We start from the raw sequence: 72,089 nt of genomic DNA, 5'->3' as shown, positions 1-72,089 counted from the left end.
AATAAACACTGAAGTTTATAATTACTTCCCTATTCGCACGGGATTAGTATATGTGGGGAGCTCAGGTGATTTGTAATAATCGCAGAGAATGTCTGTGATCTTAATCCCGTGCAAATCGGCCATGTCTGTAATATGTAAAGTAAAAATTCCCCCGCAAATGACCTACCATATTTCGCCAAACACGAGGTCCTGCGATAATATTAGTCCCTGGCGAATCGGCATCTATTTGGCCGGGATTAGGCGGATTGTATATAATTTTTGCAAGGTTTTTGTGTCCTGTGCGCATTTCTATCTTTATCTTTGACGAAGAATGGAGCTAGGCTGCATATAATGCACACCGTTATGGCTTCCCGTGCGGCCGCGCGGATTATAGGCTACTAGGCCTACTTTCACTTTAGAATGAGCACAATTTGGGAGTAAATTGCTTGAATGGTGTGTTTAATATTATTCTTAATGAAAAACACAAAAACAGAACAGTACAATGACAACTCACTTAAATGGGCACTTTTACATTAGCTTTGAAACTGAATCTTCCGTCGTATATTGTTATTATATTGCTCAGTTACGTTTTTAATTGCGTCTGTTCTCTAACTGAACGAAAGTATTTGTATTACTATAAAACAATCAAAATGATATCGATACGACTATTTATAATTTCATACAGCTATATAACGAAAAACATTTTCAAGTAACATCATATCCGGGAGATAAGTCAGTAAATTCGAGTAAAATCACAGCTTATCCCGTGCGAATGCGCCACACAAAATTCAGATGTGGGGGAGTAATTTCTAAATCACACGAGGTCCCCAGATAATACTTATCCCGTGCGAATAGGGCTTTATTTGTTGTTGTTTTTTTACAGTGGGTCATAATATAGCATATCTTTGTCAGTGCGTTTTGTGGTGTTAGGAATTGTTTTTCTGCGCATTTTCGCACTAAACTCAAAACGTGCGTACACCACCTCCTGAGCTGGTGTAGGATTTGAGCGTGCCGTACGCCAACGTCCATATTGATAAATCTCAAAGTCACCGTGGTTTTGGGTGTACGCCAGGTGTACGCTGGAAAATTGGTGTACGCACTTTTGATAAATGAGGGCCAATATGTCTATGGTTTTGGCAAGCACGTAAATACTGTCTCTCTTCTCCTTCTGTGTGACAAGCGAGTGTCAGAGGCTTAAAGTGCCGCAGCACCATCTTGTGTACCGGGAGCGCATCGACTGAATGTGCACGTTCACTCGGCGCAGCGCCAGTGAAAATCGCTTGGGTGTGAACACTCAAGACGTGCTGAAAAACGGCACGAAAAACGCTGGCGATAAGCGCGCGCGATATTCGTCCCGGTGTGTACAGGCCTTTAAGTTAAAAAAAAAAAAAAAAACTTTAGAGAAAGTTGATTATTCTGAGTGAAACTGATGAAAAGATGATCAGAACATTGGACGAGCTTTAAGTGGATTGGACATCCAGCTCTGTCTGTCACTAGTAATTATGACCAAATTTGTCATGGATGAAGACTATTTGAATTAATCTCTGGATTAATTAAGAGACAAAGTGACAATTTAACTGAAGTCACTATCCAAATGATCTAGAGACTCACTCATATTTACGAAAGGCCGGAGGGCGAACCAAAAAGATAACTTCTAAAAGAATATCTAGATAACTTCTAGACATATTTTGATTCATACAGGAAACAAAAAATAAATAAAAATAAAAATAAAAATTAGGATTTCTGACAGGGATTATGAACAACCAAAGTCAAATTAGGCTAAAATGGATATTGAAATATGAATGCTTTTTAAAATACAGATTGGTTTTAACCAGCGTTAAAGAAATTGATGTGGCAAGTTTGATGATAAGAATCACTGCCAAATGACATGATATAAGAGGAGTTTTAATGGACAGGGCATGGAGAAAAGGGTACTTTAAAAGAAATCCTAATTGATCAATTAATTAATTTTGTTTACTGATAACAGGAGCTGAAAAGATTTTGATAAAGAATTGGGTATTGAGTATGATTAAGTAGGATGTCACGAGATAAAGATGAGTGAACGAGCTGATTGAACGTAATACGAATTGATAATTTTGTCATTTTGATGAAGTATATTTAACATTAACAAATTTAGATTTATATTTGTTAATGGTTAAATATGATGTGGGTTATGATGAGTGAAAATGGGTCTGTTGGAAATAGTAAGTAGGGTAGTTTGTGAAGAATTGTGTTGAAATGACTAACTGAAGGAAGGTTGATAAGAATGTGATGCACAGTGAGAAACTGTGGGCAAAGCACAAAATGTAAACTGAAGGATGTTTTATGTAGAGATTTAAAGCGCTAAGATGGATTATTATATATCTTACTTATTTGTATTGTTTAGTATTGATATATTGTATTGTATTTGTATTGTATTGTTTATGAGTTTGTTTATGAGTTTGAGTGAATGCCAAAAAGGTCTGTTATGATTTTGATTAATCAAGAGAGCCACTGATTGTTTGTTTTTTTCATTTATGTTTTCTAAAGCGTTTAGTCTCTGAGGAGTGACTGTGGGTCTGGCCTAGGGATGTGTGTAGTCAAATGGTTAATAGCAGAAAGTTGGCATGTTTGGATTTTGGAGGTATCACACATAATGGGAGAGCAGTGACAGTGACTACTGACTTAGCCGGGCTTACAGAGATGAAATACGGATTTGTCTTTCATTTTATTGGATATTTTCAGTATGTTTATGGGAAACTTTCAAGTTAAGACTTAAATGCGCAGCGTAACTAACAACAAAGAGTTTATTTCAACAGGAAACCGTGAGAGCAGATGCGGCTGCGAAGGCCACGGCAGCACAGCAGTCAAAGGAACCAGAATGTATTTTATTATCTGAAACTAACACAAATGCTTTGATTTCCTTACAGAGTATGCAAGCATTTGCCACAGCAGCGGAGAAGCACCTGTGGAGACGTGGCTGGAAACTTATGAATGATGTGTGAATGTGCAAAATGGCGTCTAGACAAGAAGTGATGGCAAGCCTTGTTTACTGTTGTACTGCAGAGTCAGAATTGACATCAAGAATTCGACCACAGGGAACTGCACAGCGGTGATAGGCGGTATCACAACAGGTTTTACCTGTACGTTTAGCAAACCAAGTGACACTTCGCATGCGGTAGTTTGGGTTTGTGGTGACAGAAACCATTTCATGCCACAGAAAGACTGGACAGGTTGCTGTTACCCAGCTTTAATGAATGTGAATCTGTGTATTTTCCAGACCGTTACAGTGGTTATGTCTTGTCAGATCCATGGACAACACCTGGGGCAAATGCGGGCTGCTCTATTTTTCTGGGGGTGGGAACAGCGGTAACGATAAACAAATGTAATGGGTTGGCATTGAGTGTGTTAACTTTAGCCAATAGCACTGAATATGATATGACAATGGTGAATGAGGGAATGAGACAAATCAGAGATGCAGTTATTCAGAACAGACTGATTTTAGACATGTTAACAGCAGAAAAAAAGGGGGAGTTTGCTTATGTTTATGATAACTACAATGCGTGGATAAATGAATTTGATGAGATGACTAGCGAGGAGACGCCTAAAACAAATTAGGGGATTTTTATTTTCTTCATTTACAAATTTAAGAGCGTGATCATTTATACAAAAATCAAAGATGAAGAGTGTGTGATGAGCGACTTAAATGTGCCTGTTTTATTATTACTTTATTATCATTATTGTTTTATTACTACTTTTTATTATAATTTGTTCTTATTGTTTTATTATTACTACTTCTATTTTTTTTATATTCATATATACACATTTTAAATTTTTCTTTCTTGCAAGTTATCAAAGAATGATAAAAGGGGGAATTGTTGGGGAAAAATTTAATCACAAAAAATTTATGTTTGAGTTTGAGTCCCACTGAGACCCAGGGGGGAAAACAGTGGGATATCTAAAGGTGTCAGATAATTTAATTAGTTCCAAGACAGAAAGGGGACCATTTGTGTATTGTGTCTCACCTCTTGATCAAGGCGAAACCTTCAATGGGTTTCCACAGATGTATGGAAAACTACTGAGAAGGGGTTGTTTCGACATTGCGGGTATAAGAAGCTTGTGGTTTTATTGTGTCTCCAGTTCCCACTCAAGGCAGCCTCGAATGGCTGCACTGACCGTGGCTCTTTCTTGCAAGAAAAATAAATCTTTATAAAGACAATTGGATTATGGTTTGTCTCTTATTAGTGATGTCAATGAATACATTTTTGCCATAACATTAATCTTGACAAACTATATATCATTATAAAGGTCTAAACCCCAAGCATCGAGGACAGACCACTGTTTTTCAATGAAAAGCTTATAACGGCTGTATTTTTGCATTAATGTAAGCAATACACATCAAAACAAGCATAAAGAAAAACAGAGCACATACCAGTAGTGTCCTAATTACCAGCCACACACGCATCCACTGCTAAAAATTCCAGAATTTAATGGAAAGGTGAGGGTCCACTGAATAACATCCCATAGAGCATTTTTAATCCAACGAAACAATAACGGTGTAATATGGATGGTTAATCCTTTGTTTACATCGCATTTCTGCAGAGCGAAGTATCATACTAGACTGTTATGCAATAAAATAATGCACCAAAAACAGTCTCCCGGTAGCATAAAGTGACATGGGTTTATAGCTTAGAATGTTACGAACATAATAAAACCACTCGAACTCAAAAACATGCAAAGATAGCCGGGATCTAGTCCAAAATGTCCAACCATAGCACTCGGTTTAGCTGATGTCATGATGTGCTCATCCAATGATATTGTCTATTTATCTGGAGCCAATAAAAACATTGAATCGTCATGACTGACAGAAAATGTAGCCAATGAACACACGATTCCAACGAGACCTGGCATGTTTATATTCGTCACATGGTCGTGATTATTTATTCATTTGAATCTGGCGCTCTCTCTCTCTCCACGAGTAGCTGCGACGTAGTCTGTGACACACCCCCTGCCATCTGACAGCTAACAGCTAACAGGCTAGTAAACAGACGGTCTCTTTGTAGTAACTGTTTGCTAGTCTTACTAACTGGACGGAATTTATTATCCAATGGATCGTCAAAAGAAGTTTTTTTTCTGCTGAAGATGTTTATTTGAGCTCACTCAAAGCAGCGATGTGGAAAACATTGAGGAGAGTGAAGACAGCGATGACGGTGATATGCTTGTTGACAGAGAAGTTGATCCAATTTTATACCGGTGAGTTGCTATGTGTAGTTGTTTATGTATATTGAGAATGTGTGTGAGAATGTATTTTCTTTTTTCTGTGTGCTAGAAAAAAATGCAATATACCAGTATAGATTATACATATGGTGATATTTTGCATTTTTCCTAGCACACATGGGGAAAAATTATATATATATATATATTGAGACTGTATTTATTTTATGTTTTTCTGTGTGCTAGAAAAAATGCAATATACCTGTATAGATTATACATTTTTTCTAGCACACACAGGAAAAAATTATATATATATATATATATATATATATATATATATATATATATATATATATATATATATATATATATATATATATATATATATATATATATATATATAAAATGCATTTTTCCCCCTGTGCTACAAAAAACAAATTGACGAAAAAAGAAAAAAAAAGTTCTGGACGGCCGACCATGTGTGTGATTGTTGATTTTATGTCTGGCCATCAATATGAATGCTCACTGTATCACCGGCCATTAGATTGATTGTAGGACTGTGTGAGAATATATGGGCCGCCGTCAATATGAATGCTCACTGTATAGCCGGCCGTTAGATTGATGCTTGGGCTGTGTGAGAATGTATAGGTGGCCGTCAATATGAATGCTGTCTAACCGACTGCCCATCAGTTTCATTGTTCATGGGATGGCCTGTAATTAGAGTGAATGATGACAGTGTGATTGTTGATTGAATGGGCAAACTATACAGAAGCATTACATGCAGTGCTAATTCTCTTTCCTTTTCTTGCCATTCTACAGGCGTCAGGTTGAGTCTTCAGATGAGCTATGGCATCCAAGCACCAGCCAACCAGCAGAAAAGAGAAGAACGCTTTCAGATTCTTCAAGATCTGCACTTGCTGTTGTAGACCTGAATCAGCCAGTAAAAGGCCAGTAAATGTTTTTTTTTACATTTGCAAATTGTGTGTGTTTTTATAGCTATATATTTATATTATATTGTTATTCATATTTATATTACTAGTTATATTTATAGTTATTATACTTATATCACTTGTTGTAATGTCTTTTCAGTTGCAAAGAAGTTTAGCACTTTTTATTAATATTTCATTTTTTTAATTATATTTTTATAAGTTCTGTTGTACAAATAAATCACTTATACAAAGTCTTATGGTTCTGCCTATTATTTTATAGTTAAAAAAGCATTCAAGCATCATATATGATGGCTAAAACAGCTTGCAGTACACTTCATAACATTAGGTTATCAAGTCTCCTGTAGGTTTCTTGGCACCTGGACATATTCTTAGAAAAAAGCATGCAGGAACCCCATTTTTCATGATATCTTCGTCAAATTTTAAATATAAACTGATGAGACTTGTGCCTTTCAATTCATTAACTAACTGGATTCCTCCAGGTTTATTTTCATATATTTTAACATCAAATAATAAAGTGTTCATTGTAGCACAAATCATCTTCAAGACACTTCAACTTCTATAACTGTTTGTCTTTCTAAGTTTTTTCTACTTTAATGTTTGGGTAATAAACTCTAAAGTGTCTTCTTTTTAAAGATGTCTAAATTGTGCATGTAGTGCAAATTGTTCAGCAACTGCAATTGTTTTAGTTGGGAGATGTCATTTCTGGGGATGTGCCTCAAGCAGGAGGAGGGAGAAATGGAACAGACATAGTCTTGGAAAAAAGCTTGCAGGAACCACATTTTTCATTATATCTTCCTCAAACTTGAACTATAAACTGATAAGTCGTGTGGCTTTCAATCCATAACTGAACTGGATTCCTCCAGGTCTATTTTCATATATTTTTACATGAAATAATAAAACATTCTATGTAGTGCAAATAATTTTTGAGACATTTCAACTATTATAATTTTGTATCTGTTTGAGAATTATCAACTCTGATTGCTTTTTAGTAGAGTCCCAAGTGTCTTCTTTCCAAAGATACCAAAGATACCTTAATTGTGCCTGTAGCACACTGTTCTCATGAGCTATAATTGTTTTAATTCAGGTAGGTCGTTTTCAGCTGTGAGCCCCCAAGTGGGGGTGCAGCTTAACAGGTTAAAAAGGTCCTTGAGAGCAGCGTCATTGAACCCCAGACCCTCAGCAGCACTGCTGAATTCCAGGGCAAACCTTCTTGGATGAGCCCCCTCTTAACGGAGGGAGCTCAAGGCCCTGAACTGGAGCATGCACAGGTAGAGAGGGCTGGAGACAGTGGAGGCTGGTGGATGGGGTGAGCCCTATTGTTTGTAGCCTGCTGTTGTGTTTGTAAAGCTTGAAACCTACGTTCTTTGGCTTCTTGGTTTGCTTTCATGCATTTCTCAAAAGCTTCCATTTCGAGTTGCTGCAGAGTATGTCCAGAGTCTTGAAACTCCTTCAGCAGCTCACTCTAATGGTGTAAGAAGGTCTGGAGGTCAAGACGGTCACTCTTTGCTTTCCTCTTACGTCCATGAATCATTGCATCCCTGTTCTTGCTTGCTTTCTCCACTGTCCTCAGTAGATCCTGCTCCCCCTAACAAGAAAAAGTCATACTGTTTTATGCAAAGACAAGTGTATCCAAATCTTTTGATCATATTCACTCTAATATTTCCCATTTCCAGATAACCAACCAACCCTCACTCACAATTTCAAACAAATTAAATAAATAAAAAACTGTGTTGACCTGAGGAAATTTTGTCTTGCATGGGAAAAAGACACTTTTGAACACGGGCAAGAAATCAATAACACATGATTTTTGTTCTGGTAAAGTGTGTACTCAAAGTCTGTTCACCTCAATTAATCTTGTTTTATTGTTAAGTTTTGTATTACTAATTTCTTGTTCTTCTGTTAATACTGATTGCGAAGCCTAAGTTCTAAATAAAATAATTTTGTTTGTTATCTTAAACAGCAACTGGTTTAAATGCTCTCCTGATTCTTCATTGTGTGCAGTTGAGGATTTTTCAGTGTCGTTCAGTTCCGAGGATTCGTCTGTAGTGGTCTCTGTGGACTCTTCAAATGACTCAATTATATTTACTGGGCTGGAAGTCGGAGGTCCCACATAAGACTCTAATCTAGATAACAAGATGGAGTTTTCGACAATGTCAAAGGCTGCTGATAGATCTAAAAGCACAAGAACCACAGAGTCACCAGTGTCTGTAGATATATAAATGTCATTTAACACTCTCAGAATGACAGATTCAGTACTGGGGGCAGACTTAAAACCCGATTTAAATTTTTTAGAGATACCATTGCAATTAAGAAAAAACTGAAGTTGATCAAACACAATTTTTTCCAAAACTTTTGAGATGAAAGGTAATGCAGAAATAGGGCGGAAGTTGTTTAAAACAGACGGATCACATTTACATTTACATTTAGTCATTTAGCAGACGCTTTTATCCAAAGCGACTTACAAATGAGAGCAAAAGAAGCAACTAGAACAGTCAAGGGCAACAGTATGCAAGTGCTGTAGCAAGTCTCAGTTAATCTAGCTCAGAACACACAGGACAGTTTTTTTTATTTTTTTTTTTATAAATTAGACAGAAAATGAATAGAATGATAAGTGCTATTCTTGATTGGTCAGGTGCTGCTGGAAGAGATGTGTCTTTAGGTGTTTTTTGAAAATGGCTACAGACTCGGCCGCACGAATTGAGATAGGCAGGACATTCCCCAGGAAAAGGTCAGTGAGAGCGATTTCATGCCTCTCTGGTATGGCACCACAAGGCGTCGTTCACTAGCAGAACGTAAGTTCCTGGAGGGTGTGTAAGTCTGAACGAGCGAGTTTAGGTATATTGGTGCAGAGCCAGTGGTTGCTTTGAAGGCGAGCACCAGTGCCTTGAATTTGATGCGAGCAGCTATTGGCAGCCAGTGCAGACTGATGAAGAGAGGCGTGACGTGCGCTCTCTTCGGCTCATTAAAGACCACCCTCGCCGCTGCATTCTGGATCAGTTGCAAGGGTTTGATAGTGCATGCCGGAAGGCCCGCTAGAAGAGCATTACAGTAGTCCAGTCTGGAGAGAACAAGAGCTTGGACCAGTAGTTGTGTGGCATGCACTGATAGGAAGGGTCTAATCTTCCTAATGTTGTATAATGCAAATCTACAGGATCGGGTTGTTGCAGTGATGTGGTCAGTGAATTTTAGCTGATCATCAATCACAACTCCAAGGTTCCTGGCTGTCCTGGATGGAGTTATGGTTGATGAACCAAGCTGAATGGAGAGATTGTGGTGAAGTGCTGGGTTGGCAGAGACAACAAGAAGTTCTGTCTTTGCAAGGTTAAGTTGAAGGTGATGTTCCTTCATCCAGGCAGAAATGTCTGTTAGGCAGGCAGCGATACGAACACCAACCGATGGATCATCTGGTTGAAATGAGAAGTAGAGTTGAGTGTCATCGGCATAGCAGTGATAGGAAAAGCCATGTTTCTGAATGACCGATCCCAGTGATGACATGTAGATGGAGAAGAGAAGTGGTCCAAGCACTGAGCCCTGGGGAACTCCAGTAGCTAGATGATGTGACTTAGACACTTCACCTCTCCATGACACCCTGAAGGACCTACCTGAGAGGTAAGACTTGAACCACTGGAGAGCAGTTCCTGAGATGCCCATCTTCATGAGAGTTGACAGGAGGATTTGGTGGTTAGCTGTGTCAAAAGCAGCAGACAAATCCAGTAAGATAAGTACTGTGGATTTGGAAGCCGCTCTTGTCTGTCTGAGTGCCTCCGTAACCGAGAGCAGGGCAGTCTCAGTTGAGTGGCCGCTTTTGACGCCGAATTGGTTGATGTCCAGGAGGTTGTTTTGTTCAAGAAACGTAGACAGCTGGTTAAACACCACTCGCTCAAGTGTCTTTGCAATGAAAGGAAGAAGGGATACCGGTCTGTAGTTTTCTAAAAGTGCTGGGTTTAGAGAGGGTTTCTTAAGCAGTGGGGTTACCCGAGCCTGCTTAAATGCTGCGGGGAAGGTCCCGGTGTGAAGAGAGGTGTTGACAATGTGAGTGAGTGCAGGAGTAACAGAAGAAGAAATGAAGGAGGTGGGTGGGGATAGGATCAAGCGGACAGGTAGTGGGCTGATTGGAAAGGATGAGTTTGGAGACATCTGCTTCAGAGAGCAGAGAGAAGGAGGGGAGCGTGTGTGTGATGGTTGTTGAGATGTGCGTGTCAGTTTGTGGTGTGGAGAATTGACTGCTGATGGAGGAGGTTTTGTTTGTGAAAAATGATGCAAAGTCATCAGCATTAAGAGTTGATGAAGGAGGGGGGAGGGGGGGGGGTTGAAGGAGCGAAGAGAATGTTTTGAAAAGTGCACGAGAGTCAGAGCAGTTGTGTATTTTGTTGTGGTAGTATGTAGTTTTAGCAGTGGAGACATTAGTAGAGAAAGAAGCAAGAAGAGACTGATACAGGGTTAGGTCAGTAGCGTTTTTAGTTTTGCGCCACTTCCTCTCTGCCGCCCGGAGTCCAGAGGGATGTTCGCGGAGAACATCAGACAGCCAGGGGGCAGAGGGGGTGATGCGGGCTGGCCTGGATGTAAGGGGACAGAGGTTGTCTAAGCAAGATGTTAGAGTGGAGCAAAGAGTATCAGTAGCACTGTTAGTGTCTAGTGCTGAGAACTCAGCAGGTGGAGGGAGTGAGGATGAAACCATAGTGGATAGACAAGAGGGAGAGAGTGAGCGTAGATTACCCCGAAAGGTGATCTGCGGAGGAGTGCGTGTTGTGTCCGGAGTCAGTATGAGGTTAAGAGTGATGAGAAAGTGATCTGAGGTGTGCAATGGAGTAACTAAAGTGTTGTCTGTGGAGCAGTAGCATGTGTAAATAAGGTCCAGATGGTTACCTGATTTGTGAGTAGCTGTAGTAGATACTCGCTTAAGGTCAAATGAGGTCAGAAGAGTGGTGAAGTCTGCAGCCTGGGGTTTATCAAGGTGGATGTTGAAGTCACCAAGCAGTACCAGAGGAGTGCCATCCTCAGGGAAGTGAGAGAGGAAAATATCCAATTCCTCTAAGAAGTTACCCAGTTGACCTGGAGGGCGATAAATAGTGAAACGCGTTGGGCTCGTGCAAGGTCACGTGACTAACAAACAACACTTCCAACAAACAGACAGCCAACTACACCACACAGACAACGTTCTGACTAACAGCTGAACTACAGATCAATTGAGAAAATGGAAACAGTACTCACAGACTAGTTGTTCTCCCTGAAGTTCGATTGCTTCTCTCTAACTCAAATGTAAACAACAAAGCTTTTAAACCACGCTGGCTAGCGGCCACGCCCAGTGAAACGCGTTGGGCTCGCGCGAGGTCACATGAGTAACAAACAAACAACACTTCCAACAAACAGACAGCCAACTACACCACACAGGATCAAATGAAGGCTTCTTGAGTAACAGAGAAACAGTGGCCATCTTAAAAGCAGCAGGGACAGAACCAGTAGAGAGACACTTATTGACAAGAGACACCAATCCTGGCCCAACAGAGTCAACAATTAACTTTAAAAACTTGGGGGGAATGATGTCAAGAGAGCAGAACGATGGTTTAATATTGACTATAATTTCTAAGAAATGGGTTCGAAAGCATCCCAGGAAGCAGAATGCAACAACGGAATAGAGGGTTCAGTATGAAGAGGCTATGCGTTAGGTCTCAACGTAGAGATTTTGTTAATAAAAAATCTCAGGAAGCTTTCACATAAGGCGTCAGATGCAGCAGACAAAGTATTTACTGAGGGATTTACAACGGAATTTATAACTGAAAATAAAACCTTAGGTCTAGAATGATTTGCCAGAATCAAATGAGAAAAATGTGTGGCTTTAGCAGACTTAACAGCATTTTGATAGGTCAATAAGCTGTCTTTAAACAACTGAAATTAAATATGTAATTTGTCCTTTTTCCATTTGCGCTCCGCCTTTCTACAAGCTTGTCTTAGGAGATGGATATCCGAATTAAGCCATGGTTCAGATTTAGGTTTGGGATCATAAGGCTTAAACGGAGCAATGAAATTTAAAGCATCCAGCAAAGCAGAGTTCAATAAACAAAGGTGTTGGTCGGCATCCAAGTCAATAGCGGTGAATCCAAGTGCAGATGAGAGCAGGATTCCATAAAGTGCTGATTAAAGTTTGAGCCAAACTGAGGAGAATAGGGCCGCGACAGTGTTATGGTTTCAGTAGCAGAAAGAGAAAGGCTAGGAAGGGACATAGAAAACCTTATAGGCTTATGTTCCAAAAGCATAAAATCAGATATGACAAAATCAGTAATTCCAAACCCATAAGAGAGTACAAGGTCCAAAGTCAGTGTTTCCCCTACCATTGTTCAGGGGGGGCGCCCCGCCCTCCCAAAACGACCCCCCGCCCCCCCTGAATGAGTGACAAAAAATATTTGTCATTACGGTCGACAATAAGAATTGCCCGATGGTTCAGTGCCAGCGTGAAAGACACTCCCAGAGCTGCATCTTCACGGAAACTGGTCATTTGCGCATTTTTAACCCTTGCCAATTTAAATATTCAAGTCAAGCACTCATAGACGAGAAAGTGTCTCTCAGTTTGATACTCGCGAAGGGCAGCAACACAACACACACACACACACGCACGGCCACGCGTCTCACAGCGTGCGAATATTCACACAAAATTATATCAAAATGCCTGTCTTGTTGAGTATCATCGTAAACATAGTCGGTTAGGTCTTTTAAATCAACGTAAACATGAAATTTGCCAGTCACCGCCAGCATTTATGGTTAAGTTTGTAAGTTTTAATGGTCCACAGAATATCTAAACATGCAATATATCAAAAGAAAGAACAGACCCACTGTTTTATTCCAGCTTCATATATTATTTTTTTAATCAACACTTGAATGTTGCAAGTTTCATGAAAAAGCAACATTTTGAGCATAAAGCTGAAAAAATCACGTTTTTGTAAAAGACTAACGTTACGTCTGAACGATGAACAAAACACAGATGTTGTAGATCGAGTCCATCAACACCCCAAAGCTTCACAGTCCTAGAACTCGTCCTGGGTTGACAGTTCATTCAAAAACATTAGGCAGTTGTGATGTATATGCTGTTTAATGGTGATGATCGCGTTATTTTACATATGCATCTGCTTATGATATCGCACGTTGCTTCTTCGGCAGTGTTTTGATCAGGAGATTCTGTTCTCGTGCAGGAAATCCGCTACAGCGCCCCCTACCGTATAACAGTGAACACACGGAAAGCCGGAAAATATCGTCATTGGCTATATAAATATTGAGATAACAAAAGACAAAAAAAAAATCTCTCACTGCTCTTGACTGAATAACTTTTAATAAGGATTAATCTGTATTTTTATGCAGTGACATATCATTTTATGCAGACTATGCAGTGATATTTTACATTTGATTACTATTTTTGTACCTGACAATCTAGTTTAGACCTACATGAAAATAACTGTTTATTTCATTTGTATATGTTTGTTCTGCTGTATTTATTTGTGCTTTTGCTCATAATTTGATTATTTGTTCTTATTTTATTACTGACGGTCTTTAACAATATAAAAACAATATATGAGTTAGTTTTTAGAGTCATAATCTTATTTATTACGCTTACATGGCTCAAAAACAATACTAGGCCTATTTTATTTTATTTGTCGTTTTTTTTTTGTGGTGGGGTCAGTGAAAATTCTGACAGGGTAAGTAAAAATTTGAAGCCCTGAAAAAAATCCTTAGCATTGAGCCCTTAAAAATACCCCCCCCCCCCCCCCCCCAAAAAAAAAAAAACACGGATTTGCGTGTAGTAACTTTAATGGTAAAAATGTAAAAATGCAATGGAGGTGACGAACCTAAACAGGCAAAAATTAGTTTTTTTTTTCTTAAAAGCATCAAAATCCAGAGCAAAAACTCAAGCTAAGCCAACCTCTGTTGTGTTGTAAATAGTTGTGTGATGTATAAAAAAATGTTGTTTATATTTATTTACCAAATTAATTAATTTATTGTCTATGGCAACACCGAGTATCCGTAACACTCCCGCTCCGCGACACTAGTAGTTTACACCCCCCCACCCCCCAAAGCTGTAAACCTAGGGGAAACACTGAAAGTGGTCCAATTGTTAAGATTTTTTTTTTTTAAATATGATACGTTTGATATGTTAGTGTTGTGAACTTCTGTTGTTTCTTGAAGTATAGAGACCAGGGGCCTATACCATGAAGGTAGTTGAACAAACTCAGGGTTACAGGATTGGTTTTGAGTTGACAAAACCAAACCGATGCAATCAGGCTTTATTGGTACCATGACGCAGCTCATCAACTTTCTCTGTCAACTCAGGCTTTGATCCTTAAGCTATGATTACTTCACGCGCGCGTGCACATAAAAGAGTGACGTCGGCACTAAACAACCAATCGCGTTCGATATAGATACAGCGAGAGCCATGTATTTTTCCGCGGAGGAGCAAGAGCTTCTTCTTCAGAAATATGAAGAATATAAAAGTGTATTTCAAGCACGCAGTAACACTGTCTCGGCTGCCAAAGCAAGAGAAGAATGTTGGAGGAAAATTGCTGATTGCATTAATGCGCAAGTTAAAAAAAAATTATGAAAAAAAAAACCACCAATCGTTTGCGATATACCGCTAAACATTCTCCCCACGATAAGAATTTGTCTTCCCACGATAATAACGATAAAGCCTAGTTGATGGCGCGACCCATCCGCAGTGCCGCCGCTGGCTGTGTTGATGCCCTAAGCGTTATTACTTTATGATGGCCGTGGTGGCTGCGTTCGTCACTTTATATAGCTGAACTTTTTTTGTGGTGCCCTACGCGCAGCGCGTGATGGGAGCGGCCGGCGGCACTGAATCCGCATCTCACGTGCAGAGCTGCGGAAGAGTTCATTGCTAAACGATGGGCTACCTGAGGGCAATCTGAACCTGTACATACAGATGTATTTGCACTCGCTGAGCACTTGGACTGAGCGCTTAAGAGATTTGCTCTGTCTCAATCGATCGGTAAAGCATAGTATTTCAGTTAATCTCAATGAATGCGCAGTGTATTTGACGCACATTAAACACTAGTGTGAGGCGCGACTAAGAGCGCTCAGTGTTTCACACACACTCAAAGAGAGAGCGAGAGAGTCTTACACAACACAGAATTGACGTGCTACACGTAAACAATATCCTTTGTTGTATTTTCCTGTAAAATAATGGTGTTTATTTGGAATTATTCAGCCTTTCGTGAACAGGAAGAAACGAATGCACAAACGGGAATCTCATTGGCTGGCGTGCACCTATTACTGTGTTATGATTTCAGCAAATCAGTTCGAAAGAGCGCTGACAACGTGATTAATATTCATGAACCCAGAAGCTCATTAATCCTTAGTGCAGTTTATTTTTATTAGTTGAAGAATTCGTGGTATTATTTTATCAACTCAAATACTGCGGCAGTGGCTCAGTGGTTCATGTAGGTTGTCTACAAACTGGAAGGTTGGTGGTTCGATCCCCGGTTCCACCTGACCAAGTGCCGAGGTGTCCATGAGCAAGACACCTAACCCCAGCTGCTCCCGACGAGCTGGATGGCGCCTTGCATGGCTGACACCGCCGTCGGTGTGTGAATGAGTGTATGAATGGGTGTATGAATGGGTGAATGTAAGGCAAATGTAAAGCGCTTTGGATGGCCGTAGGTCTGTTAAAAGCGCTATATAAATGCAGTCCATTTACCATTTTACTGAAGTTCTATCATTAAATCCGTATTTGTAACTTTTTTGTAATCTGAAGACATGGTTGGGATAATTACTTTTGCTGTTTCTGCTATTGAGAATGAGGAGATGTCGTCACGACACAGCGCCCCGCCCCCCTTCCGCCATTTTGGGGGTCTGCCCGCCAGGTAATGGATTCGGACAGAGACTGGAGAAGAGATATTCTGATGATTACTATGTACATAGTTTTCCAAACTCAACTGAACATGAAGTTTTAATCCACCCAAGCCAATCCGAGAAAGCAGCGGCTGGTAAACGTACGCCATTATTTCACCACAGGGTGTCAGACATGGTCTTAACTAGTGAGCGCGATGCTGAAGTGTGAGACACTTGATCAGTACGAACCTTTATTTATTTGTATTAAACATGTTGATCACTATTCTGTCATTTTTCATTGTCAGTCATTTTACTGTATGTTATAAACATGTTTATGCCCAAAACGCTTAATTAATATTTAGTCATTTTCCTCTACTGTGTGCACTGTTTAAGAATAATTCAATATTTAACATTGTTAACGTTACATCCATTTAAGGCATGTACCGAGCATTCATTCTACTTAAGGCTTGAATAAAAGCACCAGTGCACACAAACGATCATTTAAATTTTTTGTCAAATTAATTTAAAAATATAAACTCAACAGGAATAAAATATGACCAGTAATAGAAAAACACTGCTAATGATGACGAGCACTCGACTGCTGCAGGATAGTGGGGAGATATATTTATTATTCAGAATGCACAGGAAATATATTTATAGAAAAATTTCAGTGCAAGGTGGTAAAGAGTTCGGAGTTCTGCCGTGGCAGCTCGTAGGTCAACGATTTTGATATCAGCTTCTCTAAATACCTCAGCTTGGCGCTTGTAGTAAGTTTCTCCCTGTAAGAGACCTCTTCTTCTCCATTTCTTCGAAGTTTTCTCATAATTTCTCAGCTTAAACGCCGCGATGATAATTCCTAGAGCCGTCTTTCCTGCTCTGATCTCTGTATCGCTCTTACAATGTTACCCCTGGCAACCGATAGTGTGGGATCCCAGAATGGTGTACGGGCTCAGACTCGCCCACGACCATGACGTATCTCCTCATTCTCAATTTTTAACACTGTTTGAACCATGAGTCTATGAATAAATACAGAATCGGTTTACATGTAAAACTTGTCATTGATTTGAATTATTATTGTTTGTATTGTGTGATGTTTTTCAGCACAGTTGCACTATTTAAACATTACCTGCACTTTTATAGAAGACAATTATATCTGCAACTTTTCCATTTCTGAAAAGGCTGGTGTGGAATTTTACATTTAAAAAAATAAATGTGTATATATATATATATTATGTATTATAGGAGCCTATTTGATGACAGGTACGTTTTCCTTAAGATCATTGTTTGTTTTTCTGCTCTAACTGGTATCCAAAAACATGGAGAATGATACTACATTTATCGTCATAGATACCGTTATCGCAATAAATACTAGAAAATATCGGGATAAATTTTTAAGTCCATATCGCCCATCCCTAATTCACTGGTTAAATGTCGGCTTTCGGTGCATTGACGTTTGTAATGCTGAGGTGAAATGCTACAACTCTGCAGAACCATTTGATGATGAGACATCACCCAGACATTGCAACACCCCCACAGCCGAGCACACAACCGCTAAAAATAGATCACACACATGCGAATGCTTGCCTTGCATTATGATCATTAAACTTGAGCGGTCACGTACATTAGCCATTATAGACATATTCAAATCAAGTGAGTCAATAGACAGCGCAGGACCATTTATTCAAACCTAATAGCTTATATTCTAAACAGATTTCCTCAAATAAAAGTTAGTCCACATAAGTCAGCACGTTAAGGTATTGTTGTTCATTACCATGGCAACTAACTTGTGTCCAGGTATGAACGCGCTTCTCGTGTATGAAAAGTAACGACCGGTGATGGCGCTATGGGGGAATGGGTGCTTTCTTTGCGGGAAATAACCCATTCCTGGTTACGGCCTCAATCCTCGAAAGGCCTCGTCAGGCACTACGATCGACCCAAATTACGTTTCCGAGATATAGCCGGTTAAAGTTTCTACTGGGCTCGTTCGATTCGTCCCCCTGAGCACTATGCCAGCGTGTCACGGTTCTCCGTCCAGGGGGTTTCCAGTCGATCCTGCCCGGTATCGCATATGCTTGTCGCAAAGATAAAATCGAATGGCAATCGCATCTAAGGAAGGCACACAAATAACAGAGATAGTGACGAAATATAATGCACCATCCGGGGCACGAATCAAAGCTCAGACACCCCTGGAGGAAAAAGCCTCCATAAAAACAGAATGACGGTCTGCAAATTGCAAGAAAAGCCTTGTCCTTTACTGAAAATCATCCAATATCCTTTTTATGTTTTAGAAGTAATATATCAAAATATCCATAAAAATCGAAATTGTGTAAAACACTTCTCAGATAATTTTTTTTTAGAATAAATTGCATCAAAATTGTATTGTATTTAACATAATTGTATGCATTTGAATTTAGAGATGGGTTCTGTTTTACAGTTTTTCTCCATTGGTTTGGCTCATTTCTTGAAACAGAAATTACATTCTCAAAACAACATGGACAAATCTCCAAACCACTTGGCAATTGTTCACAACAGAATAGCATTTCTCATTCATTTCATCAAATTGCAAATGTCTAAGTACCAGTGATGCGCGGGTCAATGTATAAACAACCCGCACCCGACCGACGTTTTCAACTAACCAGCCCGCAACTCGGACCGCAAAAAAAAAAGAAGAAAATATTGTACCCGACCCGCTTCCTGACCCGCATTTTTTAAAAGTAGTAAATGCTCATCGTAGCGTCATTGGGCCATTGAGAAAATGTTTCAGGCCCTGACGTGGAGCTCAGAGGTGCAGCGGCGAGAGCAGGCAGTTCTTGAGGCGGCCCATCATTTTCCATTCCAGCTGTCTAGATGCATATTATTGATGAATGCGATGTTTATGTTTCGACCCGGCTTGAAGAATTCATCAGCCCACATTTGGAAAACATTTGGAAAAGTGTGAAAGCCCTTAGGAGCGCAAACTGTTATTTTTCTGAAAGCTGTAAGATATAGCCTAGTGTTATGTAATACAGGCTTGATTTATTCATTTATTTCGTTTAATTTTCTTAACAATTAAGATGCTGCATGTGTTTATCCAGTCTAATCGAAGTGTGCGTCTCTCCCCCGACTTTCCTAACAAAAATCCCGCCCCCTCTCAGAAAATACATAAAACTGACTTTAAATGCGTTTAAAAGTAGCCTATTAAAATGGTACAATGGCATTGCTCAGTTCAACGTTTTGGGAAATCGGGCATTTTGTCCCGCGTCAGCATTTATTCAAAAGTTAATAACGCTCAACATTCAAACGGTAAATAAGGATTTATTGACGATCCGACCGACCGTGACCCGAATATCATTAAAAATATTTTTGGATGACTCGTAACCGCGGGTAACCGCGGGTGGCCGCGGGCACCCGCTCATTTTGGATCAACCCGCGCATCACTGCTAAGTACATGTCTCAATGCCTCAGTACATCTTTGCAAATGATTAAGTACAGGTAGCCTACATTTAGCACAGTTTGCAAGTGAATAGATCTTGTTGATATAAACTGATTGTTTGATTCTCAGTCTAATGGTCGTTCGTTCCAAAACGTATCAGCGTAATTTCATTGTATAAGTCATCACATGCACAATAGTCTATTCAATTGTCAAAATTAGTCAAGAACATAATACCATAAATACCATATATAAATCCAATGGAACATTTCATAAATTTATTACAGCAATTGACAGTCAGGTGAAACTAGAACTTGACTAACGAAGGAGGAGTTTCACACATCTCAAACAGTATGTTGACCAATCAAACAGTATGTTTAGTTACCTGACAGGTGCTGTCCATGACTGTGAATGCTACCAAACATATATGTAAAGAGCTTGACCATGCAGGACCAGTACAATTTCTGAACATGGAGGCACCTGGCCAAGTAAACGAACAAGCGCAACTGCCTGCTCGAGGAAGAGGAGGAGGAGGAGGAAGAGGAGGAGGAGGAGTAAGGGGTGGAATAGGTGGTGGAATAGGTGGAATAGGTGGTGGAATAGGTGGAAGAGGCAGAGGAGTACGAAGATACCATGCTGTCCCGGATGAAATTCGGGCCACAATTATAGACCATGTCATCAACCATGGCCTCCCAATGGCGGAGGCAGGTCGCCGAGTGCAGCCTAATGTGCCTCGCTCTACAGTCTCCTCCATCATCCAAATCTTTCGCAGGGAAAACAGGTATGTAGTCAGTCAATGATGGAATTATATGTTGTATAGGACAGGACACTGTGCATCGAGCAAGAAATATATTTATTTACACATTTACCTATTCATTTTGTGTGTGTGTGTGTGTGTGTGATAGGCCTACAGTAATATCTTACCTGATATTTATTCCTTCCTGCTTCGCTACTGTTCGGACGCTCTTGCTTACTGCTCCGCGCTTTGCTCTATCGCTTCTATATTTTACAACTTCAGCAAATCAGCACATTGCTCAAACGACAAAGCTTGACTCCAATGATAAAATTAGAAACTCTGGTGACTGAATTCCTAAACAAAAAGCGGAATATTTCAACCGACCAGCCTCCCACTGCCTTCAGCTTACATTCCGGAGAAGGGAAAACACAGCTGCCTACATTCAAAAGGATAAGAAAATGCCTCTTCTAGAATCTACTTGCTGCACAAACTGCCACAGACTTTTACAAAGGATTGCAGTTCTTGAAACAAAGTTATTTGCGGAACCATCCAACCAGACGAATCACACAGCAGAGCTTCATCATGATCGCCCTCTGCACACTGCCGGTGAGTCCCATAAATGTAGTGCTACTCAACATGTAGAGAAATAAGTAACTGATCAACACACTAATCAATGGAACAAACAGGGAGCAAGACCCAAAGGCACTCGAGACATCAGATTGTCACGAGCATCACATATTGCCGCAGTAGCATGCTCTACCCCAGACACAAGGATTGCAAACACTAGTTTTCTACCACCAAATATACATCTTGAAAACAGATTTGAAGTGCTAATGAATGTGGGTGAGGAATCCCCAAACGTGATAAATGTGACCGAACAAAGATTGAATCAGCCCGCAGCTAACACTAATGCTAACAGGCGCTCAAGGTCAAGCAGACAGCGGCCCTCAGCTCAGAGCGCAGCCGAGCCCAGGACTCTGATAGTGGGCGACTCAACAATCAGAAACATTAGCAGCAGGGATACAACTACATGCTGCCTTCCACAAGCAACAGTTTCTGATGTCAACAGGGAACTTAAGAACATTCTGATGAAACACAAGACTGCAAATCGACTCATCATTCATGTGGGAAAGAACGATATTCAGAGAGAGGAGTCAGAACTCCTTAAGAGGGATTTTAATGAACTTTTTGAAACACTTAGAAAACTGAAAGTTCAGCCGTTCATCAGTGGACCACTTCCAGCAAAAGGAACAAATAGGTTTTCACGGCTACTTGGGCTTAATACATGGCTGCAAAAAACCTGCAACATGAAGGGAGTGAACTTTATCGACAACTTTAATCTCTTCTGGAGTCAGAGACAACTGTTTACATCAAATGGCCTCCACCCAAACAAACTCGGTGCAAGAGTGCTAAAGGACAATATTTATTTTTCCCTTCATCATCCTTCAGCTGTGTGTGCTAACCCACTCAACCTGGATGGCACACACACACCAGTAAAGTACGATCACAGGACTTCATTTCAGCATCTGAATGGACATGCGGTTGATACACCCCACAAGGACAATGATAACACCACGCAGCCACAACAACCACTTCTCATGGACACACTCCCAGCAGAGCCCCGCCCTCAGAGCTCACCACAGATAGACTGTGACGGATTAGAACTGCTCCAAATGACACAGATCGAGGAACTAAACAGTAACATCTCAGCCCATACTGTGGAGTCTGTGGAGGCACTGGTAAAAATGGGGACCATCAGGAGTGATACTGGTGAAATTTTAAAACTTATATGTAATATAAGCAATAGGCTGGAAGAAATGTCACTCCTTGAACCGGACGATAACATATTGCAGTTTCCGGTAACATCAGAGAAACAGCCCCCCTCACCAGACATGTTATTCCGCTCTACAGCATCCCCGCCTCTGAGCTTCACAGAGAAAATGGATTTTGTTTATACTGGAAACAGACAATCATACTCGATCGCTGCGAGCCCCCAGATATCAACCAAAAAGCGTCAAGGCCCACAACCACCAAAGACTGTAGGCCCAGCTCGCTCTGCACCTCCTCCTGTGAGATTTCTTCGGTCACAACGCCATGGCACACACCCTCCTCCATCTGCACCAAAAACAACTGATACCAGCTCTCAGTGACGTGTTCTGGGTCCTCGCAAAGTCAACAGCAATCTTATCAAATGTTTACAAAACATGCGTGAATCCAGTGTGTCTCTATCTTTCTCTATTTCTGTTCTGTTACGTGATAGAAAGTCCAAGGCTTTCTCAGGCCGTATGGCAAACCCATCTAATCTGCTGCCTGTTAATTGTCAAACTAAGATTACTATGGGGGAAAAAATTAAAATTAATACTGTTAAGTTAGCACTCTTAAACATCCGTTCACTTAAAAACAAATCATTTCTAGTCAACGACTTAATATCCACAAACAACCTAGATTTTTTGCTTCTAAATGAAACGTGGCTAGAAGACAGCTACAGTGCAACAGTCCTCAATGAAACAGCCCCTCCTAACTTTACTTTTATGAGTGTCTGCAGACCAGTCAGAAGGGGAGGGGGGGTCGCAGCTCTATTTAAAGATGTTTATCAATGTAAGCAAGTATCATTTGGTGACTATTTGTCTCTAGAATATCTGGGCATTGTGCTAAAAGGTGCACCACGCATCCTGCTTATCATTATTTATAGGCCTCCGAAATATTCTCCGGCCTTTATTGATGACTTTACAGAGCTGTTATCAGCAATCTCATCTGAGTATGACTGTTTTGCTATTGCTGGGGATTTTAACATTCACATTGACAATGCTGAATCCAGTACAACAAAAGATCTCATGACTGTACTTAACACTTTTGATTTGACACAACATGTTCACGGACCCACACATGATCGTGGACACACTCTAGATTTACTTATCAGTAAGGGTCTAAATATTTCATCAATAGTTATTAAGGATGTGGCACTGTCTGATCATTTCTGTATTTTCTTTGATATATCAATCTCTCCTGCCATTGAAACTAGATCTGTCTCTATCAAAAAGAGATGCTTAAATGAGAAGTGTGCTGTTTATGAAGGCTATATCTCTAACACCAAGCATATCTGCAGACTCTGTTGATTTTCTCCTTGACTCTTTTAACTCAAAAGTTAAGGGTGTAATTGATGATATTGCTCCTGTAAAAGCCAGGAAAAAGAGTGGCAAACAAAAAGCACCCTGGAGAAACTCAACAGCAGTGCAATTAATGAAAAGACAATGCAGGAAATCGGAACGCATGTGGCGAAAGACAAAACTTGTAGTCCATTATAAGATCTATAAAGACAGTCTTCGTGCTTTCAATGTGGAACTAGGCAAAGCTAGACAGACCTTCTTTTCAAATATTATAAACAGAAACATAAACAACACACGCACTCTTTTTGCTACTGTCGAGAGACTAACAAACCCCCCGAGTCACATTCCCAGTGAAATGCTCTCAGACAGCAAATGTAGTGAGTTTGCTTCCTTCTTCTCCGAGAAAATCATTTATATCAGAAATGCGATCAGCACATCCTTGAGTTTGTCTGGGGTGAATCAGATCAGACCACAGCCTCAAAAAGTTACTATGACTGATTTCGAAGCAATTGATGGTAAAATTTTAGAAGAAACAGTACAGCACCTTAAAACATCAACCTGCGCCCTTGACACACTCCCCACTTCTTTTTTCAAAAGTGTGTTTAACTGTTTAGAAGCAGATCTTCTCGAAGTGGTAAACTCCTCACTTCTTTCTGGGACTTTTCCAAACTCCCTAAAAACTGCAGTAGTAAAGCCTCTCCTTAAAAAGAGAAATCTGGATAACTCCATACTGAGCAACTACAGACCAATCTCAAATCTCCCCTTCATAGGCAAGATCATTGAAAAAGTTGTTTTCAGTCAGCTGAACAAATTCTTGAACTCAAACGGATACTTTGACAATTTTCAATCTGGTTTCCGACCGCATCCCAGCACAGAGACAGCGCTCATAAAGATTATAAATGATATTCGCCTCAATACAGATACAGGCAAAACATCAATTCTGGTACTACTGGACCTCAGTGCTGCATTCGACACTGTTGACCACAACATACTTCTTGACAGGCTAGAAAATTGGGTTGGGCTTTCTGGAATGGTCCTCAAATGGTTCAGGTCATACTTAGAAGGGAGAGGTTATTATGTGAGTATAGGTGATCATAAGTCTGAGTGGACATCCATGACATGCGGAGTCCGACAAGGATCAATTCTTGCACCACTCCTTTTCAATCTGTATATGCTGCCACTCAGCCAAATAATGAAGAATAACAAAATGGCTTACCACAGCTATGCTGACGACACCCAGATCTACTTAGCCCTATCACCAAATGACTACAGCCCCATTGACTCTCTGTGTAAATGCATTGATGAAGTTAACAGTTGGATGTGCCAAAACTTTCTTCAGTTAAACAAAGACAAAACTGAAATTACTACATTTGGAAACAAAGATGAAATTCTCATGGTGAATGCATATCTTGAGGCTAAAGGCCTGAAATCAAAAAATCAAGTCAGGAATCTTGGTGTGATTTTGGAGTCAGACCTGAGTTTCAATAGTCATGTAAAAGCAATAACTAAATCCGCTTACTATCATCTCAAAAATATATCAAGAATTAGATGCTTTGTTTCCAGGCAAGACTTAGAGAAACTCGTTCATGCTTTTATCACCAGCAGGGTGGACTATTGTAATGGTCTCCTCACCGGCCTTCCCAAAAAGACCATTAGAAAGCTGCAGCTCATACAGAACGCTGCTGCCAGGATCCTGAGCAGAACCAGAAAATATGACCATATCACACCAGTCCTCAGATCTTTACACTGGCTTCCAGTTACATTTAGGATCGATTTTAAAGTGCTATTACTTGTATATAAATCACTCAATGACCTAGGACCTCAATACATTGCAGATATGCTGATTAAATACAAACCCAACAGATCACTCAGATCATCAGGATCAAGTCAATTAGAAATACCAAGGGTTCACTCAAAGCAAGGAGAGTCTGCGTTTAGCTATTATGCCAGCCGTAGCTGGAACCAGCTTCCTGACCAGATCAGATGTGCTCCAACAGTAGCCACTTTCAAATCCAGACTCAAAACACATCTGTTCAGCTGTGCATTTACTGAATGAGCACTGTGCCACTGTACGTGCTTTGTCCGAACTGCTTGCATTTTAATTTATATGCTTAAATTTAACCCTGTTTTTATTTTTATTTTTAATTATACTCTTTATTTTTATCTTTCAATATTTTCTTTATTTTTTATTTCTTTTAATTCCTATTATAACTGTAATATTTTTATTTCATTTCTGTGTAAAGCACTTTGAATTGCCACTGTGTATGAAATGTGCTATACAAATAAACTTGCCTTGCCTTGCCTTGCCTAGATAAGTACAATTTTAACTAAATAAGAAGAGCATTTTTTTCAGTGTAGTCAAATCTTTTGATAATTTAAAATATAATAGGCCTTTGTTGACTACATTCTAAATAAATGATTCTGGAGTTTTGTTTTGTAGAAAGTTATTTTTGTTTTGTTTTGTAGAAAGTGAATTGCTTTCTTTACAGTGAATTTTGATTTGTATAAATTGTATCTCCATTTTAATTATTATAAAAATTTTTAGCATGAGACTACTTTCAAAAACATAAGAAATAGTACAAAAAAGTAGAAAAAATACTCTTGTAATTTTTTTTACTTGTTTCTAGTCTAAATATTTAAACATTCTTAAATCAAGATGCATTTACTAGATAAGTGCAATATATAATATATGTCCTTTGTCCTGTTGCTCTCAGTCACCTACCTGAATTAAGCTCATTCATTATGCAGCTCATTATGCGGGCTATGATGTTCTTTTGTCATCTCCGGTGATATTCATCATTATTCATTAGCTATCACGCCTCCTCGCATACTGGCTTTGTGAAGAAAAACTGTCTTAAAAATGTTAAATCAGTGTATTGTTTTATGTGAATGAGTAGGTTCAATGATTCTCACATCAGTTTAAGTTTAAAGCAAAAACTCTAGACAAATACACCCATTAGTCAAAAGTTTGAGGCCTTAATTCTAAAAGTTTTTTTTTTTTTAAACCATGCATAAACATTTTACTCTCAAAAATACAAGCATGTACATACATGTTGCTCACATATTATGGTAGCCCAGTTTGTGCTGAATACAGTGTAATTACACTTTTGCCATTAATGTGTTTATAAGCAACTGAAAAAAAAAACACAAATGTCAGAGCATGTCAAAACTTCTAAAGGGCCCCCAAAACAGCTCAGACTGTCAGGATTCCGGTGTGATCGATTGCTCTTTTTGTTTGTTTACCTTTTGTGTTCCATGTGTGCACTGTCTCCTCACTCCTCGTTATCCCTGATTGTTTTCCACAGCTGTTGTGTGTTTGTTTCTCTCTATTTTAGGTCCGGGTGTGCTTTGTTCTGTGCGCGTTCGTTGTATTTCTCCCGGGTGTTCGCTGCCATGCCTTGCGTGACTTTTGTTGGTCTTTGATCGTGTTTTCTTGTTTTCCACAATGTTTTGTCTCCAGGACTCAGTGGGGAAATTATGTACACCTCGGCTTCAGCTCTCTCTCCCGGCATTATTGTGAGTACTCAGTGTGACGCTTCCTTGTGGATTATTTCCTTACGGACTAGTCGGATTCATCTTCTGTCAGCGAGTCTTGTTTTTAGACTGGGGCTGACAACTCCTGGAACTCGGTACTGTACACATCAGTGAACAATTTATGTTTTTTTTTCCTGCTCTTCGGTGTGTCTCGTTTTTTAGACAAGATCCGTTTTGGGCATGAGCGGTACTCCGTACTGTTCTGAGTTTGTGAGATACATTCTGGATTATGCATCAACATCTGAGTTCCTGAGACCGTTCTGGATTGTGCATCGACACCTGAGTTCCTGATCCATTCTGGAGTATGCATCAACATCTGAGTTCCTGAGACCGTTCTGGATTGTTCATCAACATCTGAGTGTTCTGAGACCTTTCTCGCTATTGATTCTGAATAAACTTTTACTTGCATAAGATTCCTCTGTCTCTGTCCTCACACAGACTCCTAGGGGTTAAGGACCATGGTATCCCTGTTCTTAATTGGCCAGCAAACTCGCCTGACAAAGTTCGCCCCGCGGGCCAAATGCGGCCCGGGGATGAATTTCAAACGGCCCGCAGCGCGTCTATTAAAATGTATTATATGTGGCCCGCCACGGATCATTTACAAATCATGCAGTTTCACGATGTCAACGCAAGGTGGCAGTACTAGACTTTAGGCCAGGGAAACAGCGCCCAAAGAGGAACGAAACAGCGCTGCTTGTGCTCTGCGCAACTCACGCGAGCTCTGACTCTGAACAAATGTGTTTACCTGCTGAGTGTCTCGATCACATGACCACTAAACAGCCTGTGAGAAGCATTCGAGTTCGGCGCAGAGGTCTCCGGTACGAGCTGCGAATCTCTCGGTGATTTGATTTAATTTCCAGTTAAACAGCACTGACTTAATCAACAACACTAATGTGCAAATCAGATGAGCCGATTCAAAATACTTTTCAAACAACAATTCGCATTTCGAATTTATCATGGATTTACTGTAGTAACACTACCTGTAACCATGGTAATTTGTCAGAAATGTAAGTTAATATCTAATTTTATTTAATTTGTAATGTAGACATGTTTTAAATGAGTAATAAAGGCCGAATTGCAGACAATTTTTGGTCATAAACTTGCAGTTTTGTGCATTTGAATTTATATGTACACTAAATACCATTCTAGATATAGAAATATATACATACATACATACATACATACATACATATATATATATATATATATTACTTTTTGCCTTGTGTGCACTGCAAAAAATGCTGTCATTTAGTATTTTTTGTCTTGTTTCTAGTCTAAATATATCAAAAAATTCTTAAATCAAGATGTTATGAGAAGTTAAATGACATTAAATATTTTTTCTTGTTTTCTGGAAAATTAAATTAAAATGAAGTGAGTTTTTGTTTAAAACAAGCAAATATATATCTGCCAATGGGGTAAGAAAAATAATGTTTCTGTTTGGAATCTTTAAGGATGATTTTGGAAGATTATTTTTCTAATCCATTGGCAGATAATTTAGTTTGTTTCAAGCAAAAACTCAATTCATTTAGATTTTTTCCCCCCAGGAATCAAGAAAAAATATGTAATTTTCCTTAGTAAAAGCATCTTGATTTAAGAATTTTTAGATATTTGGACGGGAAAAAAGACAGAAATACCAAGTCACAAAAGCATGTTTTGTAGTGTAGTTTTAGTTTGTGGTGATCTAAATAGAGCACTTATTAAATTTAAATAAGAATAGAGTTCTACCTCTGTAATAATATAAAAATTTCACCCATTAAAACTTTTTGGTTGATGAAAGTTTTACAGATATTGTTAAATATCTATAAATTTCCTGTGTCCTATCTCAAGCTACTGTCAGCTCAAGCTTTTGTCAAATCTGTCATGTTTCAAAGAAACAAAACATGTCATTATATATATATATATATATATCCATCCATCCATCTTCTTCCGCTTATCCGGGGCCGGGTCGCAGGGGCAGCAGTCTAAGCAGAGATGCCCAGACTTCCCTCTCCCTAGACACTTCCTCTAGCTCTTCCGGGGGGACACCGAGGCGTTCCAAGGCCAGCCGGGAGACATAGTCCCTCCAGCGTGTCCTCGGTCTTCCCCGGGGTCTCCTCCCGGTTGGACATGCCCGAAACACCTTCCCGGGAAGGCGTTCAGGAGGCATCCGGAACAGATGCCCGAGCCACCTCAGCTGTCCCCTCTCGATGTGGAGGAGCAGCGGCTCTACTCCGAGTTCCTCCCGAGTGACTGAGCTTCTCACCCTATCTCTAAGGGAGCGCCCAGCCACCCTGCGAAGAAAGCTCATTTCGGCCGCCTGTATCCGGGATCTTGTCCTTTCGGTCATGACCCAAAGCTCATGACCATAGGTGAGAGTAGGAACGTAGATTGACCGGTAAATCGAGAGCTTCGCCTTACGGCTTAGCTCTTTCTTCACCACGACAGACCGGTACATCGACCGCATTACTGCAGAAGCTGCACCGATCCGTCTGTCAATCTCCCGTTCCATCCTCCCCTCACTCGTGAACAAGACCCCTAGATACTTGAACTCCTCCACTTGGGGCAGGAACTCTCCACCAACCTGAAGTGGGCAAGCCACCCTTTTCCGACTGAGGACCATGGCCTCGGATTTGGAGGTGCTGATCCCCATCCCAGCCGCTTCACACTCGGCTGCAAACCGTCCCAGTGCATGCTGAAGGTCCTGGTTAGAAGGGGCCAACACGACAACGTCATCCGCAAAGAGCAGAGACGAAACCGTGTGGTCCCCAAACCTGACACCCTCCGGCCCTTGGCTGCGCCTTGAAATTCTGTCCATAAAAATTATGAACAGAACCGGCGACAAAGGGCAGCCCTGCCGGAGTCCAACATGCACCGGGAACAAGTCTGACTTACTGCCGGCAATGCGGACCAAACTCCTGCTTCGGTCATACAGGGACCGGACAGCCCTCAGCAAAGGACCCCGGGCCCCATATTCCCCCAGCACCCTCCACAGGACGCCGTGAGGGACACAGTCGAATGCCTTCTCCAAATCCACAAAACAAATGTGGACTGGTTGGGCAAACTCCCATGAACCCTCCAGCACCCTGTAGAGGGTATAGAGCTGGTCCAGTGTTCCACGACCAGGACGAAAACCACACTGTTCCTCCTGAGTCCGAGGTTCCACTATCGGCCGAATTCTCCTCTCCAGTACCCTGGCATAGACTTTCCCGGGGAGGCTGAGAAGTGTGATCCCCCTATAGTTGGAACACACCCTCCGGTCCCCCTTCTTAAAAAGAGGGACCACCACCCCGGTCTGCCATACCAGAGGCACTGTCCCCGACCGCCACGCGATGCTGCAGAGGCGTGTCAGCCAAGACAGCCCCACAACATCCAGAGACTTGAGGTACTCAGGGCGGATCTCATCCACCCCCGGTGCCTTGCCACCGAGGAGTTTCTTGACCACCTCGGTGACTTCAGCTTGGGTGATGGACGAGTCCTCCTCTGAGCCCCCAGCCTCTGCTTCCCCAATGGAAGACGTGACGGCGGGATTGAGGAGATCCTCGAAGTACTCCTTCCACCGTCCGACAACATCCCCAGTTGAGGTCAACAGCCGCCCATCGCCACTGTAAACAGCGTTGGTAGGGCACTGCTTCCCCCTCCTGAGGCGCCGGACGGTTTGCCAGAATCTCTTCGAGGCCAGCCGATAGTCCTTTTCCATGGCCTCACCGAACTCCTCCCAGGCGCCTCCACAACCACCCGGGCTGCAGTCCGTTTAGCCTGTCGGTACCTGTCAGCTGCTTCAGGAGTCCCACAAGCCAGCCAGGCCCGATAGGACTCCTTCTTCAGCTTGACGGCATCCCTTACTTCCGGTGTCCACCACCGGGTTCGGGGATTGCCGCCTCGACAGGCACCGGAGACCTTGCGTCCACAGCTCCGAGCGGCCGTTTTGACAATGGAGGTGGAGAACATGGTCCACTCGGACTCAATATCTCCAGCCTCCCTCGGGATCTGGTCGAAGCTCTGCCGGAGGCAGGAGTTGAAGATCTCTCTGACAGGAGACTCGGCCAAACGTTCCCAGCAGACCCTCACAGTACGTTTGGGTCTACCGAGTCTATCCAGCTTCCTCCCCCGCCATCGGATCCAACTCACCACCAGGTGGTGATCAGTTGACAGCTCCGCCCCTCTCTTCACCCGAGTGTCCAAGACATACGGCCGCAGGTCAGATGAAACGACCACAAAGTCGATCATTGACCTACGACCTAGGGTGTCCTGGTGCCATGTGCACTGATGGACACCCTTATGCTTGAACATGGTATTCGTTATGGACAAACTGTAACTAGCACAGAAGTCCAATAACTGAACACCATTCGGGTTCAGATCAGGGGGGCCGTTCCTCCCAATCACGCCCCTCCAGGTTTCACTGTCATTGCCCACGTGGGCATTGAAGTCCCCCAGTAGAACGACGGAGTCCCCAGTCGGAGCACTCTCCAGCACCCCTCCCAGGGACACCAAGAAGGTCGGGTACTCTGCACTGCTGTTCGGCCCGTAGGCACACACAACAGTGAGAGACCTATCCCCGAGCCGAAGCCGCAGGGAAACGACCCTCTCGTTCACCGGGGTGAACTCCAACACATGGCGGCAGAGCTGGGGGGCTATAAGCAAACCCACACCAGCCCGCCGCCTCTCACCATGGGCAACTCCAGAGTGGTGAAGAGTCCATCCCCTCTCGAGGAGTGTGGTTCCAGAGCCCAAGCCGTGCGTGGAGGTGATTCCGACTATCTCTAGTCGGAACCTCTCAACCTCACGCACAATCTCAGGCTCTTTCCCCGCCAGCGAGGTGACATTCCATGTCCCAAGAGCCAGATTCTGTGTCCAGGGATCGGGTCGTCTAGGCCTCCGCCTTCGACTGCCGCCCGATTCGCTTCGCACCGGCCCCTTATGGTCCCTCCCGTGAGTGGTGGGCCCACGGGAAGGTGTCCCCACGTCGCTCCTTTGGGCTGAGCCCGGCCGGACCCCGTGGGGGAAGGCCCGGCCACCAGGCGCTCGCATACGAGCCCCAACCCCAGGCCTGGCTCCAGGGTGGGGCCCCGGCTGCGCCATACCGGGCGACGTCACGGTCCTCATTTTATTTGTCATCATAAGGGTTTTTGAACTGCTCTTAGTCTGACCCGTCACCTAGGACCTGTTTGCCTTGGGAGACCCTACCAGGGGCATATAGCCCCGGACAACATAGCTCCTAGGGTCATTCGGGTACTCAAACCCCTCCACCACGTTAAGGTGGCAGTTCATGGAGGAGCATATATATATAGGCTAGAAAAGGGGCCGGCCCCGAGGGATGTCCACAATATCGAATCCGGCCCCCTTTAAAAAAAGTTTGGACACCCCTGATCTATGGGGTATTGTGAAGAGGAAGATGCGATATCCCAGACCCAACAATGCAGAAGAGCTGAAGGCCACTATCAGGGCAACCTGGGCTCTCATAACACCTGAGCAGTGCCACAGACAGATCGACTCCAAGCCACGCTGCATTGCTGCAGTAATTCAGGCAAAAGGAGCCCCAACTAAGTATTGAGTGCAGTACATGCTCATACTTTTCATGTTCATACTTTTCAATTGGCCAATTTTTCTAAAAATCCTTTCTTTGTATTGGTCTTAAGTAATATTCTAACTTTCGGAGATACTGAATTTGGGATTTTCCTTAGTTGTCAGTTATAATCATCAAAATTAAAAGAAATAAACATTTGAAATATATCAGTCTGTGTGTAATGAATGAATATAATATACAAGTTTCATTTTTTGAATGGAATTAGTGAAATAAATCAACTTTTTGATGATATTCTAATTATATGACCAGCACCTGTATGCTTCCCATCATAAATCAAAACACGAGACAGACGGGGGTCGGAGGAGAACACAGGAAAATGTGACAGAATGGACAATATTCGTCTGTATTTGCAATACACGAGCTGCGGTTCAGCTGCGTCATAGGTCCGGTTTACATAGGCCTAATCAAGGAATATCGTTAGCTGTTTTCAATTGGAATTAATTTGTTTAAAATTAGAAATTTTGTGATTTCTATCAATACATGTATCATGTTTGTATCGTAAAACAGTGATAACAGACATCAAACATCATATCAATAAAGTAAACTATGTACAGCAAAGCAGATGAGCCCAGAATATGAACGTAATGCTTTTAATTGCTTTTTCTCCCATAGAAAACTGTCCTAAAGAAAACCTTTAACGTCGCTTATGAAGTATGATTTATTAGTAGGCTATGTAGCCTATAGTGGTTACGAAGTTTGGTCTTTTAATGGCACTGTCTACATTAAAGGGGCTATATGCGTTTTTCTGAAATTTAAACTCGCGACTGACACCTGTGGCCAGAAAACAGAACTGCTCTTCATTTCTGCTCGCTCTCGCAGCGCGCGCTCGTACGTGCACACTTCACAAGTCATCTGCTGCAAGGAGGTCAACATTATGTTTACAGAGGTAAGAACAGTCAAATACATATATTGTTTGAGATAAGTGTTCTCTTATCAAAACGTCAAACGTGTAGCTGACAAACTACACAAAAAATGAATACATTAAATAAATAAATAAACCCATTTCGCCATTGGCCTACACGCTGATGAAGGGCGCACAGACCGAAACTTCGTAGAATATTAAAAACACAAATCTGAGCACTGTCCTTGACGACTGAGCACTGTCCTTGACCACTTATTATACACAAGTAGCTTACTATCACCAAGTATGAAAGACACATATACATAATACTATTTAGCAATATTTATTGACTACATGTCTTATGTGAAATAAAAATGCATCACACTTTACATCTTCATTTACCTCTTATTTTTTGTTAAGATATAGAGACAACAAACAATATAATGTAGCTTTACATGGCTATATAATAAATAATCCATCATTTTTTTTATAGCGCTTTTCTAGACACCCAAAAAGACTTTACATTACTGATGCACTATTCATATTTATTTTTGTTTTATATATATATATATATATATATATATATATATATATATATATATATATATATATATATATATATATATATATATATTTATATATAAAATTCTAAATCTAATTCTAAATTCTAATTCTAAATTCTAAATATATATAATTTATATATAAAATTCTAAATCTCATCTTGATGCATCATTTCTGTGAGCAATTGTGTACTTAGCTGAATATCATACAGAACAAACATTTTTCTGTATGAATGTCATACAGAAATTAAAGCTGCGAGCAGCGATGACGGGCCCAAGCCGGTGGCACCGCCACCCCGGTGGCATCAGTTTAACTGTGCACGGCAGGCAATAGGCATTTAAAATGGGAAAACATAAAAGGACTATGTCAAAGTCATCTGAATTCACCACATTAACTGCAGCAGTTGGTGCTGCTATGACCACAAACCACAACAGCCACATCTATGAGATCAATTAAATTTATATGAATTTCATGTCAGATTATGTCAAAGGTCAAATTGGAATGAGTTCAGAATACCATTCGAATGCTGATGTTGTTTTATTCTAACACTTCTCTTCATGTGTTTTTGAGCTACCTTAGCTACCATTTGTGCACCAATCTTATGCACCATAAAACATGCTTTCATTTCAATATGGGTGGTCCAATAAAATTTTTTTAATAAAAAATGTATAAATGGAGCCAAATCACAGAAACTGCAAAGATGATTTTAATATCAGTGTCAGGTAAGAGTAAGATGCGTGTCTACATTTTATGGAAGTTTATTATAAATAGCCACTTTTATAAAATCATGTGAAATTTATGTTTTAATACATTTATATTATATCAGTAAATAATTAATTTAAAGACATGTGCATCATACGTGATCTTGGCAAACACATCACATGACGTTTTTATTTCAAGTGATAGTTATTTGTGATAGCCTATATGAAAGGGTTAAATTATGATCAAGAGAGAAAGTCACACACACACACACACACACACACACACACACACACACACACACACACACACACACACACAATGATAATGATAGGGAAGGACTGAGAGAAAGGCACACACACACACACACAATGATAGAGTGAGAGTGAGGGGGAGGGGAAGGACTGAGAGAAAGGCACACACACAAACTCACAGGGTGAGAGAGACCCCCCCCCCCCCACACACACACACACACAGATAGAGAGGGGGAAGGGGAAAGACAGGCAGATGGCATTCCATAGACTTAATGGTTTGTATACTGTACAAACTGTACATTCTATCCCCCTACACTACCCCTAAGCCTACATATCGCACACACACACACACACACACACACACACACACACCATAGCTGTCAACCCTCCCGTTTTTTCCGGGTTTCTCACGTATTTTAGCTCTTTTCCCGCTGTCTTCCCGTTTTAGTATTTTCCCGTAAAATATCCCGTATTTTTACGTTCTGATTGTGTTAACTCAGAACACGCAACTATCTGGTTTAGTGCCAGAAGACGCGAATGAGAAGTCGCGCGCACTGTGAGAAAATTTTCCGTGCACTCATCCGAGAGCGCGCACACGTCTCTCAGCGCGCAAATATTGAGTTCTCTTTCAAGTCTTGCTCTTGAATGGACAAACTCACGCAAAAAGTATGTCAACATATTGATGAGTATTCTAGCAGACATAGTCTGTATATGGCTTAAGTAAGCTTTATACAGTCCAGAAAAGACGACGCTATCCGAGGTCTTAAAGGGGCAGTAGCCTTTACTGCTGTCTGTTTAATGTCAAACAAAAGACAAGGGCATCACTCACTGCTCTTGATTGAATAACTTTTGTAAGTTTAATAGGATTAATCTTTAATTTATACAGTCATATATGCAATGTTATTTTACATTTGATCAATTTCTGTACCTGAAAACTAATGTTAGACGTACCTGAAAAACCTGAAAAGCATAGTTTATTTTATTAGTATCTTTGCTCAATAGTATTTATTTGTGCTGCTGCTTGTATTTAAATGATTTGTTCTTATTATTTTCTTTTGTTTTATTTGACAGTAGTCCTTTTTTCCCTGAACATAGCAAATACTGAACCGTACCGAAACGGGGAACCTTAAACCGTGATACAAACCGAACCGTGAGCAATCTGTACCGTTACACCCCTAGCGTAACGTATGATAAAATGACTGAAAAAAGGTTGGGAAACACTGGCTTAGGCTACTATCGAAGAAGAAGAAGACAGTTGCAGCCGCGGTTGGGAGGAAGAGGGAAAAAGTAGCGGGAAGTAAACTTCAAGGAGAGTATAGTAATAATAAATGATAATAAATGGAATAAATAAATAATAAATGAAAATAATAAATGTTATATTTACCCATGGCCTTCCCTGTTATACAGAAATGTAATAGTTATCAAACCTTCCTTAACTGTATAAATAATAAATGAAATATAGATGAATCATCATTAAAGCTACAATTTTCTCTGTTCCCGTTGTTCTTTGATGAACATTAATGACAGGCTGACTCCACAAAATGACTCTAATTTGCCTCTTTGAAAAATAATTCTCTAATTTAACCTTATTACTATACTAATTGTAATATAAATAATACAAATATTAGAAGAAAAATATTTTAAGTGGTCATTATTGACAATAAATATTGCACAACTAGTATTTAGTACCAAAAGATCTCCTCAAAATATTCAATAAATATTATTGAACTAAAATATAGAACATTTATTTAATTGAAAAATAGTTAAGGTGTATGGTCACATTTGACCATCAATTAGTATGAGTATGACCAATTAGTATGGAATACCTGAAGGCTAAGTACAATAAAAACATTAACATTAATGTTAACATTGTTGCATTACTCTCCATTATAAAACGATCCTGTATGGTTGATGTAATAATCAATGCACACTATGCTGTACTGTTTACCAAAACTTGCTGCAAACCCCTGTAAAGTGGAGCTGTTGTGTATCAAGCCATTCAAATGTATTGACACAGCGCTAGAAGTATTGAGATTTCTGTGAAGCACGACTGCGCGCGCCGCCGGGAGATGATAGAGCATGTCGCAACTCCGTATGGTTTTTCAACACTCTGGCTTTAACTGTTATGCCATATTAGCGCCAAAACGCTATTTATTGTTTGAATTTCGCATTAAAACTTTAAAAAATGTAAAAGCTTAGACATTGTTTAATATCAAAAGCAGGTTTGGCAATTTGGCGTGAGATTAAGTTGGGCAGCGTGAGAGCGTGAGACAGAGCCTGAAAGCGTGAGTGTCACGCCAAATGCGTGAGAGTTGGCAACCCTAGGCAAAAGAGAACTCGATGTGAGCAGGAAACTGACGCGAGTCTATCTATGCATCGAGTGTGTGTGTGTGTGTGTGTGTGTGTGTGTGTGTGTGTGTGTGTGTGTGTGTGTGTGTGTGTGTGTGTGTGTGTGTGTGTGTCAGTGTCCCTTGAATAGCTGACATGAGACGCATCCACACAGATAGGACACTGACACACACACATACACATACACACACACACAGACAGGACACACACACACACACACACACACACACAGACAGGACACTAACACACACACAGACAGGACACTGGCATACAGCGCGCTCTCTTGTGTCTTGTCGCGCTTGGAAGCATTTACATGAATAGGAGCGTGATCATGTAACGCTAAGCAAAAATGGATATAAAAACGGACGCTGTGTTATTTGCGTTAAATATTTTTAATGCGTTAAGCTTCCGTTTCACGTTGACCGAGTTTGGTGGAGATTGAATAAATCACCTACGAGGAGAACGTAAAAACTCAGACCCTGAATTATACAAATATTCACGTTCAAACAAAAACTTTCTGTGAAAAAAAGACACTTATAAACAGACACTTGTAGAAAATAATGTGAATTTTTTTTAAAAATAAATTTGAACTATGTCAGTAAATAATGAATTTAAAGACAAATGTGTCAAAAGTGATCTTTGCAAACACAGCACATGACCTTCTGTAAAGCACATGTATAGAAAACACACTCACACTCCTCTGTTTTAAAAAAAGAGTTCTGTCTGAATGAGTACATGAAATCACGGCTGTCAGATGATAAGAATTGTAACTCAAATGTGATTTAGAAAATGAGTTCTGTAGTGATATAGTGTCATAGTTCATGTCCACATTAACCACTACGTTGTAATACCAATAGCCATGTCATCATACACATTTGTGTCCTCATAAATCACATAAGCAAGCACAGAGAGAGAGAGAGAGAGAAAGGGAGTTTCAAAAATAATACAACACACCCTTTTGGTGATAGAGGGGAGGGCACACAAACAGTCAAAAACATTATTAAACTTTGACATGTTGCCATGGCAGCATTATTTGAAATATCAGGAATTCATTCATATGTCTCTATCTGTCATGTTTTCACATTATACTGATGAAGTTTGAAGTCAATCGTGTGAAAATAAGATGGTGATTCAAAGCATTTTTGAAAGTGACACACTTCCTGCTGCCAGTTGGTGGCGCTATAACTTTGACTCACAAAAGTCATATCCATGTGATCGGCCTCTTACAACGAACACACAGCTGAAGTTTCATCCAAATCAGTCAATGTTTGCACAAGTTATTACACACTTCCTGTTTACCTTTTCTCGCCATAAATTCGTTGCTTCGCCACGGCCAAACCGTTTAAGATATCAAAAATCCGTTCGCAATTTAGCATCCTGGATATGTTCTCTTCATGCTGACCGAGTTTGGCGATGATCGAAACAATGGCCTCGGAGGAGTATATTAAATTCCAGAGCATGTGTTTTCAGAACAACCCATATTAGCTCACTTCCTGTTGGGCTGACACGTAACTTAGAGCACGAAAGTTGTTTGGCCCGATGAGGTCTATATGTGTACCGAGTTTCATACATGTACGTGCAAGTGTGTTTGATATATAGACCAAGTTTTCAGACCCCACTTTAGGGGGCGCTGTCGAGCCCCCCTGCCACGCCCGGGTACCAGCTTCAGCCCGGCTCTGATGGCCGCGCATTCCGATGTGTGTGCAAAGTTTCAAGAGTTTTTGAGCATGGTAAGGGCCCCAAAAGTGCCCGAGAAGTCGATAAAATAATAATAATAATAATAATAATAATAATTAAAGCTGCGAGCAGCGATGACGGGCCCAAGCCGGTGGCACGCCACGCCGGTGGCATCAGCTTAACTGTGCACGGCAGGCAATATGCATTTAAACAGGAGAATATTTTAGAATCGCTCGAATATGCCACATTTACCGCAGCAACTGGTGCCACTATCACCACAAGCCACACCCAGGATGTAATTTAAATCTAGATTAATTTTAATGTCATAGGATAAAATAGATAAAAGTTATCTTTTCCTGCTCAAAATTTTGTAAGTCCAGAAGGCCAGTATTTAATTCAAGGTGTTTGTAGTTCTTTTTTACTAATTCACACTAAAGTGATAGTTTTTTGTGATAGTCTATGATACGAAAGGGTTAAATTATCATTCCCAGAGAGAAAGGCACACACACAAACTCACAGGGTGAGAGAGACACCCCCCCTCCCCCCCACACACACACACGTGCGCGCACACACACTCAAACACACACACACAGGGTGAGCCTGAGAGTGAGGGGGGAGGGGAAGGACTGAGAGAGAGGCAATCTGCACATTGAACAAGATTCACAAGATTTTAACAACAAAAAGAAATAAAATCTAAATGGTGGGAGAAAGTTTTTTTTATTTCACTCTCTGAAAAAATTATTTTGAATATATTTGAAATCAATATGTGTGGTCCAATATAAAAAATAAATGACAAAATTAATAAATGGAACCAAATCACAGAAACAGCAAAGATGATTTTAATATCAGTGTTAGGTAAGAGTAAGATGCGTGTCTACATTTTATGGAAGTTTATTATAAATAGCCACTTTTATAAAATCATGTGAAATTTATGTTTTAATACATTTATATTATATCAGTAAATAATTAATTTAAAGACATATGCATCATCCGTGATCTTGGCAAACACATCACATGACGTTTTTATTTCAAGTGAAAGTTATTTGTGATAGCCTATATAAAAAGGGTTAAATTATCATCATCAAGAGAGAAAGTCACACACACACACACACACACACACACACACACACACACACACACACACACACACACACACAGTGATAGAGATTGAATTGACAGATTGACAGATTGAATAAACTGGCTGAACCTGCTACTACTCTCAGTTTAATAAACAAACAATATTTAACAAAAGATAAAATGTAACCAACTACTCTTCAATGACTCTACAGATTTCTTTTTCAAAAATATCACCATGATCTGACCTCAGAACACTTCTCTGTGCGTTCACTATGTCGCCAGCAGTACTAAAAACTCGCTCTGCTGGCACACTGGTGTCAGGAATGCACAGGTAACAAGCAAGGGTTGAAAGTACAGGTAGCGCTTTCTCCTGGTGGCTTGATAATTTCTCGCTCGTTGGCTTCTCCTCTGCCATGCGCCATGCTATGTTTTGTTTTCTCAAGCCCCGTTCACACCGCCAGCAACACGCAGCGACAAAGCGACACGATCCCATTCATTTCAATGAGCGCTGCTGCTGGTGCGTTGCGATGATGTCACAGATAGGCAGACTGAATCGAGTAACGTTTAACGCCTTTATCATTAAAAGTGCTAAGAAAAAACATCCATATAAAGTCTGACGTGCTTAAATCCAATGCGTTATTTCTTATGATCGATACAATCGATTGATTACCTTTTAAAACGATGTTAGATCGATACATGTCGTCCGGAAGGCCAACTTGCCGAGCACAGATCGATGTAGTTAGATCATAGGAAAATAAATCGATACATCGATGTAGTAGATGAATCGTTACACCCCGTTTTTATACTGTACAAACTGTACATTCTATCCCCCTACACTACCCCTAAACCTACATATCACACACACACACACACACACACACACACACACACACACACAGGGCCGTTTGAAGAAATTTGGGGGCCCCAAGCAAAATGGACATAGAGACAGTGCAAATACTGTTGTTGCATATACTGTCCATAAAATTTGAAAACATTTGCAAAAAACACCACTGTATCATTAAAAAAAAATTTGTAAACCTTTAACCTTTTTTAAAACATCTATAAACATTACATAGATAGACGGACCAGATATTCCTAACACTTTGGGAATCCTTAAGGGTTACTAGTTGGTTTGTAAACTGTCTATAAACATTATCTAGATGGTTATTATAAAGTTGCAACAGATGACTATAATACCTTGATAAATAGTTAATAAACAGTACCAGTAAAACATGTGGGTTGTCCTGATACTGTACTTCAAAATGTAACAGTGTAAAAATTGCCACAGAATAAAGTAATTGTTCAAGATCCATTGGTAACTTATAAAAAATAATGTCATATTTGCAAACTGTCACTACCGTATATATCCCGACAAAAAAAAAATAATGTTCCTCTGCCTCTTTCTGGTTAAATAATGTTTATAATAATTGTTAATATAGCATGCTATATTAACTATTCCAGGTTATTTATGCATAGCATAAATAATAGTTAGTATAGCATGCTATGCCACTTTCATCAAAACATATTACAAAGCTATAGCAATCTCATGTAATTTCGTCTGTTCGAAAAAAAAAAGTTGCTCTAACTGTTCGTTACAAGCAGCATTTGCCGTCAGGCAGGTAGCGATAGCTAACATAAACATATTTTTGCTAGCCTACCTGCTGCAAACGTACACCATTTTTGTACAAGACAAGTAGAGCTATTTTATCCAGTGTAATTTATCACATACCACTATCTTGTTTTTTTTCTTATCCTCCTCTTCCTTTCTCTTTTTTCTTTTCTGGCTTCCTGAAGCATAAAATTCCGCTTCAAATCCGAGGATGTTTTGTATTTTGCCGCAGCAGAGATCGCGTGGTTGGCTGGCTGCTGTCAGCGACTACTGAGAGGGGGCCTTTTAAGGGGGATCCCGATAACAGTGTCATTGCACTTTACTGCATTGACTATCAATGGGGCGCTCACACAGTTTGTCGTTTCATTTTATTCTTAACCTGTCGCTGTCTTGGGGCCCCAGGCCAGCTCGGGGCCCCAAGCAATTGCTTGGTTTGCCTGCCTTGTCGCGACGGGCCTGGTGTGTGTGTGTGTGTGTGTGTGTGTGTGTGTGTGTGTGTGTGTGTGTGTGTGTGTGTGTGTGTGTGTGTGTGTGTGTGTGTGTGTGTGTGTGTGTGTGTGTGTGTGTGTGTGTGTGTGTGTGTGTGTGTGTGTGTGTGTGTGTGTGTCCCTTGATTAGCTGACATGAGACGCATAAAATAAAATAAATATATTGATCTGAAAAATAGTATGATTATTTTAAAGCTATTTGGTTACATTTTAATAAAACATTGTTTTAGTATGTTTTTAAACACACACACATACACGTTGTAATACCAGTGTAATACCCATGTCATTATACAAATTTGTGTCCTCATAAATCACAAACAAGAGAGAGAGAGAGAGAGAGAGAGAGAGAGAAACAAGTTTTTTTTTTATCCTGCTTCAAAACTAATACAATGCTGCCATCTTGTGTTCATTGAGGGGAGAGCAGCAGACACAGAGAATTTCTGTTCCCCTTTTTTGTCCTTATTTAATCCCTTGCCATGGAAACACCGTTTGAGATATCCAATATCCGTTCACATTTTAGCATCTTCAGTATCTTTGTTTCATGTTGACCGAGTTTGGTGGAGATTGAATAAAACGCCTACGAGGAGAACGTAAAAACTCAGACCCCGATTTAACCAAAAATTTACCTTCAAACCAAAATATCTGACTTCCTGTTGGTCGGAGCTAATGACTGTAAATTAGAAAGTTGTCCGGCTCGATGAGGTCAATATATATACTGAGTTTGGTGATTGTAGATGAAACGAAGCCCTTCACTTTTGTCAAAAGGTGGCGCTAGAGAGCCCCTCATCCCCGCCCGTTTCTGAGGCTTTGCCCATGTGTACTGACTGACATCTCTGATGTGTGTGTTGAGTTTCAAGCAGTTTCAAGCAATTTCAAGCATGCTAAGAGCCTCAGAACAGCCAAAAGATTATTAAACTTTGACACGTTGCCATGGCAACAGTATTTGAAATTTCAGGAATCCATTTCATACGTCTCTATCTGTCATGTTTTCACATTATACTGATGAAGTTTGAAATAAATCTGGTGAAAATAAGATGGTGATTCAAAGCATTTTTGAAAGTGACACACTTCCTGCTGCCAGTTGGTGGCGCTATAACTTTGACTCACAAAAGTCATATCCATGTGATCGGCTTCTTATAACAAACACACAGCTGAAGTTTCATCCAAACCAGTCAATGTTTGCACAAGTTATAACACACTTCCTGTTTCCCTTTTCTCGCCATAAATTCGTTGCTTCGCCACGGCCAAACCGTTTGAGATATCAAAAATCCGCTCGCAATTTAGCATCCTGGATATGTTCTCCTCATGCTGACCGAGTTTGGCGATGATCGAAACAATGGCCTCGGAGGAGTATATTAAATTCCAGAGCATGGGTTTTCCGAACAACCGATTATAGCTCACTTCCTGTTGGGCTGACGCATAACTATGAGCACGAAAGTTGTTTGGCCCGATGAGGTCTATATGTGTACCGAGTTTCATACATGTACGTGCAAGTGTGTTTGATATATGGACCAAGTTTTCAGACCCCACTTAAGGGGGCGCTGTCGAGCCCCCCTGCCACGCCCGGGTACCAGCTTCAGCCCGGCTCTGATGGCCGCGCATTCCGATGCCTGTGCGAAGTTTCAAGAGTTTTCGAGCATGTTAAGTGCCCCAAAAGTACCCGAGAAGTCGAAAAATAAAATAAAAAAAAATAAATAAAAAAAAACAAAGAATAATCTGAGGAAGAACAATAGGGCTCTGCGCCCTTTCAGGGCTTGGGCCCTAATAATTAAAGCTGCGAGCAGCGATGACGGGCCCAAGCCGGTGGCACCGCCACCCCGGTGGCATCAGTTTAACTGTGCACGGCAGGCAATAGGCATTTAAAATGGGAAAACATAAAAGGACTATGTCAAAGTCATCTGAATTCACCACATTAACTGCAGCAGTTGGTGCTGCTATGACCACAAACCACAACAGCCACATCTATGAGATCAATTAAATTTATATGAATTTCATGTCAGATTATGTCAAAGGTCAAATTGGAATGAGTTCAGAATACCATTCGAATGCTGATGTTGTTTTGAGCTACCTTAGCTACCATTTGTGCACCAATCTTATGCACCATAAAACATGCTTTAATTTCAATATGGGTGGTCCAATAAATTTTTTTTAATAAAAAATGTATAAATGGAGCCAAATCACAGAAACTGCAAAGATGATTTTAATATCAGTGTCAGGTAAGAGTAAGATGCGTGTCTACATTTTATGGAAGTTTATTATAAATAGCCACTTTTATAAAATCATGTGAAATTTATGTTTTAATACATTTATATTATATCAGTAAATAATTAATTTAAAGACATGTGCATTATACGTGATCTTGGCAAACACATCACATGACGTTTTTATTTCAAGTGATAGTTATTTGTGATAGCCTATATGAAAGGGTTAAATTATGATCAAGAGAGAAAGTCACACACACACACACACACACACACACACACACACACACACACACACACACACACACAATGATAGAGTGAGAGTGAGGGGGAGGGGAAGGACTGAGAGAAAGGCACACACACAAACTCACAGGGTGAGAGAGACCCCCCCCCCCCCACACACACACACACACACACACAGATAGAGAGGGGGAAGGGGAAAGACAGGCAGATGGCATTCCATAGACTTAATGGTTTGTATACTGTACAAACTGTACATTCTATCCCCCTACACTACCCCTAAGCCTACATATCGCACACACACACACACACATACACACACACACACACACACACACACACACACACTACCCCTAAACCTACCATCACAGAAAACATTCTGCATTTTTACATTTTTATTAAAAAATTGTTTAATATGCTGTTAAAGCTATTTTGATTTACGGGGACACATGAAATGTCTTCATAAACCATGATTATGTTGTAATAAACACCCCTCCACCTATATATGTTATATATATATTATGTTATATATACCATGATTATATCCCAAAATAATAAATGTTATATTTACCCATGGCCTTCCCTGTTATACAGAAATGTAATAGTTATCAAACCTTCCTTAACTGCATAAATAATAAATGAAATATAGATGAATCATCATTAAAGCTACAATTTTCTCTATTCCCGTTGTTCTTTGATGAACATTAATGACAGGCATCATCAGTGCTCCTGTCACTTTAAGAACAACCGCGGATCTCACGCGCGGTCCCGCGCATCTCATTTCCTCACAACTCTTTAAAGTTCATTTAAGACGTTATTTAACTAATTTAAGACTCTAATATGAGAATACTCAAAATCCTCTGTGTTATTGTTTGTTCAAGAGCAAAAGAGAACTCGATGTGAGCAGGAAACTGACGCGAGTCTATCTATGCGTCGAGTGTGTGTGTGTGTGTGTGTGTGTGTGTGTGTGTGTGTGTGTGTGTCAGTGTCCCTTGATTAGCTGACATGAGACGCATCCACACAGATAGGACACTGACAGACACACACACACACACACACACACACACACACACACACACACACACACACACACACCGCAGCATAGCCATACAGTTTAAGTTCACCCACACTATATATTAATAAAAAGGTTTACAGTGCAAATACTGTTGTTGCAAATACTGTGCATAAAATTTGAAAACATTTGCAAAAAACACCACTGTATCATTACTTTTTTTTTTTAAACCTTTAAGTAACCATTTTTTAAACATCTATAAACATTACATTTACATAGATAGACGGACCAGATATTCCTAACACTTTGGGAATACTTTAGGGTTACTAGTTGTTTTGTAAACTGTCTATAAACATTATCTGGATGGTTATTGTAAAGTTGCAACCGATGACTATAATACCTTGTTAAATAGTTTAATAAACAGTACCAGTAAAACATGTAAACAGTACCAGTCAAACATGTGGGTTGTCCTGATACTGTACTTCAAAATGTAATAGTGTAAAAATTGCCACAGAATAAAGTAATTGTTCAAGATCTATTGCTAACTCATAAAAATAATGTCATATTTGCATAAACTGTCACTACCGTATATCCCGACACTAGCACATTAAGATAAGCTATGAAAAAAATCATGTTCCTCTGCCTCTTTCTGGTTAAATAATGTTTATAATAATTGTTAATATAGCATGCTATATTAACTATTCCAGGTTATTTATGCATAGCATAAATAATAGTTAGTATAGCATGCTATGCCACTTTCATCAAAACATATTACAAAGCTATAGCAATCTCATGTCATTCCGTCTGTTCGAAAAAAAAGTTGCACTAACTGTTCGTTACAAGCAGCATTTGCCGTCAGGCAGGTAACGATAGCTAACATAAACATATTTTTGCTAGCCTACCTGCTGCAAACTTACACTTTTTTTGTACAAGACAAGTAGAGCTATTTTATCCAGTGTAATTTATCACATACCACTATCTTGTTTTTTCTTATCCTCCTCTTCCTTTCTCTTTTCTGGCTTCCTGAAGCATAAAATTCCGCTTCAAATCCGAGGTTGTTTTGTATTTTGCCGCAGCAGAGATCGCGTGGTTGGCTGGCTGCTGTCAGCGACTTCTGAGAGGGGCCCCTTAAGGGGGATCCCGATAACAGTGTCATTGCACTTTACTGCATTGACTATCAATGGGGCGCTCACACAGTTTGTCGTTTCATTTTATTCTTAACCTGTCGCTGTCTTGGTGCCCCAGGCCAGCTCGAGGCCCCAAGCAATTGCTTGGTTTGCCTGCCTTGTCGCGACGGGCCTGCACACACACACACACACACACACACATAGACAGGACACTGGCATACAGCGCGCTCTCTTGTGTCTTGTCGCGCTTGGAAGCATTTACATGAATAGGAGCGTGGTGATCATGTAACGCTAAGCAAAAATTGATATAAAAACGGACGCTGCGTTATTTGCGTTAAATATTTTTAATGCGTTAAGCTTCCGTTTCACGTTGACCGAGTTTGGTGGAGATTGAATAAATCACCTACGAGGAGAACGTAAAAACTCAGACCCTGAATTATACAAATATTCACGTTCAAACAAAAACTTTCTGTGAAAAAAAGACACTTATAAACAGACACTTGTAGAAAATAATGTGAATTTTTTTTAAAAATAAATTTGAACTATGTCAGTAAATAATGAATTTAAAGACAAATGTGTCAAAAGTGATCTTTGCAAACACAGCACATGACCTTCTGTAAAGCACATGTATAGAAAACACACACACTCCTCTGTTTTAAAAAAAGAGTTCTGTCTGAATGAGTACATGAAATCACGGCTGTCAGATGATAAGAATTGTAACTCAAATGTGATTTAGAAAATGAGTTCTGTAGTGATATAGTGTCATAGTTCATGTCCACATTAACCACTACGTTGTAATACCAATAGCCATGTCATCATACACATTTGTGTCCTCATAAATCACATAAGCAAGCACAGAGAGAGAGAGAGAGAGAGAGAAAGGGAGTTTCAAAAATAATACAACACTGCCCCCTTTTGGTGATAGAGGGGAGGGCACACAAACAGTCAAAAACATTATTAAACTTTGACATGTTGCCATGGCAGCATTATTTGAAATATCAGGAATTCATTCATATGTCTCTATCTGTCATGTTTTCACATTATACTGATGAAGTTTGAAGTCAATCGTGTGAAAATAAGATGGTGATTCAAAGCATTTTTGAAAGTGACACACTTCCTGCTGCCAGTTGGTGGCGCTATAACTTTGACTCACAAAAGTCATATCCATGTGATCGGCCTCTTACAACGAACACACAGCTGAAGTTTCATCCAAATCAGTCAATGTTTGCACAAGTTATTACACACTTCCTGTTTACCTTTTCTCGCCATAAATTCGTTGCTTCGCCACGGCCAAACCGTTTAAGATATCAAAAATCCGTTCGCAATTTAGCATCCTCTGTGTCTTGACTTCATGCTGACCGAGTTTGGCACTGATTGAAACAATGGCCTCGGAGGAGTATATTAAATTCCAGAGCATGTGTTTTCAGAACAACCCATATTAGCTCACTTCCTGTTGGGCTGACACGTAACTTAGAGCACGAAAGTTGTTTGGCCCGATGAGGTCTATATGTGTACCGAGTTTCATACATGTACGTGCAAGTGTGTTTGATATATAGACCAAGTTTTCAGACCCCACTTTAGGGGGCGCTGTCGAGCCCCCCTGCCACGCCCGGGTACCAGCTTCAGCCCGGCTCTGATGGCCGCGCATTCCGATGTGTGTGCAAAGTTTCAAGAGTTTTTGAGCATGGTAAGGGCCCCAAAAGTGCCCGAGAAGTCGATAAAATAATAATAATAATAATAATTAAAGCTGCGAGCAGCGATGACGGGCCCAAGCCGGTGGCACCGCCACCCCGGTGGCATCAGCTTAACTGTGCATGGCAGGCAATATGCATTTAAACAGGATAATTTTTTTTAATCGCTCGAATGTGTCACATTTACCGCAGCAGCTGATGCCACTATCACCACAAGCCACACCCATGATGTCATTTAAATGTAGATGATTTTTAATGTCATAGGATGAAATAGATTACTTTCAAATATGTAAAATTTATTTATTTACAAATAAATGTAAAATAACTATATCAAAGTAATCTGAATACACCACATTTATGCCTACAAATGTATGAGTTAAACTTTACTCCATCAGAATGCCAGAATGCTGTTGTATGCTGCAGGCAACGGATATCCAGCCATCCCCCTCCACACACACAGAGAGAGAGAGAGAGAGAGAGAGAGAGAGAGAGAGAGAGAGAGAGAGAGAGACAGACAGACAGACAGACAGACAGACAGACAGACAGACAGACAGACAGACAGACAAGGTTTTTTTTATCCTGCTTCAAAACTAACACAATGCTGCCATTTTCTGTTCATTGAGGGGAGGACATTCAGAGAGTGGTATATAGATGAATTATTTTAAATAAATAAATATATTGATCTGAAAAATAGTATATTCATTTTAAATTCATCCAGGTTCAAGAGGTAAATAAACATCATCAAGAGAGAAAGTCTCTCACACACACACACACACACACACACACACACACACACACACACACACACACACACACACACACACACACACTCACACACTCACACAGTGAGAAAGTGAGAGTGAGGGGGGGAGGGGAAGGAAAGGCAGAGGACATTGCATAGACTTAATGGTTTTTATACTGTACAAACTGTACATTCTATCCCCTACACTACCCCTACTCCTAAACCTACCATCACAGAAAACATTCTGCATTTTTACATTTTGAATAAAACATTATTTAGTATGTTTTTAAAGCTAGACAGTGAATTAAAGCATTTTTGAAAGTGACACACTTCCTGCTGCCAGTTGGTGTCCACACACACACACACACACACGTTGGGTTTTCATGTTTTATGGGGACCTTCCATAGGCGTAATGGTTTTAATACCGTACATACCGTATATTCTATCCCCCTTCACTGCCCCTGCCCCTAAACCTACCCATCAAGGGAGACATTCTGCATTTTTACATTTTCAAAAAACATCACTTAGTCTGATTTATAAGATGTTTTCCTCATGGGGACCTAAAAATGTCCCCACAAGGATGAGGATTTTGGATATTGCCATCTTTATGGGGACATTTTGTCCCCATAACGTAGGTGTTACCCATGAAATGATAACATTAATTTGGAATTTTTTTTTTTTTTTTTACTTGTATTCCTCTTGTGCAGAACTCACACAGTACACATTTGGTCGTTGTTATTGTAGTTTACTTTAGTTGAGTATTTGTGCACATTTGTGTGTGTGCGTGTGTGGTCAAACTGCAAACACAAAACAATTCACAATTATTATCTAGTAATGTTCACATCACCAAATACGTTTCTAAAACATTGTAACATCAGCTTTGTGTACTAAGCATTAAACTTTGTTTAACTAAATGCAACATATTTTACAGGCAATACAAACTGTAAATGTCTAAAACAAAACAAATATATAACATTAGGCGTTTAGGCGCTAATCGCAAATAGCGATCTTCATAGTGATACACAAACCATCACAACACTTAAACAACATAACACTTCTCACCACGCTGGGAATATAATGTAAGATAATAGTTTTAGCTGGAATTGTTAAATGTTCAAATCTTCATTTGAGATCAACATGGCTTTCTCACTCAGTTCTCTAAGTTCAGTTTGTTTTTCCCTGCACTTCTTCCTGCACGATCACATCACTTGCGCTCACCGGAACAACGTCCTTAAAGGGGCAGCACCCAACATCAGGGATTACCAGTCCCCACACACACACACACACACACACACACACACACACACACACACACACACACACACACACACACACACACACACACACACACACACAGACAAATCCCTGAAGAGATGGAATTTTTTTTTTTTTATCCTGTTTCAAAACTAACACAATGCTGCCATCTTGTGTTCATTGAGGGGAGGGCACACACAGGCACAATACATTATTCAAATAAATATTTATAAAATATATATATATTCATCTGAAAAATAGTATAGTCTTTTAAAATTAATCTAAGTTCAATTGCCAAACATACAATCTTAATTTAATTGAAATCAAAATATGATTTTACAAGATGAGAGAATTTCTGTTCCCCTTTTTTGTCCTTATTTAATCCCTCGGCATGGCAACACCGTTTGAGATATCCAAAATCAGTTCGCATTTTAGCATCTTCAGTATCTTTGTTTCATGTTGACCGAGTTTGGTGGATATTGAATAAATCGCCTACGAGGAGAACGTAAAAACTCAGACCCTGAATTATAAAAATATTCAGCTTCAAACCAAAATATCTGACTTCCTGTTGGTCGGAAATAATGACTGTAAATTAGAAAGTTGTCCGGCTCGAAGAGATCAATATATGTACCGAGTTTGGTGACTGAAGATAAAACTAACCCCCCCACTTTTGTCAAAAGGTGGCGCTAGAGAGCCCCTCATCCCCGCCCGTTTCTGAGGCTTTGCCAATGTGTACTGACTGACATCTCTGATGTGTGTGTTGAGTTTCAAGCAGTTTCAAGCAATTTCAAGCATGCTAAGAGCCTCAGAACAGCCAAAAGATTATTAAACTTTGACACGTTGCCATGGCAACAGTATTTGAAATTTCAGGAATCCATTTCATACGTCTCTATCTGTCATGTTTTCACATTATACTGATGAAGTTTGAAATAAATCGGGTGCAAATAAGATGGTGATTCAAAGCATTTTTGAAAGTGACACACTTCCGGCTGCCAGTTGGTGGCGCTATAACTTTGACTCACAAAAGTCATATCCATGTGATCGGCCTCTTACAACGAACACACAGCTGAAGTTTCATCCAAATCAGTCAATGTTTGCACAAGTTAAAACACACTTCCTGTTTCCCTTTTCTCGCCATAAATTCGTTGCTTCGCCACGGCCAGACTTTTCGAGATATCAAAAAGCCGCTCGCAATTTAGCATCCTCAATATCTTTTCTTAATGCTGACCGAGTTTGGTGCTGATTGAAACAATGGCCTAGGAGGAGTATATCAAATTGCAGAGCATGCGTTGTCCGAACAACCCATAGTAGCTCACTTCCTGTTGGGCTGACGCATAACTTAGAGCACGAAAGTTGTTCGGCCCGATGAGGTTTATATGTGTACCGAGTTTCATACATGTACGTGCAAGTGTGTTCGATATATGGACCGAGTTTTCAAACCCCACTTTAGGGGGCGCTGTCGAGCCCCCCTGCCACGCCCGGGTACCAGCTTCAGCCCGGCTCTGATGGCCGCGCATTCCGATGCGTGTGCAAAGTTTCAAGAGTTTTTGAGCATGGTAAGAGCCCCAAAAGTGCCCGAGAAGTCGATAAAATAATAATAATAATTAAAGCTGCGAGCAGCGATGACGGGCCCAAGCCGGTGGCACCGCCACGCCGGTGGCATCAGCTTAACTGTGCACGGCAGGCAATAGGCATTTAAAATGGGAAAACATAAAAGGACTATGTCAAAGTCATCTGAATTCACCACATTAACTGCAGCAGTTGGTGCTGCTATGACCACAACAGCCACATCTATGAGATCAATTAAATTTATATGAATTTCATGTCAGATTATGTCAAAGGTCAAATTGGAATGAGTTCAGAATACCATTCGAATGCTGATGTTGTTTTATTCTAACACTTCTCTTCATGTGTTTTTGAGCTACCTTAGCTACCGTTTGTGCACCAATCTTATGCACCATAAAACATGCTTTCATTTCAATATGGGTGGTCCAATAAATTCTTTTTAATAAAAAATGTATAAATGGAGCCAAATCACAGAAACTGCAAAGATGATTTTAATATCAGTGTCAGGTAAGAGTAAGATGCGTGTCTACATTTTATGGAAGTTTATTATAAATAGCCACTTTTATAAAATCATGTGAAATTTATGTTTTAATACATTTATATTATATCAGTAAATAATTAATTTAAAGACATGTGCATCATACGTGATCTTGGCAAACACATCACATGACGTTTTTATTTTAAGTGATAGTTATTTGTGATAGCCTATATGAAAGGGTTAAATTATGATCAAAAGAGAAAGGCACACACACACACACACACACAATGATAGAGTGAGAGTGAGGGGGAGGGGAAGGACTGAGAGAAAGGCACACACACAAACTCACAGGGTGAGAGAGAGACCCCCCCCACACACACACACACAGATAGAGAGGGGGAAGGGGAAAGACAGGCAGATGGCATTCCATAGACTTAATGGTTTGTATACTGTAAAAACTGTACATTCTATCCCCCTACACTACCCCTAAGCCTACATATCACACACACACACACACACACACACACACACACACACACACACTACCCCTAAACCTACCATCACAGAAAACATTCTGCATTTTTACATTTTTATTAAAAAATTGTTTAGTATGCTGTTAAAGCTATTTTTATTTACGGGGACACATGAAATGTCTTCATAAACCATGATTATGTTGTAATAAACACCCCTCCAACACACGCATTTCTGAGGCTTTGCCCATTTCCACTGACTGACATCTCTGATGTGTGTGTTGAGTTTCAAGCAATTTCAAGCATGCTAAGAGAAATTATACAAATATTCACGTTCAAACCAAAATATCTGACTTCCTGTTGGTCAGAGCTAATGACTGTAAAGTAAAAAATTAACTAATTAATCACATTTTTTTCTGTAATTAATCACGATTAATCGCAAGTTTTTAATATTTTAAGTTTGTAATATTTTGATATTGTAATAATTTCAGTTACTCTCCAAATTAATTTAGAAACAATTTAAAGACAGCATATTGTAAATATGTGTTGTATTGTCATTTTTTATGAATGAAGACCAGTATCACTGATACTAAATTCTCTATGAAACATTAATGACGTTACATTACAGTATAACTGAAAGCTCCCAATTTCAACATTTATTAGTCTTTAAAAAACAACTTTTAATTTAAGTGAACTTAAAAAAATCTTTACATAAACCCAAAATAATAAATGTTATATTTACCCATGGCCTTCCCTGTTATACAGAAATGTAATAGTTATCAAACCTTCCTTAACTGCATAAATAATAAATGAAATATAGATGAATCATCATTAAAGCTACAATTTTCTCTGTTCCCGTTGTTCTTTGATGAACATTAATGACAGGCATCATCAGTGCTCCTGTCACTTTAAGAACAACCGCGGATCTCACGCGCGGTCCCGCGCATCTCATTTCCTCACAACTCTTTAAAGTTCATTTAAGACGTTATTTAACTAATTTAAGACAGTATGAGAATACTCAAAATCCTCTGTGTTATTGTTTGTTCAACAGCAAAAGAGAACTCGATGTGAGCAGGAAACTGACGCGAGTCTATCTATGCGTCGAGTGTGTGTGTGTTTGTGTGTGTGTGTGTGTGTGTGTCAGTGTCCCTTGATTAGCTGACATGAGACGCATCCACACAGACAGGACACTGACACACACACACACACACACACAGACAGGACACACACACACACACACACACACACAGACAGGACACTGACACACACACACACACACACACACAGACAGGACACTGGCATACAGCGCGCGCTCTTGTGTCTTGTCGCGCTTGGAAGCATTTACATGAATAGGAGCGTGATCATGTAACGCTACGTTGTAATACAATACCCATGTCATCATACACATTTGTGTCCTCATAAATCACAAAAACAAGCACAGAGAGAGAGAGAGAGAGAGAGAGAGAAAGGGAGTTTCAAAAATAATACAACACTGCCCCCTTTTGGTGATAGAGGGGAGGGCACACAAACAGTCAAAAACATTATTAAACTTTGACATGTTGCCATGGCAGCATTATTTGAAATATCAGGAATTCATTCATATGTCTCTATCTGTCATGTTTTCACATTATACTGATGAAGTTTGAAGTCAATCGTGTGAAAATAAGATGGTGATTCAAAGCATTTTTGAAAGTGACACACTTCCTGCTGCCAGTTGGTGGCGCTATAACTTTGACTCACAAAAGTCATATCCATGTGATCGGCCTCTTACAACGAACACACAGCTGAAGTTTCATCCAAATCAGTCAATGTTTGCACAAGTTATTACACACTTCCTGTTTACCTTTTCTCGCCATAAATTCGTTGCTTCGCCACGGCCAAACCGTTTAAGATATCAAAAATCCGTTCGCAATTTAGCATCCTCTGTGTCTTGACTTCATGCTGACCGAGTTTGGCACTGATTGAAACAATGGCCTCGGAGGAGTATATTAAATTCCAGAGCATGTGTTTTCAGAACAACCCATATTAGCTCACTTCCTGTTGGGCTGACACGTAACTTAGAGCACGAAAGTTGTTTGGCCCGATGAGGTCTATATGTGTACCGAGTTTCATACATGTACGTGCAAGTGTGTTTGATATATAGACCAAGTTTTCAGACACCACTTTAGGGGGCGCTGTCGAGCCCCCCTGCCACGCCCGGGTACCAGCTTCAGCCCGGCTCTGATGGCCGCGCATTCCGATGTGTGTGCAAAGTTTCAAGAGTTTTTGAGCATGGTAAGGGCCCCAAAAGTGCCCGAGAAGTCGATAAAATAATAATAATAATTAAAGCTGCGAGCAGCGATGACGGGCCCAAGCCGGTGGCACCGCCACGCCGGTGGCATCAGCTTAACTGTGCACGGCAGGCAATATGCATTTAAACAGGAGAATATTTTAGAATCGCTCGAATATGCCACATTTACCGCAGCAACTGGTGCCACTATCACCACAAGCCACACCCATGATGTAATTTAAATCTAGATTCATTTTAATGTCATAGGATAAAATAAATAAAAGTTATATTTTCCTGCTCAAAATTTTGTAAGTCCAGAAGGCCAGTATTTAATTCAAGGTGTTTGTAGTTCTTTTTTACTTATTCACACTAAAGTGATAGTTTTTTGTAATAGTCTATGATACGAAAGGGGTAAATTATCATTCCGAGAGAGAAAGGCACACACACAAACTCACAGGGTGAGAGAGACACCCCCCCCCACACACACACACACACACACCACACGTGCAAGCACACACTCAAACACACACACACACACACACCCAGGGTGAGCCTGAGAGTGAGGGGGGAGGGGAAGGACTGAGAGAGATGCACTCTGCACATTGAACAAGGTTCACAAGATTTTAACAACAAAAAGAAATAAGATCTAAATGGTGGGAGAAAGTTTTTTTTTATTTCACTCTCTGAAAAAAATATGTTGAATATATTTGAAATCAATATGTGTGGTCCAATATAAAAAATAAATAGAAAGTCACACACACACACACACACACACACACACACACACACACACACACACACACACACACACACACACACACACACACACACACACACACACACACACACACACACACACACACACACACACACACACACACACACACACACACACACACACACAATGATAGAGGGAGAGTGAGGGGGGAGGGGAAGGACTGAGAGAAAGGCACACACACATACTCACAGGGTGAGAGAGAGACCCCCCCCCCCTCCACACACACACACACACACACACACACACACACACACACACACACACACAGAGAGAGAGAGTGATAGAGAGGGGGAAGGGGAAAGACAGGCAGAGGGCATTCCATAGACTTAATGGTTTTTATACTGTACAAACTGTAAATTCTATCCCCCTACACTACCCCTAAGCCTACATATCGCACACACACACACACACACACACACACACACACAACCCCTAAACCTACCATCACAGAAAATATTCTGCATTTTTACATTTTTATTAAAACATTGTTTAGTATGCTTTTAAAGCTATTTTGATTTACGGGGACACATGAAATGTCTTCATAAACCATGATTATGTTGTAATAAACACCCCTCCAACACACCCATTTCTGAGGCTTTGCCCATTTCCACTGACTGACATCTCTGATGTGTGTGTTGAGTTTCAAGCAATTTCAAGCATGCTAAGAGCCTCAAAAACAGCCAAAAGATGATTAAACTTTGACACACTGCCATGGCAACAGTATGTAAAATATCAGGAACCCTTTCGTATGTCTACATCTGCCATGTTTTGTCATTATACTGATGAAGTTTGAAGTAAATCGGGTGAAAACAAGACAGTGATTTAGCATTTTTGAAAGTGACACACTTCCTGCTGCCAGTTGGTGGACACACAAACACACACACACACACACACACACACACACGTTTGTTTTTGTGAAATGTGAGGACATTCCATAGGCGTAATGGTTTTTATACCGTACAAACCGTATTTTCTATCCCCTTACACTGCCCCTGCCCCTAAACCTACCCATCACACACACACACACACACACACACACACACACACACACACACACACACACACACACACACACACACACACACACACACACACACACACACACACACACACACACACACACACACACACACACTGCCCCTGCCCCTGAACCTAGCCCTCACAGGAGACTGTGCAGTTCACTTTCAGTGAAAAAAAAACCTTGTTCTGTGATTTATAAGCATTTTGAAAAGTGAGGACATGGGGAACGTCCTCATATTTCACCCTCTTTTTGTAATACCTATGTCATACCCATGTCATTATACACATTTGTGTCCTGATATTTAACAAAAACATGCCCACACACACACACACACACACACACACACACACACACACACACACACACACACACACACACACACACACACACACACACACACACACACACACACACACACACACACACACACACACACACACACACACACGGAGAGAGAGAGTTTCAAAAATAACAACACTGCTACCTTTTAGTGAGGGGAGGGCAGACAGAGAATAAATATTCAGAAGAAATATATTAAATAAAATAAATATATTGATCTGAAAAATAGTATGATTATTTTAAAGCTATTTGATTACATTTGAATAAAACATTGTTTTAGTATGTTTTTAAACACACACACATACACGTTGTAATACCAGTTTAATACCCATGTCATTATACAAATTTGTGTCCTCATAAATCACAAACAAGAGAGAGAGAGAGAGAGAGAGAAACAAGTTTTTTTTTTATCCTGCTTCAAAACTAATACAATGCTGCCATCTTGTGTTCATTGAGGGGAGAGCAGCAGACACAGAGAATTTCTGTTCCCCTTTTTTGTCCTTATTTAATTCCTTGCCATGGAAACACCGTTTGAGATATCCAATATCTGTTCACATTTTAGCATCTTCAGTATCTTTGTTTCATGTTGACCGAGTTTGGTGGAGATTGAATAAATCGCCTACGAGGAGAACGTAAAAACTCAGACCCCGATTTAATCAAAAATTCACCTTCAAACAAAAATATCTGACTTCCTGTTGGTCGGAGCTAATGACTGTAAATTAGAAAGTTGTCCGGCTCGATGAGGTCAATATATATACTGAGTTTGGTGATTGTAGATGAAACGAAGCCCTTCACTTTTGTCAAAAGGTGGCGCTAGAGAGCCCCTCATCCCCACCCGTTTCTGAGGCTTTGTCCATGTGTACTGACTGATATCTCTGATGTGTGTGTTGAGTTTCAAGCAGTTTCAAGCAATTTCAAGCATGCTAAGAGCCTCAGAACAGCCAAAAGATTATTAAACTTTGACACGTTGCCATGGCAACAGTATTTGAAATTTCAGGAATCCATTTCATAAGTCTCTATCTGTCATGTTTTCACATTATACTGATGAAGTTTGAAATAAATCGGGTCAAAATAAGATGGTGATTTAAAGCATTTTTGAAAGTGACACACTTCCTGCTGCCAGTTGGTGGCGCTATAACTTTGACTCACAAAAGTCATATCCATGTGATCGGCCTCTTACAACGAACACACAGCTGAAGTTTCATCCAAACCAGTCAATGTTTGCTGACGTTATAACACACTTCCTGTTTCCCTTTTCTCGCCATAAATTCGTTGCTTCGCCACGGCCAAACCATTTGAGATATCAAAAATCCGCTCGCAATTTAGCATCCTGAATATGTTCACTTGATGCTGACCGAGTTTGGCAATGATCGAAACAATGGCCTCGGAGGAGTATATTAAATTCCAGAGCATGCGTTTTCCGAACAACCCATTATAGCTCACTTCCTGTAGGGCTGACGCATAACTTAGAGCACGAAAGTTGTTTGGCCCAATGAGGTCTATATGTGTACCGAGTTTCATACATGTACGTGCAAGTGTGTTTGATATATGGACCAAGTTTTCAGACCCCACTTTAGGGGGCGCTGTCGAGCCCCCCTGCCACGCCCGGGTACCAGCTTCAGCCCGGCTCTGATGGCCGCGCATTCCGACGCCCGTGCGAAGTTTCAAGAGTTTTCGAGCATGTTAAGTGCCCCAAAAGTACCCGAGAAGTCGAAAAAAAAAACAAAAAAAAAAACAAAGAATAATCTGAGGAAGAACAATAGGGCTCTGCGCCCTTTGGGCTTGGGCCCTAATAAGAAACAGAGGAAGAACAATAGGGCTCTGCGCCCTTTCAGGGCTTGGGCCCTAATAAGAAACAGAGGAAGAACAATAGGGCTCTGCGCCCTTTCAGGGCTTGGGCCCTAAATATAGCTGCAAGCAGCAATACCGGGGCCAAGCGCAAAGAAGAAGACAAGACATGCCAAAATGGCTGGCAGTGTCAGATCAACTGCAGCAATGAGAAATTAATCACGTTTTAAGATGATTTTAGGCAAAAGGCTGAAAATGCATTGTAGTCTGAGAGTGTCAGACCAACTGCAGCAATTAACAATTATACAGTTTAAGAAGATTAGGCAAAATGGCTGAAATATCATATATAGAGTCACTGATAATATACGTTAATGGTTTATCACTTTTGACCAATAGGTGGCACAGTTACGAAATGTATGTGGTGTGTCAGAATAAGGGAACAATGACACATGCAAAGTTTGATGCCAATATGTCAAAGCATTGCAGAGATACAGCCTCAAGAGTCATTTTGGCATAATGGCTCAACTTCGTCACTGCGGTTTACAAAAACGGTTTCATCTATTGATGCAAAATTCCTAACTTTTTGTTGACACAGTCTGAAGATGATACGATTCGATTTTGGTGGAAATTGGACAAACAGTTTGAAAAAGTAGGTTTTGATCAAATAAGAACATTGAGGACAGGATGTTTGACCAAATATGGCAAAATTAGTATCTATGTTCTCGGCATGAGCCAATAAATGTATTATGACCAGTTTCATTAAACTAGGCTAATTTAATCAAATGTTATTAGCATGTTTGTAAATTTTGTTATAACCTCTGACCACAAGGTGGCACTGCCCCAAAACTTTTTGAGTACCTTCAAAGCATGGTGCGGAAGACATGATTTTTGGACAAACAGTTCAAAAGTTATAAGCAAAAATAGCCATTTTTTGTATCTCCGGACCAGTAGGTGGCGCTGCGCCGAAACGCTGCATGTTGCCTCAGGTCATGCTTGTGATGACATATACCAAGATTGCTTTGAATATGATAAAGCGTTGTGGAGATATAGGCTTATGAGTGTTTTTGCAACCGCTACGCAAAATTTGTGTGCGCGTTTATCAAAAACGATTTGACAAATCAACTTGATTTGCAAGATTTTTTGTCAGCATGGTCTGAAGATGATATGGTTCAATTTTCGTGCAAATCGGATGAACCGTCTAGGACGAGTTCGCAAAAGTAGGTTTTTTGGAAAATTAAAAATGGCGGGGAAATTATCATAACCGAAAATGACATCATAGGGTGCAATTGAATCGGCATGAGCCAATAACTCTATTATGACCAGTTTCATTATACTAGGCTAATTTAATCAAAAGTTATTAGCATTTTTGTCAAGTTTGTTATATCTTTTGACCACTAGGTGGCACTGCCCTAAAACTTTTTGAGTCCCTTCAGGGCATGGCATGGAAGTCACATACCGAGTTTAGTAACAATACACTAATGCATTTGTAAAATATAGCATTTTTTGACAAAATTCAAAATGGCCGACAGCCAAAATGGCCGATATGGTAAAATTGAATATCAGACGACTCGGCATGCCGTCCTGAATGTAACGAGACCACTTTTATGATTTTTGGACAAACAGTTCAGAAGTTATAAGCAAAAATTGCAATTTTTCGTATCTCCGGACCAGTAGGTGGCGCTGCGCCGAAACGCTGTATGTTGCCTCAAGTCATGCTTGTGATGACATGTACCAAGTTTGGTTTGAATACGATAAAGCGTTGCGGAGATATTGCCTTAAGAGTGTTTTTGCAACCGCTACGTAAAATTTGTTTGCGCGTTTATCGCAAATGATTTGACGAATCAACTTGATTTGCAAGATTTTTTGTCAGCATGGTCTGAAGATGATCTGGTTCAATTTTCGTGCAAATCGGATGAACCGTCTAGGACGAGTTCGTAAAAGTAGGTTTTTCGGAAAATTCAAAATGGCGGGAAAATTTTTATGACGGAAAATGACGTCATATGGTCCAATGGAATCGTCTTGAGCCAAGGAATCAGAGGAAAAAAGAATTTTGTTTCTAGCCCTTATGGTTCAAAAGTTATTAGCATAAACATGAGTCAAATTTTGGACTGATGGTGGCGCTAGAGGGATTGAGTTTGAGACTCCAAATTTGCTACGGTGACATTTCAGACTGTCCTCTATTAGTGTGCCAAATTTCACAACTTTTTACCATACGGTTCTATGGGCTGCCATAGACTTCGTGGCGGAAGAAGAAGAAGAAGAAGAAGAAGAAGAAGAAGAAGAAGATGAATAATAATAATAAGAACGGGAACGGTTTCAATAGGTGCCTTCGCACCTTCGGTGCTTGGCCCCTAATAATAAGAAACAGAGGAAGAACAATAGGGCTCTGCGCCCTTTCAGGGCTTGGGCCCTAATTAAAGCTGCGAGCAGCGATGACGGGCTCAAGCCGGTGGCACCGCCACGCCGGTGGCATCAGCTTAACTGTGCACTGCAGGCAATAGGCATTTAAAATGGGAAAACATAAAAGGACTATGTCAAAGTCATCTGAATTCACCACATTAACTGCAGCAGTTGGTGCTGCTATGACCACAACAGCCACATCTATGAGATCAAATAAATTTAAATTAATTTCATGTCAGATGATGTCAAAGGTCAAATTGGAATGAGTTCACAATACCATTCAAATGCTGATGTTGTATTATTGTAACACTTCTCTTCATATGCATATCAGGGTGTCCGCGGGGTCTTAAAAAGTATTAAAAGTTGATAAATTCATTTTTGGAAAATGAAGGCCCTTAAAAGGTATTAAAAAGTCTTAATCACGATTTTATGAGGTATTACATTTTGTTCAAGCTTTGTCAAAAGAGTTTGACTCCAAAAAGTATTCATGAATATATTTATTTTCATCCCCATAACTATATTAAAAAAAAAACCGGTTTGCTCGGTCAGTGAGATCAGCTCGGGGCGCGCGCACCGTCTACGGGTGACGTCACATATTTTGCGAAATGCGCAGTTAGGTGATGTGTCGCCCTCCACACATTGCGAAACAGACTCCGAAATGGGGAAATGTAAATTTGCGGACTCCTGGTTGGAGAAGGATGAGTTTAAACAATGACCGCAGGGTTTTTCTATGGTTTTTCCTGCATAGCGGCCGCATCCGTCAAATTTCGTGCCACCGCTGTCTGTCGACAAAACTCAAGACAGGCAGTCCCTTGCTCAGATTAGGCATGTCGTGGTAATTAAATAATCATCAGAAATATATATTGTCACATGATCTTTCAGCAATCATTATTATTATTTTATGATTTGCTAGTACAAAGTCATCTAAAGCCATTCCATAGCTGAATGTCTTTCCTCCGCTGTAGCTGTCCATCATTCTCCGTTCAGAATTCAAACTGCGCGTCGCGTTTGGTTACAGTCAGTCAGCTGTTCGGTAAAGCTCACTCCAAGATGATATATTCCCGTTATAATACTTGATATGTAGATAAAATAATTTATCTTCCTGGAGTTTATCTAGCGGTTTCTGAACGATGTTGTGCTCGCCACCCGGGTGACAACACAAGGCATCACACGCACAATAACCGGAATTTAAAACTGTGAAGAAACCGACCGATATACATAGTAGACTAGGATTTGTGCGCTCAACGCTCATCGTCTCTTTATGCCGTGAACTTTTCAATGTGCACTCGCGCTGCACTGCGCCCTCTGACTCCATGTTGCTTTAAGCGCATCATTTTGCACCCGGGATGCGCATTAGCACATTGTGCCGCGCTTTAATATATTTTCATAGTTTTGATTCTTGTTCTCACGTATCTATCATATATTTGTTGTCCCTTTACAGAGCTGCACATTATGTTTACAATAAACTATAAATCTTGAAATGTTATATTATTTGTGTAGGCCCATATAATTATTTACATTCATATATAAATTAAATATAAATAGTTTTTTTATAAATGTATTTAATAAGAACACAAAGTAATTTGTACCTTTTCATTAACATTAGAACATTAGATTTTATAAAAATTAGTCCAGAGATGTTTTTTCAAGAATTACTTTTTGTAATTGCAATTTCTTTTAACTATCCACTCACCTAATTTAATATATATTTTTGTCATAGCTTATGATTATATATTTTTATTTTATTGCTCAACAGTAGTTCTCATCGCCGATGAGGTCTTTACATATTTTGAGAAGGTCTTAAAAAAGTCTTAAAAAGGTATTAAAATTTACTTCAGGATTCCTGCATATACCCTGCATATGCATCATACGTGATCTTGGCAAACACAGCACATGACATTTTTATTTAAAGTGATAGTTATTTGTGAAAGCCTATATGAAAGGGTTAAATTATCATCATGAAGAGAGAAAGTCACACACACACAGAGAGAGAGAGAGAGAGAGAGAGAGAGAGAGAGAGAAAGAGAGAGAGAGTGTGAGAGAGAGAGTGAGGGGGAGGGGAGGAGAGGGGAAGGACAGAGAGAGTGAGATTCTGATTGAATAAAAACATTTTTAAAAAAAATCTAAACAGTGGGAGAGAGTTGGTATTTCATTGTCTGAAACTTTATTTTACTATAGGAATAAGTTTTATCTTCAAAATAGATTCTGCATTTACATTTTTAATAAAACATTGTTTAGTCTGGGTTTTTTTTGGACACATGAAATGTCATAAACCATGTAATACCAGTGTAATACCCATGTCATACAAATTTGTGTCCTCTTAAATCACATAAACAAGCACACACACACACACACACACACACACACACACACACACACACACACACACACACACACACACACACACACACACACACACACACACACACACACACACACACACACAGGCAGAGATGCATGCTTAAGCGGCCAACCCCCACCCCCCTTCAAACACACACAGTGAGAAAGTGAGAGTGAGGGGGGGAGGGGAAGGAAAGGCAGAGGACATTGCATAGACTTAATGGTTTTTATACTGTACAAACTGTACATTCTATCCCCCTACACTACCCCTACTCCTAAACCTACCATCACAGAAAACATTCTGCATTTTTACATTTTGAATAAAACATTGTTTAGAAAGCTAGACAGTGAATTAAAGCATTTTTGAAAGTGACACACTTCCTGCTGCCAGTTGGTGGCCACACACACACACACACACACACACACACACACACACACACACACACACACACACACACACTCACACTCACACTCACACTCACACAGACAAACCCCTTAGAGAGAAAGAGAGATGGGATTTTTTTATCCTGTTTCAAAACTAACACAATGCTGCCATCTTGTGTACATTGAGTTCATATATATATATATATATATATATATATATATATATATATATATATATATATATATATATATATATATATATATATATATATATATATATATATATATATATATATTCATCTGAAAAATAGTATAGTCATTCCGTTTCATGTTGACCGAGTTTGGTGGAGATTGAATAAATCGCCTACGAGGAGAACGTAAAAACTCAGACCCTGAATTATACAAATATTCATCTTCAAACCAAAATATCTGACTTCCTGTTGGTCGGAGCTAATGACTGTAAATTATAAAGTTGTCCGGCTCGAAGAGAACAATATATGTACGGGTACACATGAAATGTCTACAAATGTAGGTTCTCAGAAATCACAGAAGCACACACACAGAGAGAGAGAGAGAGAGAGAGAGAGAGAGAAACAAGGTTTTTTTTAATCCTGCTTCAAAACTAACACAATGCTGCCATCTTGTGTTCATTGAGGGAAGGGCAGCACAGACAGGCACAATAGATTCAAAGAAATATTTATAGTTTCATACATATACGTGCAAGTGTGTTTGATATATAGACCAAATTTTAATAGGGGGCGCTGTTGAGCTCCCCTACCACGCCCGGGTATCAGCTTCAGCCCGGCTCTGATGGCCGCAGATTCCGATGTATCTGCAAAGTTTCAAGAGTTTTCGAGCATGGTAAGGGCCCCAAAAGTGCCCGAATAGTCGATAAGAAAAATAATAATAAGAATCCTAAGGAAAACAATAGGGCTCTGCGCCCTTTCAGGCTTGAGCCCTAATAAGAAACAGAGGAAGAACAATAGGGCTCTGCGCCCTTTCAGGGCTTGGGCCCTAAAAAAGCCATTTCTGGGTCACTTCGTATTCCCAACACAGATCTGAGCTTCCTCCAAGGCTCAAATGCGAAGCCGATGTTCACTCTAGTCCTTGCAAGGCGCTGGTCTCTCTCAATCTTCGACCTTTTTTGACCACTTGTCAGGGGTTTAACTTTTTTAGTCTTCTGTGGAGTTACTGTTGGTGTCCGAGTTGTCCTGGGTCTCTTCTGTGTATTCGTTAAATCCATTGCACTGCTTGCGAGTGTAGGCTACTTGCTGACTAGCGGTGGTGGCAGAGTGATCTGAAACGTTTAACATGAACGCGATTGACGTCACATCCGCAGACAGCGCGGGAAAAAACGACCCGTCAGAAAATATGAAAAATAGGATACAGGCTTATAGGTGCACCCACTGTGAGCGGACAAGGTGTCAGTATGCTCATCAGGAGATGTTTGAGTCATAAATGGTCAAATAAAAAGGCTATTGTTACGTTTATTTTGGGGAAAAAGTTGCATATAGCCCCTTTAAGCCACGTTAAGCATTTTATTTAAGGGAAGAAAACGGCAATTATGAAAATGTGTAGGCCAATTATTAAACTATTGCATTCATATTCTGTCCTCGGTATAGAAGCCTATGCTTTATTAGTATGGTGTTTACTGGTTTGGTTTGCTAATAACACTGTTTTAGTAAATTAAGCCACGTTTTAGTTTCTGTTCAAGTTCACATGAAGACAGATGGCAAAAACACGTTTGTTATTATTATTGAGAGTACACAAACAGAAGACAGTTAAAGGTCCCGTTCTTCGTGTTTTTTTGAAGCTTTGATTGTGTTTACAGTGTGCAATATAACAGTATTTTTCACACTATTTACTTATCTGTATACCGCTGTGTCCACTGTCCTAAAAACGGCTGGTGATTTCCTTGTTCTATAAAGTCCCTCCTTCAGAAACACGTAACGAGTTCTGATTGTGCAAGCGGTTCCTGTGCTGTGATTCGACCACAGCTTAGCGCACGTGAAAGCGGTTCCTGTGTTGTAATTTGACAGCAGCTTAGCGCACGTTGGAAAGGTCACGCCTCTTAACGGAGAGATGTATGCGTTCAATAATCTCTACAGCGTCCCTGGGAAAGCCAAACAAAGGTGATTTGACTCCTGGATGAAAATAACAGCGTCTCGATGACATGGCGATAAACACACTCAACGCAACAGTTCCTTTTCTCCACGCGACCGTCCGCTTCTCCACGTGGGACAGCAACAAGACCGCGCCCCCTTTTTCGCGTTTCTTTGTGGGCGGAGGTTAGTCTGTTCTACTGCTCTACTGACGTAATTAAAGAAGGAAGTACCAGGATGTAGTCCAAGCCAGCCGTTCGCTGTAGGCTTTGAAAGGGAACTTCTGTTAAATAAAATATCTCGCTTGGCATTGAACTTTGAGCTTTATAATTTTACAGGTATTATTTATGCTCTAACAGCAACATTACACACTAACTAAAGTTTGAACAATGGAATCGCGAAGAAGGGGACCTTTAACAATTTTTTACAGTTGTATGATGCATTAGCTTCATCTGTATGACTAAAAACGATGGAGTATTTTAAATGATTTGAGTTATTCTGTGATAGCACCCGCGCCTCCATGTGCAGTAAAGCGCGCTAATTTAGCTTAGCTCTGCAGGTGCTGATAATTTGACAATGTGTGAATCCTCGTGTTCTTTTGTTTTGCTGTTTGCGCAAGAAAAATAAAAAAAAGTAATTTGATAACAAATCTGTAATAATTCATGATTCGGTTAGTCTTGACTGGTAGGCTAATTTTCTGCCTAACCTTTTTACCATAACTTGCATGGAACTTGAGAGCAGCTGAGGTGAAGTGTCACCCAACACCCTCTGTTATGTATTACCAATGGATAATGCGACCCACCCTACCCCCACCAATTAGGCTTGCCGCTTTTTGTAATTCCAGCTGTAAAATTATGTCTTCGTTCAGACTGCCAAAACAGGTAAGCTATATGCTGCTAATGTGACAGATTGAAAATGAACGTGTATTTTAAAAATGCATTAGTCTGTGTACACTTTAATATATATATATATATATAATTGCTATTTTGAATATGTAGAAAAGTTTATAAAATGTAAATATGTAGTTTATGGTTATTCTGAGTTTATCTGTGATCAGTTAGTTGGCATGACAAGTTAGACGATCGATTGCTCTGGTCTGCGTGAACACTAGGTGGGGAGCTTGTGGGATTTCTCCATTCTACATAAAGCTTGCAGTGGAGAAACAGCACAAGTTTTCTGTGATTGTAATATTCTCTCCTTTTCAGGTATGAAGTATAATAATTAGTCAAAATACATTGAAATGATGTTATAATATATGCTTAATAGTATGCAGACGCAAGTATTCTATTGAATGTGTGTTTGAAATGTTAACGTTAGTTAGTTCAGAAATGCGCGAGCTCAGGACTCCATTTTGCATTACGAAGATGGTGCCTTTACAATGTGTGAGGACCAAAGATGTAATATCGTGAAAAGTGTTCCACTGTTTATGTTGTAAACAATGTGGTAGGTTCTTTTGAAATGCAGATATATGTTGTCTTTATTAATGCAAGAATGACACTCCAAATTGTTTCCATGCTAGTCTTCACAGGATATACATTTTGGCCAAGGGCCCTAATGTTTCCAGTAGCCAAATGTTGGAATAAAATGCTCATTTTGGGAGATTCATTATTTGGGAGATACCATCTCTCACAAGGAGATGGTGAATCATTGATTTTCCTCCACTTCCATGTCTACATACTTTGTAGACGGTCCCTACCTGGCCTAAACACCAGTGGGTCACTTCCGGAGCATTTCTGTGTTGAAAACATTGAGGAGGATTAAAACAAATAAACTGTCATCTGTGTTCAGTTATACATCCTAATACCTTTCAGGTAAAACATTTTATACATTATTGTCATCCAATCCAAGCGGGTTTTTTAGCGGGTGAATATCTGTCTAACATTCAACGTCAAACCAACTTTATATTAGCTTCTTCTGATAGGAGTAAGATTTGCCAGGCAGTGTGCAGAAAACTCTCTCTTTTTCTAATCTCTGTCACACAAGTGTGAAAAAGACAAAAGAAAGAACAAGAAATGCAAGCTGTTTTACGGGGCAGAGCCCCAGAAGGGCTGTAGAGCAATGCAGAGCCAGAAGAACAAAAACAGCAGAAATAGAAAAGGTTCAGAAGGACAGGTAGGATGAACTGAAAATGAACAGGAGTTCAGATGAACAAAAACACACTTATTTCTGATTTAAAACGAGTGCAATACTTACCTTATAAAAGAATCGAAATGACACAACATTACACACAATTTTATGAAGTTGAACCCCAAACAGACAAGGGACAGATATTTGATGTTGTCGTGGACAGATGTGGATGATGTTTATGGTGACACAGATGTCAGCTGTGAGGCTCTGGGAGGTGGTGCTCTCTACGGGATATGCGGTGTCCTGGCAGGTCAGTTTATTGAATATTGTGTCTTTAGTTGTATTTAAAGATGTTTTGTCCTGATATTGACGCACTGAAACATTTGAAATCATGTACCATGAGTCTGTTGAAATTCTCTCTTCAGTTCCATTGTGGCTGTTGTGTCTGCAGCGGTGAATGTAGTATTTTTTAAAGGTCCCATGTCATGAAAATTTCATTTTTTGAGGTTTTTTAACATTAATATGAGTTCCCCTAGCCTGTATATGGTCCCCAAGTGGCTAGAATTTTTGATGGGTGTAAACCGAGTTCTGGCTGTCTTTCTCTGCCTTTGAGAAAATGACAGCTCAGACGAGCTGATCTGGAATTTTCCTGTTATGACATCATACCAGGAAAGGTTACCTCCCCTTCCTCTGCTTTGCCCGCCCAGAGAATGTGGAGAAAATGCGTGCAGTGCCTCGCTAAGCCACGCCCCCTCTGCAACATAATATAACACTCATTTCAAATGCAAAGATGTCAGCCAATCACAACAGTGGGCGTTTTCACTGAAGTCTCACAGCAGACACGCCCCTTGAAACAGGGCATTCAGCCAGAGATGTAATAGCAGTATAGAAAAAAATGCCTTTTATTTCTAAATTATGACATTTTTTGATGTAAAAATCATACTAACAATATAAGAACACCACAGGAATCATTATAAAATAATAGAAAAATGCCATGCCATGGGACCTTTAAGAAGCTGCAGTCTCTAACAAAATTACTTTAAGTACTTTGGCTTTGGATCACCTTTACCTTAAAAGTCACCTGCAATGGATGACAAGAGAAAAAATATAAATACAACAACACACCTTGCACTCTTCTTTGTGATGACTCTTTGTGTTGACTCAATCTAGTTGAGTGGTAGAGGTTAAAACATATAAATATAGCAGTACTTACCCTCTGATATTGACTCTCAATTTGATGAAATGATAGAATTGTATGTATAATCCAATTCACTGAGACATGTTACAGATGATTTGTAATTAAAAAGCACATCTTGGGATCCCTCCACTCGTGACTGGGTCAAACATACATCACGTACAAGTTCAAAGATAATGTATGTTTAACAAATCTAAAGTTGGACACATGTATTAGTGAATCAGAGCCTCACCTCTGTTTTAATGAATTTTAATTGGCTCAGCACTGTAAAAAAAAGATTAGTTGACTCAACTAAGTCAGGTCATCTTGTTGCTTTAACTTAGTTAAAGGGTTAGTTCACCCAAAAATGAAAATTCTGTCATTAATTACTCACCCTCATGTCGTTGGACACCCGTAAGACCTCCGTTCATATTCGGAACACAAATGAAGATATTTTAGTTGAAAGCTGATGGCTGAGAAAGGCTTCAGATAGGCCTCCATTGGCATTCAGTACATTGACACTTCCAAGATCCATGAATGGCACTTAAAACGTCGTTACAAAGTCTATCTCACCACAGTGGCTCTACAATAATCTTACGATGCGACGACAATAGTTTTTGTGCGTAAAAAAAAATAAAAATAACACCTTTATCCAACTTGTTCTCGACTTCCGTGTGTGCCTCCACGTCGCATGCGCGAGAATATGACGCAGATCCGGCGTTCGGACATATGACCCAGAAGCGATTTGTTTACGAGCAGAGGAAGACGCGCGTATCTAAGCTGTTGGATTCTACATTGACCGTGCTTTAGGTCTCGGCGTAGTTCTCAAAATGGGGTTAAAGTGTGCATTTCATGGATTCCCGAACACCGGCGCTACGTCATATTCTCGCGCATGCGTCGTGGAGGCACACACGGAAGACAAGAAGAGGTTGAATAAAGTCGTTATTTTGATTTTTTTTTGCGCACAAAAACTATTGTCGTCGCATCGTAAAATTATTGTAGAGTCACTGTGGTGAGATGGACTTTGTAACAACGTTTTAAGTGCCTTTTATGGGTCTTGTGAGTGTAAATGTACTGAACGCCAATGGAGGCCTATCTGAAGCCTTTCTCAGCCATCAGCTTTCAACAAAAATATCTTCATTTGTGTTCCGAAGATGAACGGAGGTCTTACGGGTGTCGAACGACATAAGGGTGAGTAATTAATGACAGAATTTTCATTTTTGGATGAACTAACCCTTTAAAAACATTATTACAAGCTTACCGTTGTAAATCGAGCTAAGGTAAGCAGATAGTATATAACGCTAGCTGGTTATGTACTTGCTCAAACATTTATTTTGGATAATTTTTAACCCAAAAAAGTTACAGACTGCAGCTTTAAGTCAACTTACAGTGTTAAGTTTATTACACTTTAAAACACGAGTTGATGCAACATGCAGTTTGTTCAGTCAACTTCCTGTATCTAGTGTTGTTTTCGTCAACGAAAAGTATGACTAAATATCGTCATCAACGAACCTTTATAATGTGACGAAAACGAGACGAGACGCAACGTAAATGCTGGTCATGTGACGATGACGAATAAAAACGAGACTAAATGTGGTTCACAAAATAAAAACTATGCTAAAATGTCTCTTCATTTTCGTTGACGAAAATGAGACGAGACGAAAAGTCGCGTTTTTATTATTATTTTGCAGTATTTCTGTGCGTCTCATTCAGGGGCTGCATCAGGTCTCACTGCGCAGACGCAGGCCACATCACTCTCTTCAAGCCCCACTCGCGCGGCATTTTAGAAGATTTAGCTCCGGTGAGTGAACGAGACCGATGGGCGGGCAGTCGGGGTTCATAAGCACTATTCGGACGGTAATTGTTTGTCCAGCGGTCGTAAGGTGTCTTTATCATTTACAGGGGCTAGTCAGTGATTTTATTGTCGTCTTAATCCAGAATATCAGTGTTTTTCTCCCACCACCCGTGTAAAAATCTCCGGCCGAATGACCAAACTTACTGTTTGACAAACACCAAGGTCGTGTGGTGCCGTCTGAATCCACATCTCTGAGTTTTCAATAATATATCACTTCAGAATTCACTGTTTATATCCTTTTTGGCCCCTGCAGAGCACCGTGCGGTTGTGTTTCGCTGTTATTTGGATGCATTTGAAAGATCTAGACTTGTATTACTGAAATACTGGCAAGTATTTACAAGAGCAAGATATTTCATCACCGCTCCAAAAAAGAAAGAAAAGCACGCAAACATTTGAAATGTGCCGTTATAACGGCAGCAATTAGATATGTTAAAATAACCGCAGCATTATGATTACCTCCATTGGCGTAGGAACCGGGGGGGATGGGGGGGACGTGTCCCCCTCAATATTTGAAAATGCTGCATGTGTCCCACCCAAAAATTAGCCTATACCTCAGGGACAAAAACTGTACATTTGGAACTTTTATTTTGAAAGTGCGACAAAGATGATATTCGGTTTTGCCAGGAAGTCAAAGCCAGAGTGATATGTCCCATTTCATGCTACAGTATTTGAATAATCACCATTCGCCCACCAGCTTCATATTCTTCACTTTTCACCTATAGTCGGACTCGGAGCATCTGATTGGCAGAGAGAAGTTAACATTACACATACAAATACGTTACCGGTGCGCACCAGCTTTTAAATGGAATACGACTCGACTTTCTATGAGGTAAATTAGTCTCAGTCAAGCGGTTGAAATTACAGGGTTCCCGCGGGGTCTCAAAAATGTCTAAAATTATAATTTTTTTTAATTTAAGGCTTTAAAATGTCTTAA

Source organism: Gobio gobio (assembly GCF_949357685.1).
Source record: "Gobio gobio genome assembly, chromosome: 13".
NCBI classification, from domain to species: domain Eukaryota; kingdom Metazoa; phylum Chordata; class Actinopteri; order Cypriniformes; family Gobionidae; genus Gobio; species Gobio gobio.
Note: the sequence above shows the minus strand (reverse complement) of the source record.